At 51.5% G+C, this 70807-nt stretch overlaps 1 protein-coding gene across 2 annotated transcripts; it reads left to right on the top strand.

The window, feature by feature from the left end:
• The first annotated feature begins 39934 nt into the window (after window positions 1-39934).
• On the top strand, window positions 39935-66956 carry GABBR1 (gamma-aminobutyric acid type B receptor subunit 1). 2 transcript variants are annotated; one of them, XM_081140739.1, is made up of 23 exons: window positions 39935-40172; window positions 40521-40608; window positions 41795-41998; window positions 42837-43022; window positions 44328-44348; window positions 46003-46163; window positions 49223-49357; window positions 49659-49829; window positions 50915-51016; window positions 51413-51478; window positions 51910-52101; window positions 57504-57746; window positions 58333-58396; window positions 59543-59620; window positions 60886-61036; window positions 61425-61557; window positions 62678-62794; window positions 63353-63460; window positions 63639-63732; window positions 64586-64713; window positions 65284-65412; window positions 65602-65745; window positions 66279-66956. In XM_081140739.1, exons 2-23 carry the CDS (start codon window positions 40521-40523, stop codon window positions 66450-66452), a joined length of 2889 nt encoding a protein of 962 aa, XP_080996865.1. In that variant the 5' UTR covers window positions 39935-40172; the 3' UTR covers window positions 66453-66956. The 2 variants fall into 2 exon arrangements, with proteins under 2 accessions (XP_080996865.1, XP_080996866.1); XM_081140740.1 differs by lacking the exons at window positions 39935-40172; window positions 40521-40608; window positions 41795-41998; window positions 42837-43022 and adding an exon at window positions 44195-44244.
• The last annotated feature ends 3851 nt before the right edge of the window (window positions 66957-70807 follow it).

The following is a 70807-nucleotide window of genomic DNA, read 5'->3' as shown; positions in this document are numbered from 1 at the left end:
ACATCAAAATCACAACCAAAACACAGAACCACCGTCACTCAGAGCCTCCTGAAATCTGGCTGCACAGAAGCCCCACAACCGGGGACCTGAAGAAGCACCGAGACGGTAAGAGGGGCGCAGACGAGGGCGGGTCGGGGCTGGATCACAGAGACGCGGCCTCGGGCCCACCCCCGGTGCCGCGATTGAAACCCGGGAGGGAATCTCGGCGGCGGAGGTTTCCCGGAGGAGGGAGGGTCCCAGCCCCACATCAGGCCCCCAGCCCAGGGCTCCAGGGCGGGAAGAGACGTCCCCACAGCTCCGGGCTGTGAACCCAGCGGGGACTGTCGCTGAGGGTCACGGAGGCCGCGGGAGCCCCAGCAGCTCCTCTAAAGGGCCCGGCACGGACTCACTCGGACGCTCCCTCTGAGCCCAGCGCCGGGAGCAGCCTGAAAGGACCCGGGACACTCGGGGGGAACTGACCTGCCTGAGATCCGGGCGAGAGGCGGAGGGCGGCTTCCTCCCGGGCAGAGGGGCTGGCGGAGGCCATGGCTCCTGTGGCGAGTCCTCCCCCCGCACAGCCGGCAGGAGGCGCCATGTTTGAGTCGCCAGCACCTGACTCGCACCTCTGGCCCCGCCCCGTGATTCCCGGAGGCCCCGCCCCTCCCCACCTGCAGCTCATCCCGGCCATTTCCAGGGGCTTTTCATGCAAGTGGCCACTCGAGCCTCATGCTTAGGACTTTCCTAAAATCTCTCAAACAAGCAGCAGCGGGCCCCATACGGCTTGATAAGCGGCCCCAGGCCTGGCACTAGCGGCAGCTGCATTGGCTCATAGCTTGGGCACCTCGAAGCCCAGCACAAGCAGCAGCCAACTACGGTTTGTGGTGTAGCTCACGCTGGGTGGCCCTGGGCAGGGCACTGGCACAGGCTGACTTTGCACCTCCCGGGAGGCCCCAGAGACAGTGCACCTGGTGGTCAGACTCCACCACGATTGATTACAACCCTACCACATCCACGAGGGACACACTCAAGGGGCTCACTTGGTGAACACCAAGCTCCACTGAAGTAAATCCTGCTCCATGGGGGTGTCTCCAGCACAGCAGCTCTTTGGCTGGAGTTGCAGCTGGTCCTCACAGCTGATTGGCCTGGGGGTCAGTTCCTCGCAGGGACGCCAACAGCAACCAAGGCTCAACTGCAACAGGACAGTGCACACAGCCCACACAGGGGAGCACCTAGAAGGCCCAGCTCACGTGACTGGGGAGGCTGAGCCACTGGTCCCTACAGGACACCTACTACACAAAGCCACTCTACCAATTCCAGGAGACATAGCAGCTCTACCTACTACATAGAAACAAACACCTGGAAGCAGCCAAAATGCGGAGGTAAAGAAAGATGTCCCAAAGGAAAGAACAGAAGAAATCTCTACAAGAGGAACTAAATAACATAGATCCAAGCAAGCTAACAGATAGAGAGTTCGGAATTTTGGTTATAAGGATGTTTACGCAGACTGTTAGGGAAATAACTGAGAAAATCGATAACATAATAAAGTACCAATTTGAAATGAAGGCTACACAAACTGAAATGAAGAATAATTTACAAGGAATCAACAGCAGAGTAGAGGACGCTGAGAATCAAATCAGCAATTTGGAACATGAGGAAACAAAAAACACCCAACCAGAAGAGCAAAAAGAAAAAAGAATCCAGAAATATGAAAATAGTATAAGGAGCCTCTGGGACAACTTCAAGAGGCCCAACATTCGTATTATTGGGGTGCCAGAAGGGAAAGAAAGAGACCAAGGAATTGAAAACCTATTTGAAAAATAATTACAGAAAACTTCCCCTACCTGGGGAAAGAAATAGACTTATAAGTCCAGGAAGCACAGAGGGTCCCAAAGAAGAGGAACCCAAAGAAGCCCCCAGCAAGACACACCATAATTAAAATGCCAAAGGTTAAAGACAAAGAGAATCTTAAAAGCAGCAAGAGAAAAGCAGTTAGTTACCCACAAGGGAGCACCCATACGGCTGTCAGCTGATTTCTCAACAGAAACCTTGCAGGCCAGAAGGGAGTGGCAAGAAGTATTCAAAGTGATGAAAAACATGGAACTATAACCAAGATTGCTCTACCCAGCAAAGCTATCATTTAGAATTGAAGATCAGATAAAGAGCTTCTCAGACAAGGAAAAGCTAAAGGAGTTCATCACCACCAGACCAGCATTACAGGAAATGTTGAAGGGCCTTCTTTAAGAAGCAGCTAATGGCCCGGCCGGGCGTGGCTCAGTGGTTGAGCGTCGACCTGGGATCCAGGCGATCAGGGGTTCGATTCCCCGTCAGGGCACATGCCCGGTTGTGGGCTTGATCAATGACTTTCTCATCATTGATGTTTCCGTCTCTCTCTCCCTCTCCTTTCCTCTCTCTGAAATCATAAAGATAAGAAGAAAAAAAAAAGATGCAGCTAATGAACAAAAGAATCTGACAACTAAATAGATCCAGAGACATTGACACATGCAACAGATGATCATATTTCAGGGGAAAGAGGGAAGGGGGGTGGGGGGTGGAGGGTGGGAAGAGATTAACCAAAGAAGTTATATGTATAACCCATGGACACAGTTAATAACGGGGTGAAGGCCTGGGAAGGGGGTGGGAGGGAAGTGGAAGGGGTCAATGGGGGGGGGGGTGGAATGGTATACCTCTGTAATACTCTCAACAATAAAGACAAATTAAAAAACAAAACAAAACAAAACCAGACGCCATGACATCCGGTCAGGCAGCCTCCCGAATGCACCCCGTTGCTTTCATGCATCATCAAACTTTGCAGCGCCCTTAGCCTTGAACCCAGATCAGAGCCTTGCAGAGAAACTTGACCTTCTTCATTCCTGGTATTTCTTTTACAGTGGCCACAAAGTGCAGGTCAGCAAACAACTCAGACACCAAAATGTCTTTTTATAAATAGCTTCCTATTGCTTTATTCTTATTTATTATTTTTTTTCAATCCCCATTTATCCCCTCCATGCCCTCTTCCACTTCCACCCCCAAGCCCACAATTAGCACACTGTTGTCCCTGTGCATGAGGTTTTTTCTTTTACTCAACCCCTCCACCCTCCACCCAACACCTCATCCCCTTATCCCCACTTCCCTTACGCCCCACTTCCCTTACCCCCCCCCCCCCCCCCCCCAGGTCTCTGCCTGCTCTGGTTCAAGCAGGAAATCAGGACAGTTTTGACAGTGGAGGCTTTGGTGCCATCTCCTGGCCACATGTGGTATTGCGCACGGCGCCCCCGCCCCCTGCCCGAGACCTCCCTGAGGCCATGGGTCCCGTAGTTGCTGGGAAAGGTAGTAACTATCTTCCTGTTGTTATTACCGAGCACTTATATAACAAGTAAGACAGCGCAAGCGCCACCCGCAGCAGTTACTCACGGGGACGCCCCTCGTGTCTTTAGCAGCGGGACGGAGCACATCGCCTCGCCGCCGGCTGCGGGCGGAGGAGCTGCGCGACGGAAGCTTTAGACGGCCAGGGCCCGGCGCGCCCGGGGAGCCCCGCGCTCGGGGCGTCGGCCTGCGGGCTGAAGGGCCCGGCTCTGCCCCGGCCAAGGGCAGGCGCCCGGGCGCGGGCTCGAGCCCAGGCCCCGTGGGCTCGTGCAGCCCGCGCCCGATCCCGCCTCCTCTCTCCCTCTCCCGCGCTCTAAGAAGCAGTGGGGAAAGCCCCCAGGTGAGGATTCAAATGATAAAGAAAGGGCCGGAGATTCAGACCCAGAAGGACTGCCTCAGTCTCCATGCTGGTCGCCCTGCCTTTCGGTACCAGCCGGGGCTCCGCGGCCCGTGGGGGCCTCGCCTCTCGGGGAACGGAGGAGATCAGCCCGGCTGGAGGCGGTTGCTCTCCTGGCATACGAGCTTATTAAACGCCGAAAGCGTCCTGTGGGCTCCACAAACAACAGCCCACTTGGAAGAAGTTCTGTCACAGCTCATGCGGTGTTTCCGGGCTTAGTTTCCCCACTCGATTTCATAGATTCTCCCCTAAGGTAAGGCTCAGAATACTGCAGAAAACTGGCACCCAATTAATTCTGTAAATTAATGAGTGAGCGAGTGAATGAGTGAAGCCTTCCAAAGGATGTGTAAAGGGCTCTGGAAGTCCTAATTCAAGAGTTGCCCTTTTCCAGCTTTCCACCGCAAAGGCGACAGTAGCAAAATCTCCTTGGGTACATGCTGATAATAAAATAAAATAAAGGAAAGTCCTATCTTTACTCTAGTCTCAACACAAAAGGGCTTTGATTCAACATTTACCGCGGCATCTGCACAGAGCCTCAGCTTAACTGTTTTAACCCTGATCTTCATTTCAGCCAGCCACGCACTAATCTCGTCTCCTCAGCCTCCTCCTTTGCGTCCTGATCTTAGTGTAGACCTGCATTTTATACTTAATAATCCTAATCTCACCCTCTAAATAAGACTAACCTGAATTCTACTTTTCAAATAACTCATGTAATACCTTTTGCTCACGACCACTTCTATCCCCTCTCTCTCACTGACCTGAAAACCTCTACTCTCTTTGCCTGTTCATCAGCTCCCCCAGCCCAGAGGCCCTAATGTTTATGTAAAATCCTTTCTAGACAGACTCTGAGGGAAATACAACAGACAATTAAAGGAACAACCTGTTGTAATGACCCTGATTTGCTGAATAACTGACGTAACATCAGTTTTAGAACTAACATGATGTTCTGAATTAATTTTATGTGGACAGTGATGTATCGGGTGCTCCGGGAGAAAATCGAGCATAAAGCTACTCAATCTCAATCCTCAACGTGTCCAAAGAAGATAGAGATGTTCAGAGACTTATTTCCAGCATAAGTAACAGTTACACAGCTGAGTCGGGAGCAAGCAAGAGGCCAGAGGAATACAGATAAAAGAATAAAGCGTATGAGTGTTTGGGTGGGTGGGAGGCAGAGAATTCTCGCTAGACGTTTGAGCCACAGCAGAGGGAATAAGTTATATGAAATATTGTGCTGACTGACTGTGTGGAAAGAGTTAAAGCATGTTGTAAACAAGAAGGACCCCTTACCCTCTGAGACAGCCTGGTGGGACCTGGAGAGCATTGTGCTAAGTGAAATAAGCCAGTCAGAGAGAGACAAATGTCACAGGATCTCACTCGCATGTGAATCTAGTGAACAAAATAAACCGACAAACAAAATAGATCCAGAGACATAGACGCATGGAACAGACTGAGGAATCCCAGAGGGAAGGCAGGGGGTGGGGGGTGGAGAGAGATTAACCTAAGAACTTCCATGCATATATGCATAGCCCACGGACACAGGCAATAGCAGGGTGAAGGCCTGGAGCAGGGAAAGGGGATCAATGGGGGAAAAAGGGGGCATTTGTAATACTTTCAACAATAAAGATAAATTTTTTAAAAAGAGTTAACGCATTTGTGCGTAAGAATGGGAAGATGTGGGGGAAGGAGTTACACCAGTGAGGCCAGAGAAGTAATATCCCGAGAAAAATATTTTTAATACAAAATAGGTTTGTGAGCTAGTTTCGACTAACAGCCACAAAAAGCACGTCACGTAGCACCCTGTGAACTAACATAGACATTACTTAGCCTAGGGCCTGAGAGACTGCGGGAGAAACAAATAACCAAGACAGCAGAAATAACAACAGCATGCCATGGGTAAGAGTCACAGATGTAGAGCTTCCTCCCCTGCACACTAAGATAACCTGCTGGCACACATTAAGGTTTTTCAGCCCACAATTCGAACATCACCACCACCATCTCCCTGACACCAGACAAGGTGACACCAGGCGGGAAGCAGATGACCGCAAGATGAAAAGTAACTGCTACCTAATCAAAGGACAATCAGTGAGACCAGGATCCCAAGCCCCCTACTCATGGTCGCTGTGATTTTGCTCTATGAAACCTCTTGCCTGTAAGCCATCGGGCTTTGGAGCATCAGCGTCCCCCACCTCCTGGTGGCGCCGTTCATAACACAGCCCGTCTTTCTCCGCTGCAAAGCCTTGTGTCCTCTCTCACTGCAGATTATTTTAGAAAAATTAGAAGATACTAAATTGAATACAACTGGAGAAAGGGATCCTTTACAGATGCTTTAAGACTACAAGATTTAGGTCATGGGGATGTCAAGTGCAGCACAGGAGATGCAGTCAATAATATGTAATTGTTAGGGATAGAAATATTAATCACGCTCTGTTAGCCATGATTGTTAGCCATAGTTACAGGAACTAGTGACCATGCTCCATTAACCAGGATTGTTTTGTTCTCATTAAAGAAAGCACTTTCTCACCCGGCTGGGAGTTGTAGGCCCCGGGACATGGAAATTACCTTTGGAATGTGGTCCAGTCTCCTCTTCCAAGAACTGCCCATATGCTCCCTGTCTTCTTGATTGGCTGGCCTTCTCAGTAAATGACTTATATGATTCAACCCTGTCTCCATTGAATTGGACACAGAGATGGGAGGCCGAACCCAATCAGTGTTTCCTGGTAAAAGACATTCTAACCTGGCTGAGAGCTGCACACTCTGGGACATGGGTGCTAACTTTGGAATGTGGTCCATCCTTCTTTTATCATCACGGGAAGACTAACAGCCTTGTTCCTGAAAAATGGAGTTCCTGAGACTCCCGCCCTTTGGGACCCCCAGCCCACCTTGACTATTTCCCCATGCCTATAATTCCTACTTTCCCATGTAATCTTTGTCCTTCTACCCAATATAAGCAGCTGGCTTATGGGGGGCGGCAGAGCAGATTTTCATGAATGACCCCCTGCTCTCCCATATTGCCAGCAATATTGGAATAAACACCATATATGTTTCAACTCTCTCTCTGCTTAATCGGCTCAAGAAGTGGCAGGCAGCCTGGACTCATTCATTGCCAGTTTCATAATGACTATTTATGGTGGCAGGTAGGTACTAGAAATGTTGTCATTAGAAATGAGGCTCTGCCACGGGTCGAGAGAAAGCAACCCAAGGACCCATGCAAAGGAGGCTGTGGTAGAGCAGGTTTATTCAAGAAGGCGGCTCTGAGTGTTAGATTTACCATCTTCCTCTGTCTCACCAAGGGAAAAAAAAAATCCAGTGTTGTCTTCAATAAGGCCAAGCCAAAGATCAGTGTCCACAGTTTCTGCTTCACATTAAAGCTTTGTCATTTGGAGCCCACACATCTGGCACAGGCCCAGGTAGCTGCCAGACCACATGGTCACGTGTTCCAGGATGAGAGTGTGCGAGTACATTACCAGGTGGAAGAAAGAGAGCTTTTTCATTCCCTTGGGTTTTAACCAGGAGCTTTTTCAAAATAACCAATCAACTTTCCAAGCTTCCATGGGCTTCTGATGGATCCGCCTGCTGCACATGCCTCAGAAGCACCACCTCTGGCACCACTTTGACTTCTATTGGATGTGTGCTTACCTCCCCATTGCTCCCTGCAACAGACCAATAATCAGTACCTGAGGGAGGAGGAGAGGGTGTTGATCCTTGGTGGAGAAATGCTGGAACCCCCTGGAGTGTGTGAAGCTATAGCTTCCTGTTAAAGTTAAGAGGCTCGGTGTCCGATTCCCTTTCTTTTCTTTATTAATAACTAGCTAAGTATGGTAACAAAAATACTAAGAGAGAACACTTTATAAGTATATGATTGTCTAACCACTATGCCGTACACCTGAAACTAATACAAAATAATATTGAATGTAAACTGTACTTGAAAAAGATTAAAAAATAAATGAGCCCAGCCAGCAGGGCCCAGTGCTTGAGCACTGAACCATGCCTAGGAGGTCATGGTTCGATTCCTGGTCAGGACACATGCCCAGGTTGCTGGCTCAATCCCCGGTAGGGGTGTGCAGGAGGCAGCCGAACAATGACTCTCTCATCATTAATGTTTATCTCTCTCTCTCCCTCTCCCTTCCTCTCTCTGAAATCTATAAAGAAAAACCCATAAAAAATAAATAATAAAAATTTTAAAATAATAACTTCTAGGATTAAAATTTTTTTTAAAGACTACAAGATTTACCTCCCATGGGGGACAGTACTTACCTATACACCTAATACAACACTTGTGTTGGAAGCTTTAAGGGACATTCTAGAACTTCAGACTTTAGTAGCCTGTTCAAGTACAGTCACCAGTTCACTTCTAAAGGGCTCACTGACTCATGAGTAGGACTGAGGAGGGGCTTCAATAGAAAAACAGGGTTGTAAAAAGATAAGAGATGCCTCAAAGCCTGGATGGGTCCATTTCTCAAAAAAGAAAATACATTTTGACAACAGACAAAAGACAGGACATGCTTTGATTTGGTTGCTGTGCCTGTACCCTGCCCCCCTCCATGAGTTTGCCTCATGAATGCTTATCATGTTTTCTCATTGAAACACCTCCTCCAATTTCCCAGGGTCTGTAAGAAAACTTCTTCTCTATAGTTAGTAAGGTGAATAATCATTAAACAACTCTATTTTTATTCTTATTATATGCCCTTCCCCCATCTGATCCCAGGAATGGGCAGAGTTGTTTTTTAACATCATAGAAAATTAACTACTTTGTTATCAGACTTCAAGATCTTCGAAGGAGACACATGGGCCATGGACTCTGCAGGCCCTATCCTGCCCCCCTTCCTCCTTGAATGTAGCCCCCCCTTCCTTATCCATATATAATCAGCAGGCTAGTAGGAAAAGTTAGAGCAGAATTTACAAAATGATCTGATGCTCTCTCCATACTGCTGGCATTATTGGAATAAACATTCATATATGATTCAACCTTGTCTCTGCTTAATTTTGCTCAAGTAGTGACAGGTGGCCCAGACATGTTTTGTATCTGGGAGGCACAGAGAGTCCCAAGCAAGAAAAACTCAAAGAGGCCCAAACCCAGACACATCATAATTAAAATGCCAAAAATTCAAGACTAAGAGAGAATCTTAAAGGCAGCAAGAGAAAAGCAATTTGTTACCTACAAAGGAGCTCCCATAAGGCTGTCAGCTGATTTCTCACTATATAGGGAACTGTTACCCCGAATCCCAGGTTGGTTCGGTCTGCCCATCACTGTATCCAATTCAGTGGAGGCAGGGTTGAATCATATAAGTCATTTATTGAGAAGGCCAGCCAACCAATAAGACAGGGAGCATGTGAGCATCCAAAGCCTGTTTCACAGCACGGTGCAAGGGACAAGATTATAAAGGGAGATGGGGTAAATTGAAGCTGGGAATGGAATGCAGCTATGTGCTGCCCTGGAGGTCCACAGGTGTGAGCTATTGTTCTTGACCAGCCTGGCAATGCACGGACAAAATGGTATCTGAGTCTTGTGGTCAGCACATTTCTCTGACTGTTCTTTGCCTCCAGATTTATGACTTTGTTCTTATCGCCCTATGAGTTTGTGTCCAACCATAAACTGGTCTTCTGAATTCAAAGGGAACACCAAGGGTCTGGAAAGGACAATCTTGTAACAGTATAGCATACATCATACTATGAAATAAGCACAACCAGTTATACAATCAAACTATAAACCATAATATTCAGGCTATTGCACCCCATCATTCCCCCCTCTGATTATGTAAATGGTCTGATACCTATCAGTCTCACTAATCTCTGTATCTTGTTCTTAAAGCAATCATACTGTTGTAGTGCCAATATTTTCACTATTGCCATATGGCGATTACCTCGTCTAGGTCTTATGAATTTACATGCACTAGAAAAGAGAGGCATACACTGAATGCAACAACAAGATATTAGACAAACCACAATAAGAAACAAAAAAATGAGGAAGGCTTTCTTTATGCCAGCCCAGCTGGGTAGCCAAGAAGAGCAGTAAATTCCTTGGTAAAGAAGCCTTCCCTTTGGGTGACTTTGAGCGAAAGAGTGTCTCTTTCACTTTTTGTAGTTTGTGCTCAATGCGTTCTGAATTGTCTGTTAAGTTAAAGCAGCACATACCTTTGAAGTCCTCGTACCTGTGATTATGTCTTAATAATAAATAATCTATGGCAGCACAGTTCTCTAATACAGCCTCCCTTACTTGCCCTAATTCCTGGCCCATGGCTGCTGTAGCTTGAGAAGTGGAGTTTAAGGTCTTTGCCATAGCACAAGCAAGGTTGGTTACTTCAGCATTTAGCAATCCTACCATTACTGGGGTGACAAATATGGTTATAGTGATATTTTCAGCCTGGCTAAACAGATGAACTTCACCATCACAGTTTTCACCTAGTATGAGCTCACAGCCCACTCACTGAGGATGACGCTTCTGTGGCAATATTACAGTCAAGCATCCAATTGTGCAAGAGTCTCCAAGTACTATTCATAGGTACATAAGAATATGCTGTTAAACCACAGAGCAAGAACCAGCCAGGGGAAAGGCAAACATGCCTATTTTCATAAGATATAGAGGAATTTTCTTTTGAACTGTTTAATTGCTGATGATTTTTCAAAGAAAAACAGTTTCCTGGACATCCTGTAAAATATACACACTCTCCTATGGAAGCCACCCCAGCTACTTTAATAGAAAACATAGTACGATCCCTTTCAACAGCAACAGGGCCAAAGTTATATAAGTCATCATAGGTAATTCTTTTCAGTATAATCTGAAACAGAGTATAATTCCTTAAAGTCTCTAGAGGGGTTCTGACCCCTACTAAGCACAAGGCAAAAGTCTGTTCAACATATTTGCCTCCTGAAATGCAGAAATCTGACACATTCAATATTCTTAAGTCACGGAGCAGTTGTGCACTCCAGGTCTTTTCTTCTGGAGCTCTATTCATGTAAGTATGATATATCTAAGGTTAAATCCCAGTCAAATTGGCAGCCATTGGTGTGGTTAATAGTACATTCCAAGGTCCCCTCCACTCCTCCTCTAATTGGTCTCCTAGGGACCTCACTTTCCACTTCTTCAGAAGAACTTGATTCCCTGTGGAAAAGTGGTGGAGAGAACCTGGAAGGGGAGAGACTCTAGGGGAAGCAAAGTTATGAGCAGTTGCTAAATATTTATTTAAATGCTGTACATATGTCTGAATACGCACATCTTGGTCTATGTGCATGTTTCCTGTTTTAAGGAGGGTCTGAAATGGTTGGCCAAAAACAACTTCATAGGGACTACTTGGACTCATAACAGGGAAATTGGTAGCACCTGGTCCCAATGTAGATGAGTCTCCTGACGTGATTTTGGCTCCCAACCTTTCCTGAGACCTGGTGTTATCTCTAGGGAGGAAAGGTCAGAGGGTCCAAACCGCATGACCAGTGATATGCTAGGACAGGCTATCCTGGTGGGGAGGTCCCACCCTACCCTACAATTGTCCCTTGCTAGGCACCTGGGGCTTTCCACCCTGGTGACCTTCTCTACCTGGCCCCTTGTCCTTGCTCTGCTCATGTCTGTCTGACTGCCTACTGTACCCCCCTCAAGGACCTTGGCTCTGAGTTATTTCAGAGAAGAGGGCCGCAGAGTCTCTTCTTATAGCTACTTCCTGCTGAAAGGGAGCGACGTTTTCCTTCAGAGCCAAGAGGTCCTTGCTCTCTGTCAGAGGGACAGTGAGGCCTGGGCACAGAAGGAGGTGGCGCTAGTATCTAGAGGTGGTTTCCCCTGAGTACGAGTAGGGCTTGTAACCTGGTGGAGACAAACTGTTATAAATTTTAGTATTATTGGGGCAAAGCTAGAACAACAAGAATTATGACAAATGATCTGGTGAAGGAAAATCTACACAAAACAAAACAAAACAAAAATTCCAGTTCTAATATTTCCCTATTGAAACAATTTCCCCCCCTAAAATCACCCTCATTTTATTAGAGAGCCAAACTAAGACCAATCTCTTTACTGTGTTATTCAGTTTCCATTTGGCCTGGTTGTATGAACCCAATAAGAATAGCACTTGACCATACAGGCTTTTTAAAACCTGCTTTGCTGGAATCTCATGACTGAGCTTTAATTAGCCCCCAGGACAAAGCCGCCGAGCTACCCAGTTGCCATCAGGTTTTGCCTGCAAGACCTATAGACTTGGGTGAATTCAAGTTCTTGAGGCACCCAAAATGTCTTGAGGCTCCTTCCTTGCCGTCCCCCAGGAAGGCAACCTTCGTCCCTACCTGGAAAGACCGCCACGAACCACGCGACCGAGCAAAGTACCAGCCTTTCTCCACGGCGCTCCTACTGGCTTCAGAGTCAGCCTTCGTTTTCCTGAGGCTTCCTGGTGACACCCAGAGTCCAGGCCTGTCTCTCTCAGGCGGGACATTCCAGCCCAAGTCTCGGTGAACAAAGCCGCAACTGGAAACTCGTCTTATTGAATTCATGAGAAGAAACGTATTGTTGTGACTCACTCACTAAGAAACCACCAAATTCTGGAGGGATCAGGTAGGGAGAAAAATATAATTTTCCTAATTGTTTTAAGAAAAGAAACAAGTTTCCTTATGTCTGACAAACAAAAAGATTAGAAACAAGACATACTGCTCGGCCGGGTGTGGCTCAGTGGTTAAAGCGTCGACCTAGGATCCAGGCGATCAGGGTTCGATTCCCGGTCAGGACACATGCCTGGGTTGCTGGCTGCAGCCCATCAATGACTCTCTCATCAGTGATGTTTCTGTCTCTCTCTCTCCCTCTCCCTTCCTCTCTCTGAAATCAATAAAGATATATTTTAAAAAAAAGAAATAAGAAATACTTTTAACAAAGTTACAAAAACTATAATTATTTTCAGTTCATTCAGTCCCATAACCAATTTTTGTTTCTCCTGATTTTTCTTGCTAGCATGTCTATAAATCCAGATACTCTATAGAGTTCTAATAATTCTCAGCCAATTCTAAGGGGATGATCTAAAAATTTATCCTCAGGGAATGTAATTTAGAATAAGTCAGAGTCCTTTCCATGGATCCCTCAGAAGATGTGACATTTCTGCAAATGCATCACAACAAAACAGTGACTGTCTCAATATAACAAGAAGACATTTAAAATGACAGAGTTATGGATTTGATTATAATGCAATTGACATGGAATCCTGTCCTTTCTGCAAAGCACAATATTCCAAAATAACAATTAGAGCTATAAATGAAAGTATGTCAGAATTTATAGGCTCCTGGAGATTTTTACATCTACTTTAATAACATGTATATATAAATAGACTATAGTTATTATTTCTTTACTTGACAAAGCTTCCATGTACCTTAAGTATAAGCTTTTCCTTCCTTGAGACATTATAGAGCTTATACAAATGACCTAAAGCTAATTCTAGGTCAAGAAAAAGTTCTTAAAATTCAAACTTTGGAAAAAAAAAAAATTCAAACTTTGGGAAGGTTTTCAAACTTATTTGACAAAAGTTCATATATCATTATTATTATGAAACAATATTAGAGTATTTATTCAAAGTGACAACAAAAGATATTAAACAGAAACATAGATTAGCAAAACTTCATTTCCCACAATTAAGAAAATGACTTTTTAAAAGTAATCAGGTATCTGATTAATATAACATAATATATAACCATTTCAATAACTTATAAAACTTTTGCATCCTAGGCAAACATAGGAAAGACTTTTTCCCTTTTAACAAGCTGGAAAAGGACTTTCACTTTAGATTCGTTTATCTAATTAAATTTATTATTCAGATCACCTGTACTTTCCTTTTAAGATTTCTCTTCACAATCCTTCTACAACTTTCACAAACCTTCTTACCTGTTCAGAAATAGAGTAACTTAGTTTTTGTTCCTTTAACATGTATCTCTATGCCTCATGCCTTCTTTTACCAAAACCATGCAATTTCTTTCCAATTAATTAGGATTCTTAACTCTTAGAAACCTTAATTTTTAGGTGACAAGTAATTAATGAACATTCCTCAGGTTAGCAATACATTCACATTTTTAAAAGATATATTTCAAATAAAATGCAAGACATATTCATTAACAGATTCGAATCCATCCTCTAGATTCTCTGTAATAAGAAGCCAAAAGTAGGCAAACTCAGACCAATTAGTATTTTGGTATGCTGTTATTTCAAAATACCTAGATATTTAATAATTTTATTATTTAATTCAGTGAGACTCTAAAGTTTAAATTACCTAAGACTTTGGAACACTATATTTATATATATATAATTACATTGTAAAACTTTATCAAAACACTTTATTTTAGTTATATCTATTCATTATGTCTTAACAACTCTATGAGATTTTAAAGTCAAATATTACCCAAGGCATTTTCTTGGCAAATTTTGTAACAGGGATAACATAACCTTGACAAGTTTTAGGAGGCTGAAGAAAAGGTGGGAGAAGGGAGATAACAGGCCCCTCAGCCTGTTCCTAGGACTGCAGCAACTCCCAGGCCTCCAGTGGCTTTTAGTGTAAAAGTAACTTTTTTTTCTTCCCAAGGGAGCCCCCTCCCTCTGCCTGAGGGCATTTCTGCAGCTCTAGCCCTCCTGGGAGAAAAAACTTGGGGGGTTTAAAGGATTTATTTCCCATATTTTTCTTTCTGAGTAGAATTATGCAGAGACAAAGGCTTGAACATATGGCATCTCCCCCATTTACCCAACTGTTGACAGAACACTTCAAGCTGCAGAATAGTAAAAGAGTAAAATAGTTAAGAGATCCAAGCAGTGGCCACCATTCACCAGATTCTAAAATATACATGGGCCAAACAGTATTGCAATAAAAGATCGTTTTCTTTTTAGTCATAGAGTTATAAGCATAAGTTGACCCATCAGCCAGAATGTGACCCAGTGGGCTGCCAGGTGGGGTTGCCAGTGCATTTCCCCTGCTTTTCGAGTTTTCAACACCCACAAATACCTGAAACAGAAGGTGCCTTAAATATGCCGCTCCTGGCTTATAGTGCCTGGGACTTTCCGACCAGAAGGGGCGCGCAACCAGAAGGCCAACTCAACCAACAGTGAAGGGACCGGGAAAGTCCATGGGCGCTAGGGCAAGTCCCCGAGTTAAATGACTCGGCAGCTGCTAGGGAGTTTCCACAGCGGCTCCCCAGCGTTGCCCACGTCTGGACAGCCCCTCAGAACCCTTTGGCACTTCCTGAGGGAACTGGCCTTAGAGCTCAGAGGGGTGACCCAGCAGAGTCGCAAAATTTATGTTACCAGGAGTCCCTGGTTGTGTTCAGGCTGCCCATCGCTGTGTCCAGTTCAACAGAGGCAGGGTTGAATCATAGGAGGCATTTACCAACCATAGAAGGCCAGCCAACCAAGAAGACAGGGAGCATGCGAGCATCCAAAGCCTGTCTCACAGCATGGTGCAAGGGATGGATGCAGCCCAGCAAGCATGGCTCAGGGGTTGAGCATCCACCTAGGACCCAGGAAATCTCGGTTCGATTCCAGTCAGGAGACATGCCCGGGTCGTGGGCTCCATCCCCAGCAGGGGGTGTGCAGGAGGCGGCTGAAATGACTCTCTCTCATCACTGATGTTTCTCTCTCTCTCTCCCTCTCCATTCTTCTCTCTGAAATCAATAAAGATATATATTTTTTAAAAAAACACACAACAAAAAACATGACCCGAATATACGCTGTCTACAAGAGACCCACCTCAGAACAAAAGACTCACACAGGATGAGAGTGGAGGAATGGAAAATATTTTCCATGCAAATGGAAACCAAAAAATGCAGGGGTAGCAATACTCATATTTGACAAAATAGACTTCAAAATGAAGACCATAAGAAGAGACAAGAAGGTCACTACATAATACTAAAGGGATTAACCCAACAAGATATAATGACAGTAAACATATATGCACCCAATATAGGAGCCCTTAAATGTATAAAAAACCTTCTGGAGGACTTTCAGTGAGAGATCAACAGCTATACAATCATAGTAGGGACTTTAACACCCCACTGCCTTCACTGGATAGATCTTCCAGACAAAAAAATCAACAAGGAAACAGTGACTCTAAATGACACACTAGATCAGATGGATTTATGAAACTGCCATTTGACCCAGTGATCCCACTTCTAGGAATGTATCCTAAGAAACCCGAAACACCCATCAGAAAGAACTTACGCACCCTTGTGTTCATAGCAGCGCAGTTTACAATAGCTAAGATCTGGAAACAGCCCAAGTGCCCATCAGTAGCTGATGGATAAAAAGCTGTGGGACATTCACACCGTGGATACTACGCGGCTGTAAAGAAGAAAAATCTCGTACCCTTTGGGACAGTGTGGATGGACCTGGAGAAAATTATGCTGAGTGAAATAAGCCAGGCAGAGGAAGACAAACATCACATGATCTTATTCATATGTGGAATCTAATGAACAAAATAAACTGATAAACAAAATAGATCCAGAGCCATAGGAGCATGGAACAGACTGAGGAATCTCAGAGGGAAGGCGGGGGAGTGGGTGGGTGCAGGAGAAGGAATTAACCAAAGAGCTTACATGCATATATACATGACCCATGGACACACAATAGTGTGATGAAGGCCTGGGGTGGGGGGTAGAAGGGGTCAATGGGGTAAAAGGGGGACATCTGTCATACTTTCAACAATAAAGATAAATTTTTAAAACTGACAAATAATAAAAATAATACAGGAATTTGTTGAAAAAGATACTTAAGTGGACCCACACAGTTTAAACTCATGTTGCTCAAGAGTCACCTGTGTATATATGTATGTATATATAGTGGAATAGTATTCAGCCTTAAAAAGGAAGGAAACCCTGTCATTTGCAACAACATAGATCAACCTGGAGGACATTGTGTTGTTAAGTGAAATAAGCCAGACACAGAAAGACAAATACTGCATGACTCCTCTTACATGTGGACCCTAAAAAAGAAAGTTGAAGACACTGTAACAGAGTAGAATATTGGTTATCAAAGACTCAGGGCTGGGTGACTGATCAAAAGGCATAACCTTCAATCATAAGATAAATACGTTCGAGAGACATAATGTACAAAATAGTAACTTTGGTTGATAATAACATTCTATTTTTGAAACTTGCCGAGTAGATCTCAAGTTTTGTCATCACACAAAAAATGGTAACTCATTTGATGGACGTGTTCGTTAGCTCTGTCTGGGTCATCGTCTCACACAGTTTACATCGTTCCAGCTGGAAAGATAACTCTAGAGGGAAGCCGGAGGGGCTGGAAACGGCTGGGCCCTGTCGCGGCGGCCGCTGTCCTGAGGGGCAGCTACCACCCCGAGAGGCAGCTACCTGCCCGGCACCACCGCCGTAGGCACCACTATCAGGACAGGCACCCACAGCACTGCACTCACCCCGCTATCTACGACAGGTGCCCCACTATGGCAACAGGCACTCCATATCGGGACAGGCACCCCAATATCATGGAGGGCCCCGCTACCATGACAGACACCCCATATTGGGACACACACTCCCACTCTCGTGACAGGCACCCCACTATCACGACAGACACCCACATATGCAACAGATGCCCCACTATCGTGACAGGCACCCATATTGCAACATGTGCCCCACTATCGCAGCAGGTGCCCCGCTATCATGACAGGTGCCTCACCATAGCGTCAGGCACCCATATTGCAACAGGCACCTCACTACCATGACAGGTGCCCCGCTATTGCAAGAGATGCCCTAATATCACGACAGGTCACCCATATTACAACAGGGACCCCTCTCGTGTGACATACATCCTGCTCGCACGACAGGCACACATATTGCAACACGTGCCCCACTATCATGACAGGCACCCCACCATCGTGACAGGTGCCCCATTGTAACAGGCACCCCCCTATCATGGCAGGTGCCCCACTATCACGATGACAGGTGCCCCATTATCGCGACAGGCACCCCATATTGGGAAGGCACCACACTCTTGCGACGGGCACCCCATATGGAGACATGCACCCCACTATCATGACGGGTCACCCACCATTGCAGGGGTGGGGGACCTTTTTTCTGCCAAGGGCCATTTGGATATTCATAGCATCATTTGAGGGCCGTGAAAATTATCAGCTTAAAAATTCGCGTGCTGGTTGACGCAGACGCGGGGGGGAGGGGGTCAGTGGGGGGGCATCTGTAATACTTTCAACAGTAAATATTTTTAAATTAGCCCGCTGTGCTGGAGCAGGCCCTTCATTAACTCGCCCTGCCTGCCGGGGAGCTGCTTCCGCCCGAGGCCCGCGGGCAGCCGGCGCCGCGCCCCGGTTCCGTCGGTCCGTCCCGAGCGGCCCGCGACGCCGCCCCGGTTCCGTCGGTCCGTCCCGAGCGGCCGGCGACGCCGCCCCGGTTCCGTCGGTCCGTCCCGAGCGGCCCGCGACGCCGCCCCGGTTCCGTCGGTCCGTCCGGAGCGGCGGGCGCCGCGCCCGCAAAGCTCTCCGGCCGCAGGAGCGGCTGGAAGCAGATGCGCCCCCGGCGCCTCCTCCGCGGACCCCCCTCTGCCGACGGCCTGTGCCCGCGCCCAGCCGGCCCGCGCTGCCGCAGTGACTCCGAGTCCGGGTCGTCAGGCCGTGGGCTGGGCGCGCCGCCGGTGGCAGAGGCGCCAGTCCCGCCCGTTTCCCTTGCCCGGCCCTGAGCCTCTGCTACCCGCCTCGCTGGCTCCGCGCACCCAGGGGCGCGTCCAGGTGGGGGCTTGGTCCCTCCAGGGCGGGGAAGGCCCGCGGCTGGCTTTGGGGTGCGCTGTCCGCAGCCTCAATTTAGCTCCAGTGGTTTCGGGGTTGGAGGCGGGGAGCTGAGACGCGGGTTGGGGCGCTGCGGCTGGACGGCCAGCTCCGGAGGCCCGGGTGACGTCCACCACGACGCCGGCCCCACGGCCACCTGCTGCCGCTCCCGGCAGGTTTCCCTCCACCTCCAGGGGCTGCCCGGCTCACCCGCAGCTCACGGAGCCTCCTGGGCAGGTTCCCGCAGCTCAGCCACCGCCCCTCACAGTGACCAACAAGGTCACCTGCGGCGCCAGGGCCGGTCAGTGGCTCCTTAAACGCGCGGCTGTTAAACCCTCTGCTTTGACAACGTTTACGCGCGACCCTCCTGTTGGCATCACGTTCTTGAGCCACAATAACTGCAGGGACTTTCTTGGTGTTTGATGCAGTGACTTGTAATTCAATCACTTGGATCAAGACTGAGACGGTTCGGGTCTTTCCTGACAAATGCAATTAACCCTTTTTGTGAGCCAGCCAGGGCTGGAGCTCCATCGGCAGTAAGGCCACTTAACTTCCCAAATGTTAGCTCCAGTCTTTTCATTGAAAACACAAGTCTCTCCAACACGTTCTCACCCTCTGCAGGGCCAGGCATGGCTTCCAGTGACCGCGGTTCCTCTCGCGCGTCAAACTGCGGTTATCCCACGAACAAAACAGTCAGCCGGGCGGTATGTAGGTCTGTTTGTTACATCATAAGCCAGAGAAAAATGGGAAATCTCCTGCCGAACCCTTCAGGGTAAGTCAGTAGTCCGATCTGAGAGGTTCTCCGGGACAAACTAACGCTCGGGGCTTTTGCTCCGCCTGGTGCTGGCACCTCCGCAGCAGCCCCGCGCATCTCACGCTCCCTCTGCGTGAGGCCTCAGCTCCTTTGCGATCAGCTCGCTCACTACATACCTCCTCTGAATAACTTCGTCTCTGTCACAGCGAGGCCCAGGGAAAGCAGCTTGTTGTGATTCCAAACTCCACCGAAGAGCGTTGATTTTATCCAGACGCACTTGGCCTCCCAATTCATTGAGCTGAGCATGTTGTGAGCTGAAAGGATGCTCCCAGTTGGCTTTTTTCCTTACTGCTAATGCATCACCACAAACTAGGCACACAGGGTTGCCTTCGACTTCAACAACAACAAAATCATTTGCCCATTTCTCTTGAAAAGATCGACACTCTGCGTCAACTTTCCTTCTCTTGGTAGTCGCCATGTGTAGGACGTCACACCACTTCAGCTCAATAACCATCCAGTGTGTGGGGCCGAGACGTGGTTATTCTGCTCTGATCGCTGTTCTAATCCTGCACCTTGGACTTGGAGCGTCTCCAACGTCCGCATCATCGGGTCCCGAGGTCTCTTCTGTGCACGTGACTTCCTTAATCTTCCTCTGGGATTCAGGTTTGCGAGCGTTGTTGGTCGCGGATGTGTGGGGACAGGCTGGATTGCGGTCATCTTCTGTGCTGACAAAGGAGTGGACAACATGGCCATCAATCACTGGAGGCAAGGTCACCAGCGGCACGGAGAATAACCATCTCATCACACCTCGTCCATCGCCACATGGCCCTGTAGTTTCTGCACAGTGTTAACTCTTTCACAGCCTGTACACTCCCAGCCTGCCTGGCCCTGACTGTCCTCTGAGTCGCCGCAATACTGGGCAGCCAAGGAGAAGCAGGCCTGTCTGTCCCGTCCCATGCTTGCACGTGTCCTGTCTATCCCGTAATGGACGTGCCTTGCTTGCCCCTCAAAATTTACGTTTTTATCCGATTCACTTAATATAAATTTATGTTGCTATGAAAAAAGCTCCTAGATTTATTGAATTTTGAGCCTTGCCTGAGGATGCCTTGGCAGGGCCGGACCAAGTGATTTTGGCCCGTAGGCCAGACATTCCCCACCCCTGATGTACACTATGGATTTAGTTAATAATAATGAATTATTACTGGCTCCTCAATTGTAACAAATATACCACACTGACACAAGATGTGAATAGTAGGAGGCATATGCAGGGTCAGGGAGCTAAAGGAGTGTATAGAAATCTCCGTACTTCTGCTCACTTACTCTGTAAACTTAGGTTTGTCCCTGAAAAATAAGGTGGTTTTGTTGTTTTTTACAGCAAAGATATGAGGCAATAGCTATAGGGAAACTCAGAGTCAGTGAAGTTTTGTTTAGCTTTGCTTTGCATTTCTTTGATTTTGGTTTGTTTTTAGGAAAGAGTATGAGAGCATGTGTTTATGCAGGGAGAAGTTGGTAAGGTAGAAAAGAAAACAAATAATTTAAAGAGAATATCCTTTAGAGGAAGATAAAAACTCGAGTAGAACTTTCAAAAAGGATGACACACTCTGTCCACAGGGCAGCAGTAAAGCAGGCTGCGTCTTCCCGGCTGTGCGTAATCAGAAGAGAAGGGGCTTTTCAACGGTATGTAAGCCCAGGTCACCGGCGGTGTGGAAAAGATGAGGAAAACTGTGGAGATGTTAAGAGTGCAAGTAAAACGAGTCTGACGTGTGTGTTTTCCACACCACCAAGCAGTTCTCCAGTTCTCAGTGGACACTAACTAGGCGTCCTACAAATAGAATTCAACTCTAACACTATCTAGTTGGAGTTAATGTCAGATCCCACAAGACTGCCCCAATTCAGATGCCAGACAGAAGTCCTGTTTGTTAGCTGTGCTTCTGACGGACAAACTATAAATTGGAGGCTCCCATGGTCTCTTTCAATTCAATTAATTTGCTAATGCAACTCACAGAGCTCAGAGAAGCATCTACTTACATTTAACACTTTATTATAAAGAATATTATAAAGGATACAGATAAACATCCAGATAAAGAGGTACACAGGACATGGTCTGAAAAGCTCAGGAACTTCTGTCTCCATGGAGCTGGGGTTTCATGCACATGAATGAATTAAACTCTCACACAAAAAATGTATCAAATCTCATTGTTTAAGGGTTTTAATAGAGCTTACTCTCTAACCTTCACCTTCCCAGAAGCTGGTGGGTAGAGCTGAAAGTTGTAAGAGCTCCAACCTAAGGCTCAGTCTGAGTCCCTATATTAGCATAAACTCAGGTGTGTCCAAAAAGGAGCTCCTGCCCCCCCAGCATGGCTCAGGGCTTGAGCACCCCCCTAAGAACCAGGAGGTCGGGTTCGATTCCCGATCAGGGCACGTGCCCGGGTTCCAGGCTCGGTCCCCAGTAGGGGGCGTGCAGGAGGCAGCCGATCAGTGACTCTCTCATCATTGATGTTTCTACCTCTTACTTCCTCTCTCTCTCTGAAATCAATAGAAACATATTCTTTAAAAAAAAAAAAAAAATCTCCTTATGAGTAACAAAATACCCTCCTATCATTTAGGAAATTACAAGGATTTTAAGAGCTCTATGCTAAGGACCTGGGACAAAGACTGTAAATGTTTCTCATTATGCGACAATGAGAAATAACCAGCTTTGGGAAATACTGTGAGTGGGGAGCGTGGAGATGGGGCGGGAGATGATGCAGAGTGGCAGAGCCAAGTCCTGCGCTGCCCAGCTTGACTGAGAAGCAGAGGGAAGGTGAGCATGCAGCTCCTGCCCCTGGGAGCGCGGGCTCTCAGCCCCAAGCAGGGATCCCCAAACCAGAGCAGCAGGGAAGGGAAGGGGAGCCATGTAGCACCCCATCGTGGTGGGAATCCGTGGTGATTCGGTCCACCAGGGCACTCAGACCACCTTATCCCAAAGAGGAAGCCCAGTTCCTTGGGGGAAGGTAAAGTAGCTCAGAACAAGTGATGTTTCTTCTATTTTGCCAGACAGAAGTGAAAAAAAGGCTGGATACACACTTAAGCAATTTTTAAGTTGGTGAAGGAATTAAGATGGTAATTACACCACCAGCCTGGGAAGCTGGCCCAGATCAGTGTCTGAGGGGACCACGCAGCAGTGAATCTGAGGGGCTGATTATTCTCTGAAACAATATTTAGCACAGAGCAGGATGAGGGCCATTCCTGAGAAAGAGGAGCCATCCTCCCCACCTCTAGGGGAAAGGAGGTGCAGCTTTCCCTACGTGTGAACTGCTCTGGGCTGAAAATCTGAGCCCCAGCAGCTGGGCCTCATGGTGAAGGGCACTGGGGCACCTGTCCTGGCGGGAGCAAGAGCAGAAGCCCCACCCAGTGAGAACCAGCTGTGCTCAAAGTTTAGAGAGCCAAGCGGGGCTGTTCTTACTTTCTTCTCTTTTTTGTAATCCCTGACTGCTAGAGGTGGCAATAAGGGGGTGCCAGTGACCCAGGCAGAGCTGAGGCAGTGGAAGGAGAGGAAGCACCTGCCCACCCCTCTTAGCAGCTAAGGGCACCACCCCCAAGCAAGTCTGTTTAAACAATCCTGACCAGGACCAGATACCCCGCAGAGCCCAGTTCCTTGGGGGAAGGTAAAGCAGCTCAGAACAAGTGATACTTCTTGTATTTTACCAGACAGAAGTGAAAAAAAGGCTGGATACACATTTAGGCACATTTTTAGGTTGGTGAAGGAATTAAGATGGCCTTCATTTGATGGCATCTTTATATTTAAAATAAGAAGCAAAGTCAGCTGAAAGGACAGAAAATAGAATTAAACATTTCAAAAAAGTGAAGAATTTTTGAAGTAGTTACTTAAATACTATTAGGTAAATAGAGAAGGAAAGTAAATAGCATTAACAGTAACAAGCCACCACCCCGTCCATGCTTCAGTTCCTTTGTCTCTACATGAAGGGTTGAGTTGAATTTCCTGAAGTCCTGTCTGGACCCAAAGTAACAAAGACCATCATGATTCCACTACTCTTGCACCTTCCCTCTTCTCTGAAGATGACGTGCTGAGTTCAGTCCCTACCCAGGAGGAGGTGATGAGCACATGCTGCCTCTGGGACCCATCCCAGGAGAGGGTGCAGCAGTCCCCTGGATTCTACTTTGATTTTGAATACGTGAGGGAAGAAGCAAAAAAATCCCGAGCTGTCCAGACCTCGAGCTTGTGTGAAGACAGGAGGTGCCAAGCATAGCCTCCTAAACTAGGCATGAAGGCTTCGTCAATGTTCAGACAGAGTGACAAGAACCCTCACAGTGGCCAACACTCCGGGGGGACTCAGCTGTCTCTGTGTAATGAAAAAGACACACTTGGAATGCTCTACAGTTAGGCTTCTGAGGAAGAATGTTCAGTGTGAAACAAAAGAGTCTGACTGAGGACATTGTCAGAATGTGATTAACAGGAAAAAATCAAGAAATCTAAACCTGGCCTGGCTAGTGTGGCTCAGTGGTTGAGTGTCAGCCCCTGCACCAGAAGGTCACCAGTTTGACTCCCAGTTAGGACACATCAATGATGGGAGAGAGATCCCCTCCCATTCTCACCCATCATTGATATTTCTATTTCTCTCCCTCTTCTTTCCTCTCTCTAAAATCAATAAAAACATATTTTTTTAAATAAGAAATCTAAGCTGGATATGTGCCTTAATCTGTTCAGAATGCCATCACGGAATGCTGCAGACTGGGTGGTCTACAGCCACAGAAATTTACTTCTCATTCATATATTCCATAAGTAGTAATATGGAAAAAATAAAAGGTAAGAACAGAAGGTTATAAGGAGAAATAAACATTTAAAAAATGAAAGTTTCAATTCAGTAGAAAATAAAAGTTGTGGGAGTAACCAGATGGGGTTGCCAGACAAAACCGAATATCAGCATTGGACAGCAGGGTGCTGCGGTGGACACAGAAAGCCCCCAGATGGTCATGCCCTCATTTCCAAACCTGTTACTATGTCACCTTACATGGCAAAGGGGACTTCAAAGATTAATTACTTTAAGGATCTTGAGATGGAAAGATTATTCTGGGGAAAGGGAAGCTGGCGGCCCTGTAAGAAGCAGCAGAGCACTCCTGCTCCCAGCCACAGACTCGATTTATTCCTAAAATACTAGGTACCCAGCTTGGAAAAACCAGAGAAGCATATCTAAGTGGACAGAGTGTGAGTGGGGAGCACTGAAGAAACATCAGAGTCTGGTTGGGGGGTGCATAGAAAGGCAGAGTCCCCCCTTAAGCCTGTGCTGGGCTCTGAGCCCTGAGGCTTGGAGGCTGCAAAGCTCCCTCCCCTTGCGAGTGCAGACTGGCATCCAAAAGCGGGGACCTCACACCCAGAGCAGAAGAGAGGGGAAAGAGCACCCCGTGCACAGGGCAGAGGGACCCAGGGGAGCGGGGTGCCCACAAGGAGGGGACGATGCCTTCCTAGGAAACAAAGCTTCTAATTGTGGCTGCTGCGATTGGCATCTAATGCTCAGGGTGCTGACCATAGGAAAGGCTGTCCCAAAGTGTGTGGCACCCTAGTAGTAAGAGACCAGAAGTCTGCACTGAGCAGCCACATACAGGGACCCCTGCCTTCCTATAAGGCAGTGTGTTGAGCTCCAGAAAGCATTTGACCTCTGTGGTGGGGGGAAGGGGAAGAGAGCCCTCCAGCACTGAGCTCAAGGTGGGGAGAGTCTGGGATGTGTGACCAGCTCTGAGGGGCGCCATGGTGGCATGTGGAGCCGCCCCAGCTTCACTGAGATCAGCCATGTGGGGAGGTGTGTGGAGCTGACTTTGTGTCCCCTCCTGCTGGGTGCCTTGGCTCGTGGGCGGTGGGACCTTGCAGGGCGGATTATCTACTTGTGTGTTGCTTGGTGTGTTTTTTGAGTTTTTGATACCTGAACTGGCTCCCACCTTCCCGGCCTGCACTGGGCAGACAGACCAGCAGAACCTGGGGTTGGTGTTTGCATAGTAGAGTGTTTGAAATATGCACCTGGTGTGACCAGCCAACCAGATCTGGGGAGGGAGGAGTGGAGCCCACCTGCCTCTCCTGAAACCAAGGAGCACCACCCCCAACAGGAAAGGGGTGGTTCAGCTCACTGAGGCCCCAGACACCCCCACAGGGTACAGTCCTGAGTGGGGAGGGGGAACAGCTCAAAGGAGGACTTTACAAGAATAAGACTCTCAGGGACTGTTGTTTGGGAACTGGAGGAAATGCTGAAAACCCCTGCTGGGGGCTGGGCAGGCAAAGGGCTCACTGGAATGTTTTTTAATTGAACCCACTGAGCCCAGGTCTCTGAAACTGCCTATCCAGGAAAGGCAACAGACTGAATTTAATCTGAACCTGCAGCAGGTCAGTGCATGAGACTCTAGAATTGGAGGATAGGGTGGAGACTGAGGAGCTGGCTTTGAAGCAAAGACTAACTTCCCCAAAGTGAGTGCCTGACAGCAAAACCTCTAAGTAAAGGGAGCAATATCCCAAGGTCCTCTAGCCACCCTGCACCATAAAGACTCTTGAGAAGACTCTGGAGTAAGACCAGCCAATCAAAAGTTTGCAAAATAGCTGACAAGAGGAGGTGGCCCACGGAGAGCCTCAGATCAACCGTCTACCTAAGGACGCCACAGCCAAACCCAGATGCTCCTCACATTGGCTGATACACAAGCACCTCCCAGGAGAACGGAAATCAGCCCACAAAACAGCGAGCCACAGACAACACAAGCTGCCCAGAAGAAACCCACCAGATTGACTGGTTTTTTCTTTTTTCTCCTTTAGGAAAAAGAAAGGAAAAAAAAAATTTTTTTCTTTTTAAATTTTATAATTTTTAAAAAATTTTTTTAAATTAAAAAAAATTTTGTTTTGCTTAGCTTGTTTTCTGTTTTGTTTCTTTGTTTTGTTAATTTGCTTTGTTTTGTTTTATCCTTGCTTCTACTGTCAAGACTTTCTTGATACTCCCTGCTTAATTGCTGGGACTTCATCATTATAACCAACAAGTTTACTGGTTTTTCTCTAGAGTTTTCCCCAAATCTCTTATTGGACTCCCCTCCTGACCGGGCTTTATCTCTCCCTCCCTCCCTCTCTCTCTCTCTCTCCTCTCGATCCATTGGAATAACTCTTTCTTTCTTTCTTTCTTTCTTTCTTTCTTTCTTTCTTTCTTTCTTTCTTTCTTTTTCTTTCTTTCTTTCTTTTGTTTTTCTCCCTTCTGTCTTTCTGTCTTTTTGTTTGATTGTTAGTTCCTGTTACTCTCTTTATTGTATTTTTATTTTTTCATTTTCAACTATTATCCTATTCCTATGCTCTGCCCTTAATTTTTGCTGGTCATTTCTTTAAGAATCTTTTCTCTGCCCTTTTTATCTCCCAGAAGCTTCTCTATTTTTCACACTTTAGTGTAGTTTATTATTTTTTTAAATTTTTATCACTATTAACAATAATATACTTTTCTCTCTCTAACTTTTCTGTCTTCTTTTTACTTATTTTTTTTAATTTTTGCTCTAGAATTTGTGTTCTCCCTTCATTCTCCCAGTTGTCTTTTCACTTTGGTTGTTTTCATTGTGATTGTCAAGATATTTTGTAAGATACCCCTGTTTCCTGGAAGTTTAGTTGTGTATTGTCCTGCCTTGCCAGCACCCATACAATAGCTTATACAATGTGGTTGCAGCTTAGAGACAGTTAGCCAACCTGAGAGGAGAGTCTTCCCAAAAACTGGTCAACCACAATCTAGACCCAATCACAACAGGAGAGCCCAAATAACCCACAAAAGGGCCACCCACAAAAGGGACACGCCTAGAGCAAAGAGCTCAGAAGTATAAGGAAAACACACTTCTGGGCTTCACTGAACTCACACTACAAAATCCCACGCCGCAAGAATGGGAGACAGCAAATATATCTAATATACAGATACAATTACTAAAAGCCACAAAACTGGGGAGACAAAAAAACAAACCCCAAATTAAAGAAAAGGAAAAATCACCAAAAAAAAGACTTTCATGAGATGAAGTTAAACAAGTTATCAGAAACAGAGTAAAGAGTAATGGTTATAAAGATGTTCAAGGAAATTAATGATAACAACAAGGCACTTGATGATAAGGTCGAGGAACTTAGTGAAAACATGGAAAAAGAGATACATATCATAAACAAGAATCAGGCAAAAATAAAGAATACTATATCTGATATCAAGAATAAGATGGAAGGAATTAAAAGTAGGCTCAGTGGAGCAGAGGATAGAATGAGTGACTTAGAAGATAAGGTAGAAAAAAACCACTCAATCAGAGCAGCAAAAAGAAAAAACACTTAAGCATGAGGAGAGTCTAAGCGAGCTTTGGGACAACATGAAGCAAATAAACATTCACATTGTAGGGGTACCAGAGGGGGAGGAAAGAGAGCAAGGGATAGAGAACTTGGCAGAGAAAATAATGACAGAAAACTTCCCTAGGCTGGTAAGTGAGAAGGCCACACAAGTTCAGAAAGCACAGAGGGTTCCAAACAAGTGAGACCCAATGAGATCCACTGCAAGACACATCATAATTAAAATGGCAAACGTTAAGGACAAAGAGAGAATATTAAGGGCTGCAAGAGAGAGAAAAGCAGTGACCTACAAAGAAACCCACATAAGGCTGACATCAGATCTCTCAACAGAAACTCTTCAGGCCAGAAGGGAGTGGAATGAAGTTCTCAAAGTAATGAAAAGCAAGAACATGCAACCAAGATTGCCTTATCCAACAAGGCTATCATTTAAAACTGAAGATGAAATAAAGAGCTTCACATACTACCAAAAAAAAAAAAAAAAAAAAAAAAAAGCTAAAGAGTTTAAGTACCACGAAACCAGCATTGCAAGAAATGATAAAAGGACTGCTTTAAGAAAAAGAAGGAATATTGAAAGAAAGGTACATCACCATAAAGTGAAAAATGGCATTAAATAAGTTTATATCAATAGTAACCTTAAATGTAAATGGAACAAATGGTCCAATCAAAAGGCACAGGGTAGCTGAATAGATAAGAAAACAGGACCCAAATATATGCTGTCTATAAGAGACCACCTGAGAGCAAAAGATTCATACAGGCTAAAAGTGAAAGGATGAAATAAAATATTCCTTGGAAATATAAACAACAACAACAAAGAAGCTACAGTAGCAATATTTATTTATGACAAAAAGACTTCAAAATAAAGACCATAACAAGAGAAAAAGATAGTCACTAGATAATACTAAAGGGATCAAGCCAACAAGAGAATATAATACTAATAAACATATATGCACCCAATATAGGAGCACCTAAATTTATTTTTTTTAAAAAACTTCTACAGAACTTTAAGGGAGAGATCGACAGCAATACAGTCATACTAGAGGACTTCAACACCCCACTGACTTCACTGAATAGGTCTTCAAGACAAAAATCAACAGAGAAACACAAACCTTAAATGACACACTAGATTTAATGGATTTAATTGATATTTACAGAACATTTCATCCCAAAGCAGCAGAATACACATTCTTCTCAAGTGCACATGAAACATGCTCAAAAAAAGACCACATGTAAGGGCACAAGGCAAGTCTCTAAAAATTCAAGAAGATTGAACTCATATCAAGCATCAGCTCTAATCAAAATGCCATGAAACTAGACATCAACCACTATAAAAAACTCAGAAATATTCAAGTACATGGAGGCTAAATAGCATGTTATTAAACAATGAATGGGATACCAAGGAGATCAAGGAAGAAATCAAACACTTCATGGAAAAAAATGAAAATGAACAGACAATGACCCAAAAATCTATGAGACACAGCTAAAGCAGTCCTCAAAGGAAAGTTCATAGCAGAACAGGCATACTTCAAAATACAGGAAAATCTCTGCTAAACCATGTAACAAAAGAACTAAAAGCACTAGAACGAGAACAGCAAGAAAAGCCCCAAGAAAGTAGAAGAAAAGAAATAATAAAGATCAGAGCAGAAATTAATGACATAGAGACTAAAAAAATAATACAAAACATAAATTAAACAGAGTTGATTCTTTGAAAAGATAAACAAGAAGATGCACCTTTAGCCAGACTCACCAAGAAACAAAGAGAGAGGACCCAAATAAATAAAATCAGAAATGAAATAGGCGATATAACAACCGACCCAACAGAAATACAAGGGATTGTTAGAAAATACTACGAGCAACTATAGACCAACAAACTGGACAACATGGCTGAAATGGACAAACTCCTAGAAGTATACAACCTTCCAAAGCTGAACCAGGAAGAGGCAGAAAACCTGAATAGGCCGATAACAACTAATGAAATTGAAGCAGTAATCAAAAAGCTCCCAGCAAACAAAAGTCCTGGACTAGATGGATTTACAGGCAAGTTTTACCAAACATTCAAAGAAGAATTAACACCTATTCTCCTCAAACTAGTACAGAAAATTCAAGAAGGAAAATTCCCAAACTCTATTTATGAGGCCAGCAGCATCCTAATCCCAAAACCAGATAAAGACACTACTAAGAAAAAAAAATTAAGAGGGATTTATTCTGGTAATGAAGGCTAGTATAACATCTGGAAATCAATAAATGTGATACATCACATAACAAAATAAAGAACAAAAATCATATGATCATATCAATAGATGCAGAGAAAGCATTTGACAAAATCCAGCACCCATTTCTGATAAAATCTCTCAGCAAAGTGGGAATAGAGGGAACATACCTCAACATAATAAAGGCCATATATGACAGACCTACAGCCAATATCATACTCAATGGTCAAAAAACAAAATCATTTCCCTTAAAAACATGAACAAGACAAGGGTGTCCACTTTCAACACTATTATTCAACATAGTACTGGAAGTCCTTGCCACAGCCACCAGACAGGAAGAAAACATAAAAGGCATCCAAATTGGAAAGGAGGAAGTAAAAGTGTCATTATTTGCACAGCCATACTTCGGGGGCGAATGCACTCTTCCCTGGGCAAGACAAGTGTGTGTGCCTGACTGCTCCCCTCCCCAGGTCCCTGCTGAGAGGGGGCAGCAGAGAGGCTGGCAATGATTCCTGTGGAAAGGGCAGGGGGTGGGTAGGTGGGAAGCCAAAAACCAGTCCTGGGAAGGCTCAGAGGTGTTAGCAGCAAGGCCAAGCTTGAGCCTAGGCTCGGAGGCCCCAGCACATGTCCTATTGTCCCACTGGACTTCACTTAAAAAACAAATTTAAAAATGAAATTATTAAGAATTTCAATGTAGGGGAACAATAGCATGCATCTCATTAGGCTCGTGATGAGAATGACATGAATAAGTCCACGTGACGTGTCGGTGGCACACAGTAGCCACTCAGAAAATGCTGTCCTTGCCCTCAAAGGCAGTGCTGTCTCCCGGAACTCCCTCTAGTGACACAAATGTCAGGAGGAATTGGACATTTTCTTTTCCACTTCTGTGGCCCGATTTTCATAGCATTTATGTGTTTAAATCTGTCTAGATATTCCCTAAAGGCTCCGTGGCTGACAGGCTGAAAAGCGGTCTAGTTTATACCCACCTAGCCCGAGGCTGCCCGGCCTGGCGGGGCGGCCTGGCGGGGGCCGCCCAGCGTGGAGGCCTGGGAGGCACCGACAGCAGGAAACCAGGGTGCCCTGCCACAGGTTTACATTTTTTCTACCTTTTTTTCCACGTTGGTGTCTTCCTCGTAACTATCCTGAAATGTACTGATATTTTCATCTTTCATAAAGAAAAGCACTCAGCTTGTTATGAATCAGGTGAATCGGGCACTTAGGGTTTTTTCTTTTTTCTTCTTCTAGAAACGGGAACGAATTCGCTCTTTGGCCAGGATGCTGGCCATTGCGTGGGTCTTCCTGGAGGGTGCGGGCAGTGACTGGATTAAGTAGGATGGGCGAGGGGAGGGGAAAAAGAGAGCCAGGCCTGATGGACAGATGTTAGGAAAGGAGAAAGATGAAAGAAGACATCTTGTCTTGCCTGCTGCCTGTTGGACAGTAACCAGGGACCACGGAGTCCCCAGTCCTTTCCTAACATCTGTCCATCGGGCCTGGCTCTCTTTTTCCCCTCCCCTCGCCCATCCTACTTGTAATTATCCAGGGAGAATGAAAGTTTGTTCCAGACACAGTTGGAAATTCTCCACTGTTGTGTCAGTTTCATAACAGGATCTTGGGGTAAGACCAAGGAGGCTGATGCTCAGAAGAGCACTTCCTTAAGAGAAGCAGGAAGAGCAGCGACCACCTTCCCGGTGACATCTTGCTGTCTGGCTGGGCACCATTAGTGCTGTCCTGTGGTGAGAACTTGCTTGCGCACTGGAAATTGCTGTCAGAAGACCAGTAGGAGGCAGGGAGTGAGCAGAGGTCCTGCTAGGCCTAGTGCTGGAGAGGAAGCTTCAGCCTGCTAACACTAACGTTTACTTTTTTAAAAAAGCCAGAATTCATATTTTTATTTTAAAATGTCCAAGGGACTTTAAAAAGCCCCAAAGGCCCAAAGATGTCCAGGTTTACTAAAAGATCATCCTGAGGTGGTATCTGTTGGTTCCCCCATTGCTAAAGGCTCGGTTTCATCCTGTTATTTATACACTCCAATGATTCTTGTAGTTGAGTCATGATGATTTCCTCACCCCCAGGATCTTTCATAAATGGTTCATGAATGACAGAAAATGCAATACCGGAAACAATCATGAAGTGTTTGCCATGGGGGAAGCGCTCTGGGCATACCAGCATCGCAGACAGCGGAACAACAGTGCCTGCCAATAAAGCCGGGGAGCACAGGTGTTGCTCAAAGGGAGCCCCTGCTCCATGTCAGGTGGTCCACTCCCAACCGGAACCTTCCCCATGTAGTGGGCACCCCTGTGGTTTCATCCACAACAGCAGTGCTGGATATGCAGCAGACTCCAGGGGCCGAGACCCACAGGTGCCTGGGGGATGCTTTCCACAGCCAGTCATCGGGCTGAGCAGGGACTTTGGCATCAAATGAACAAACGTTCTCATCTTGGTTGCTTATGTGTGAGACATGGGGCAAATTATTAAATTCATTTGAATTTCAGTTTCCCCATTTACAAAGTAGAAATAAAAATATCTATGTCAGAGAATCTTAAGAGTGGATGAGATAATGTAAGCAAAGTACACTGCCCCAAACTGGTTATAGTAAAACACATGCTATTATCATGATCCTGCACTTCACAGGATGGAGGGACACCCATGTGTGGAGAGTTGGAAGAAGGCATCCCATTTTGCCAATATCCAGAATGTCTTCAGCGAGCAACAGAGACCAGCAAGAAGTGAGTAGGTTTGGAAAGTGAAGTGATGAACCTGTACAGTGCAGTGACAACCAGCCTTCCTGTCAGACGTGTTTCTGTGGATCTTTATTAAGCTTCTAACCAGGTTGTAGGCTCTGTGCTCTTGTAGTGGGGCTGCAATGAGCACCATGCTCAGGGGTCCTGCCTTTGTGGAGCTTCAGTGCTGGTCAGGAAAGCAGATGTTAAATCAATGAATCCATGATGTTTCTACCCACCACTGAGATAAGCACTTTGAGTGATGAATGACATGTGCTGTGAGAGTGACCAGCAGGGTGAGGTGCCGGGTCCAGGTCATCTGAGGAATTCAGGGAAGGCTCCCCTGAGGAGGTGACACTTAGGCTGTTAATGAGGTAAAGATGGCATGGGGTAGGAAGGCTGAGAGGGACACCTCCAGGCAAAGAGAGCTGGGCGGGCTTGGGCCAGGAGTTGCAAGTATTTGAACAAGTTAGAGGAATGTAATCCGGCCAGTGGCCAGAGTGGCTGGAGCACTGTGGGTGAGAGGGAGGAGGACCTGAGGCCCGGGTTTGTGCCCAGTTCTCTTTATTGGTTGTGTGACCTTGGGCAGCTCATTTAAACTTCCTGAGCTGCCATTTCCTCATTATGGAGATGTTACCACACAGAAATAATTGAAAGCATTGAGAGAGACAGTGTTAGCTTGCTGTAAGTTATGCACCAGTAAGGTCTTATTTCTGTGCTGATCTAAGTGGAATAAATACTGAGCGCTCTGAAGGTCTGGGTTGTTCACGTTGGCTTTTAGTTTCAGAGGGACTGGGAAGATGGGGAGGGAAGATTAAAACAGGATGCTTGCTGACTCTAAATGCTAAAGCCGAGCTGGCGTCCCACCTGCTCCAGGCTCCCCTTCTGCTGCACGGGAAATGGGACGTCGCATCCCTGGACCAGGCCCACCGCTGGAATAGGGCATGGTTTCCAAATAGGGCCTCTATGGGGGTCCTCGCTGGGGTTTCTACAGTATTTTCATGAATAGAACTTCTGCTCTGTTGCCTCAGATTTGTTCGCTTGACTTCTAGAACATCTATTTGTAAATATTTTCTCATGTTTGTACTTTCAGTTCCACACACCCTTTTCTGTAATTCCAAAATCCACAATGCCCTGGAAACCAAACCTTTTGTTTCCAACTCATTTGGTAGCAAACCTGCCCTGATTTGCATTCATTCTGTGGCAAAACCAGATGTGAAGCTATATATAGTCTTTTGTACTCCAGTTAATGTTAATAATCATGCATTTTTCTGCAGAAACACAACTGTACTAGTTATGGGCATTAGAGCTGCATGCACTTACCAAGTAATGGAGTTTTCAGCTTTCTGTAGTTTCTAATACAAAACTCTGGGTGTGGTGCCATCTTTATTATATTATTAGGACAGTGTGCTATGTGCTTTGAATAAATGTACAATCATTACAGGTGTCTGAATTAGACATAGTGGCAGAGACAATTCTGTTGCAGCCAAATAAACACACAAAAACCCTACCAACCAATAGCACACACACATTATGATATGCTTTTCATATGATATGAATAATTGTACATAGATATCAAATTCTAGTTAAATATAATTATATATTTACTTAAACATAACACTTCATCTTTTGAAATCCTTTAAAATAAAATTCTTTTGTAGTTCCAGGAGTAGAAAAACTCACTAAATTTGTTTGTGAGAACTGAATCTTTTCTAAGTCTGTTAACCTGACCTCACATACCCTCTAGAAGAAGGGACAAACAAGCTTACTATTTTTCTTTTTGGTGCTTAGGTTAACCTAGCATTTTATTACATTGTGTTCATTCACTTGTTATAGCAGAGCAAAAATATGGAGAAATTATTTACAGAGGCAACTCACAGTGTCAATTTTGTAATCGGGCTATTGGCCCTGAGCACCTGTGAGGAGGGAAGGTAAACATCGGCCTAGGCATTCATTATGTGACTTTTCATTTCATTGAAGTTTTGTGAATTCCAGGTTGGGTTTCCCTGTATATGCATGTAAGGGCATAACCGAAATGGCTTTGTAATTTTCCTGTTTCCTTTTCCTGGCACAAAGAGTCAAGGTCAGAAGAGCTGAGAATGCACAGCTGAACTAGAACTGTGTGTGGGAGCCACTGGGAGGGCTTCTTAAGGAAAGGTGTTCCCCTGCCTGCCTTCTTTGGCCCCATGATTCCGAGTGCCCGCTCCTGTCAAGAGAGGAAGAGAGAGCAAATGAGACATGAGGGGCAGGTCGAGCAGGGAGGCCTTCGTGATACTAGGGTGTGACGAATGGGCTCAAGCCCTCGTTAAAAAGCCAAGGCGAAGCCCAGCATGTAAATGATTTCATGTTTTAATTTTAAGCCTTTGTTCCATACATTTTTCTAAACTGCAAGAGCTGGCCCGGCCGGGCGTGGCTCAGCGATTGAGCGTCAACCTAGGATCCAGGCGATCAGGGTTCGATTCCCGGTCAGCGCACGTGTCCGGGTTGCGGGCTGCAGCTGATCAATGACTCTCTTGTCGTTGATGTTTCTGTCTCTCTCTCTCCCTCTCCTTTCCTCTCTCTGAAATCAATAAAGATGTATTAAATTAATAAATAAATAAAAAATAAATAAATAAACTGCAAGAGCTGTGCAGGACAGAAAACCATCCCTGAAGACAAGTCTTTTATCCCAACATAAAGGACATGCATATCCCCCCTTACACAGTGAGGACCACTTGCAATGGGAACGGGGGCTTTGATAAAGGATGCGTGCGGTTGGGGGGGGGGTGTTGAGAGGAGTCTCTGATGCTGTAGAAAGAACTTGGAGATGGACCGACGCCTTGAGTTCAGATGTTGGCTTGTCAGTTTCACGGCTGGGTGACCTTTGACTTGCTTCTTTCTTTTTCTACATCGCAGTTTACTCAGCTCCAAAATAAGGACATTAATATGCCCTTTTCGTGCTGTGTGAGAATTAAAATAGAGAGGCCCTGAAAACACCCAGCGTCTAGTAGGTCATCAGTATGTTGATTACTTTGGTTAATGTTTTCAGGGCTTGTGGGATGTTCAGTTCTGGGCTCTCGGCTCTCGGGTTGGGTAAGAGATGAAGGAGGGGGAAGCAAGCACGAGTGTGGGGGTAAAAGGAACCAGAGGACTGCTGACACAGGTAACCGGGTAGGAATTCCACGTCTATGAGAAACAGTCCAAAGCTGCAAAGGAGGTGGTGTCACCAAAGGCTCAAAGATCACAGGAGCAGAGCAAGAGGCATGTGAGTCCTTCCCGGAGGAGTAGGTGTTTGTGTGCAAGGTGGAGAAGGAAACGGGTTGACTGTGGGGAGGGAAGGGTTAGGATACTCAAGCAGTGATTGTCTAAGGAATTTATGGGCCAGGAATCTGGAAATTGACATTGGAGGGCGAGAAGCTGAAAGGAGGACATTGTAGCTGCTGGTGGAAAAAGCTAAGCATTTGTATAGTAAATATGATTAGAGCTTCTGTCCACACCCTCAAATGCCTCTGCCCAGAGGAGTAACAGATGGTGGTGTACTGTTTCAACCTGCTTCAGAAGGTTTAACAAAACCCAAAACTTAAGAAATGGTTGTGAAGGTAACACTTGAAAAACATTTGAACAAAAATGGAACCAAGCCCGCCTGGGCGTGGCTCAGCGGTTGAGCATCCACCTAGGATCCAGGAGGCCACAGTTTGATTCCCTGTAGGGCACAGGCCCGGGTTGCAGGCTCCATCCCCAGCAGGGGGCGTGCAGGGGGCAGCTGGTCAATGACTCTCATTGATGTTTCTCTCTCCCTCTCCCTCTCTCTCTCTGAAATCAATAAAGATACATTTTAAAAAATAAAAATAAATGGAACCAATATGGCAAAAGAAGTCGCCCAATAATTCAGGGCCACTACTGAGGCAATGCTACTAACATTTCAATGTATTTTCTTCCAGCTTTTTAACATATATGTGCCACAGCTGTACAAATTTTGTACCCTTTTTTCTCAAATTCCCATTTTTTTCAATGTTAGTATCATTGGAAGATACTCTTTTAGACATGTTTTCATAACTATTCCTTTGAATAGATACATTTCAACTTACTGAATCAGTATGTGTGGTTTGGACATGAAGGTTGTCTCCTTTTCTGGTTTAGCATCAGCAATGTGGTAATGAATATCACCGAGATAATTTTTAATTTCCTAGAATCATAGATTCCTCTTTTCCAGGAGGCTTCTTTCCTTCCATCCCCTCATTTCAGGCAGAACTCCAGGGAAGCCGTGGCAAGCTGCCGGAATAAAGCTTGTCTGTAGCTTGTTTGTAGGTTCCCTGGAGAGCCCAGCCCCCCTCTCAGGTACTGCCCTACAGAAAGGCCCTCTGGGTCTGGGGAGGGTGTCCTCTGGGCGCTCAGCCACACCAGGTCCCTAGAGGAGCACAGAGGGGGGTGTCCACTGACCAGGCAGTAACCTAGCCCGTAGATGGGGCACAGAGGCAGGAAGCTCCTTTCCAAAGTAGTCTGGGAAACTTCTCGTCCACGTGACATTTTCCTGGTGTCAATAACTTTGTTCTAGTTGACACCTGCATGCTTTGGTTCTGCCCTGCGAGGACAGCCCCCCAGAGGAGAGGTGACTGTCGTCCTGAGTGGTTAGAAGTCCTGCCCCACCCTCTACTCTTCCACCCATTTTCTGGCTGAGTGGTTCTCAACCAGTCCCCAGGGAACATTTTGGAAATGTGCGGGCTTTCTTTTTGTAATTACAATGATAGAGGGGGTGAAACTGGCATTCATGGGTAGGGCAGGGGTACAAGGTATTCTTCAAAGCACAGCCTCCCCCATGAAGAATTGTCCCTCACCCAGATTCTCAAATGTCCCCTAGGACACTCATGTAGGCGAAACCTGTGTTTAATTATCTGAGTCTAAAATTTAATATGGTTAAAGAAAATGGTTTTAATATACAGTGAACTTTCTAGGAATGCAATTACAGTTCTGTGTAAATTTAGGGAAGACTGGCTTTGCTAGGCGAGCTGTTCAGCACCTGGGTAGGTCACTGCGCTGGTGGCGGCAGGCTGGAGGTGGTCTCCCCTGCGGGCCCTTGTGCAGCAGCTCCAGCCTGGTGGCTCTGTGGACAAGGGCCAGCGGCTGCTTCTAGGCCTCAGCACTCAGACATCATAATATTGTGTATGTTACTTTATTACAAATTACCTTTTTTCCATTTCCCTTTACATTACAGACAGGGAAGCATGTTGGTTCTTTTAAAGTTGTATATAGGTAGGTAGGTTACATTCTCTATGGATTTCAAGTCAGCACAGTAAAGGACTCATTACAAAATATTTGTTATAAAAAAGGTTGAAGACTGAGAGCCTCATTTCTAATCAGTCTCACGGTATTTAGTTTTTTCCCACCTCTTTTCCAGCCAAAAAGAAGTGGTTTCCCCGCTCCCCCAGAAAAGCTCCCAGCCCCCTCTCCCAAAGCCACTGCCACGGACAACACACACACGCAGACACACACAGGCACACACAGGCACACACACACAGACACACACAGGCACACACAGGCACACACACACAGACACACACAGACACACACAGGCACGTGCACACACAGACACACACACAGGCACACACAGGCACACACACAGACACACACAGGCGCACACACACACAGACACACACACAGGCACGTGCACACACAGACACACACACAGACACACACAGAGACACACACAGGCGCACACACAGACACACACACACAGACACACACAGACACACACACACAGACACACACAGACACACACAGGCGCACACACACAGACACACACAGACACACACAGGCGCACACAGGCGCACACACACACAGACACACACACACACAGACACACACACACAGACACACACACAGGCACGTGCACACACAGACACACACAGACACACACAGAGACACACACAGGCGCACACACAGACACACACACACAGACACACACAGACACAGACACACACACAGACACACACAGACACACACACACAGACACACACAGACACACACAGGCGCACACACACAGACACACACAGACACACACAGGCGCACACAGGCGCACACACACACAGACACACACACACACAGACACACACACACAGACACACACACAGACACACACAGGCGCACACACACAGACACACACAGACACACACAGGCGCACACAGGCGCACACACACACAGACACACACACACAGACACACACACACAGACACACACACAGACACACACAGGCGCACACACACAGACACACACAGACACACACAGGCGCACACAGGCGCACACACACACAGACACACACACACACAGACACACACACACACAGACACACACACAGACACACACACAGACACACACAGACACACACACAGACACACACACAGACACACACACAGACACACACACACACAGACACACACAGACACAGACACACACACAGACACACACAGACACACACACAGACACACACACAGACACACACACACAGACACACACAGACACACACACAGACACACACACACAGACACACACAGACACACACAGACACACACAGGCGCACACACACACAGACACACACACAGACACACACAGACACACACACACAGACACACACAGACACACACACAGACACACACAGACACACACACACAGACACACACAGACACACACAGACACACACACACAGACACACACAGACACACACAGGCGCACACACACACAGACACACACAGACACACACACACAGACACACACAGACACACACACAGACACACACACACACACACACACACACGCGCGCGCGCGCCCCTTCCCCCGCCGAGCAGCCAGGAGCCTCGAGCCGTCGGAGGCCTGCACGCCCCGGTTTCCAGAGCGCGGGCTCCTCCTCCGGCAGGGAGCACTGAGGCCAGGCCCAGCCCGACTGCAGCAGATACCACGGGCTCCTGCCCACTTCTTGGAGGCTCTTTTGTCTTCGCCTTTTACTTACTTATATTTAGCCTCCTACTACGGGACGTCGTCCCCCCGCAGCGGGCGGGCGGCGGTGCCCGCAGCCGGGCCCCCGCGGCCGCTCTGGTCCGCGGCTCGCGCGTCCCCACCCGGCCCCCGCGGCGCTCGCGCGGCTCGGCCCCGGGCTCCCGGGCCTCCCCTCCGCCGGCCGACCCCGGGCCCGCCGAGCTCTCTCGCGCGTCCCCCCGCCCCCACCCGGACCCAGAGCCTCCTTCCCGGGTGCAGCCGCCGCCCGTCACCTGCACCCCAGGCCCCCCCGCGCCGGCTCCGGCGCCCCCACCCCGGCGCCCGCGGCCCGGGCGCAGCGCGCGCACCCGCGTCCCCTCCGCGCGCCCGCGCCCCCCGCGCAGTGGGCGGTCCGAGGCGGGGCCGGGTCCCGCCGATTCCCCGCTTGGGCGGTGGGAGGGGCCCTCCCCCGTCTCCCCGCTCTTCCCCGCCCCGTCTTCTCCCGCACCCTCCTTCCTCCCTCCGCCCCGGAGCTTCCCCGGGTCCCCGGCGCCGCCTCCTTCGCTCCCGGCTCCCCGCTCCCGCGGCCGCCGCCGCCCCGGGGAAGGAAAGACGGGGGTGCGGTCGGGGGAGGGAGAGCGGAGGCCGAGACCCCGGCTGGGAAGGAGCCCGGCCTCGAGGCCGGAGGGTCGGGAGGAGGGGAGGGCAGAGGAGCGAGGCGGGCGCGGCGAGGAGCGGCGGGGCCGGGGCCGGAGGCGGAGGTAGGAGCGGGCCCCGAGCAGCGCTGCGCCGGCGCGGGGAGGCCGGGCGCGGGGCCGGGGGCGCGGGGCCGGGGCGGCCGGCGGGAGCGGGGAGCGGGGCCTGCGTGCCGCGGGGCCGGGGAGAGCGGGAGAGGCGGAGTCCCGGGAGGGCGCGGGCCGGGGCGGCCGGCGGAGGGTGGGGACGGGCTTTCCCTCCTCCTCTCCCGCACCCGCCCGAGCTCCGCCCCCGCCTCCCTCGCCGCGCTCCCGTGGTCCGGGAGCGGAGCCGGGTGGGAGCCTAGGCGGCCGCGGCGGCGAGGCCCGGCCTCCTCCGGGCGCGGGCGGGTCCTCACGGCCGCCTCCCCCCAGATGCTGCTGCTGCTGCTGCTGCGGGTGCCGCTCCTCCTCGGCGCTCCCGGCGCGGGCGGGGCGCGGGCCCCCAACGCCACCTCGGAAGGTGCCCCTTCTCTGGCGACCTCGGCGCCCTTCCGCCCACTCCAGCTGCCCCGGCCCGCCCTGCCCCGCGGCCCGTCCGCTGCCCACCGAGCACGCCGCCCGCCCGCCTCTCCACCACCCAGGCCCCCTTCCCGCGACCCAGGCCCCCTTCCCGCGACCCTAGGTCCCCTTCCCGCCACCCAGGCCCCCTTCCCGCCACCCAGGCCCCCTTCCCGCGACCCAGGCCCCCTTCCCGCCACCCAGGCCCCCTTCCCGCCACCCAGGCCCCCTTCCCGCCACCCAGGCCCCCTTCCCGCGACCCAGGCCCCCTTCCCGCCACCCAGGCCCCCTTCCCGCCACCCAGGCCCCTTTCCCGCCACCTAGGCCCCCTTCCCGCGACCCTAGGCCCCCTTCCCGCCACCCAGGCCCCTTTCCCGCCACCTAGGCCCCCTTCCCGCGACCCTAGGCCCCCTTCCCGCGACCCTAGGCCCCCTTCCCGCCACCTAGGCCCCCTTCCCGCGACCCTAGGCCCCCTTCCCGCCACCTAGGCCCCCTTCCCGCGACCCTAGGCCCCCTTCCCGCCACCTAGGCCCCCTTCCCGCCACCTAGGCCCCCTTCCCGCGACCCTAGGCCCCCTTCCCGCCACCTAGGCCCCCTTCCCGCCACCTAGGCTCCCTTCGCGCGACCCTAGGCCCCCTTCCCGCCACCTAGGCCCCCTTCCCGCCACCTAGGCCCCCTTCCCGCGACCCTGCGCTATGTCCCCGACGCCACCCGTCCCTCCGCAGCGCCGCGCCAGCCCCGCCCCGCCCTTGGTTCTGCGTTTCTCCCAGGTGGCCCCGTAGGACCCCGGCTCGTCTCGTCCTAGTTCAACTCTCGTGCCCTCCCTTGGCCCTTCTCACCCAGCCCACGGGCCCGTCGCAGCGCTACCATCTCTCAATTCTTTGTCTCCTTCCCCCAGCCAGCACCCCGCCCCGCCGACTTGTGGGCTCGTTTCCCTGGGCGAGTTTGTGCGGCGAGTTCTCGGAGCACAGCGGGACTCTGAGCGCAGTTCCGTCCCGTGCCCCACCTCAGGGCCCTGCCCAACACCCCCTCCCTCCCCTCGGTCCCCGAGGGCCCGCGGGCCACGCCCCAGCCCCCGGGCCGGGGCTGCAGGCTTTGTCTTTTCCGTCCCCCACCTTCCTTTCTACTCCTTGGGGCTCTCCCCTCAGGTTGCCAGATCATACACCCGCCCTGGGAAGGGGGCATCCGGTACCGGGGCCTGACTCGGGACCAGGTGAAGGCCATCAGCTTCCTGCCCGTGGACTACGAGATTGAGTATGTGTGCCGCGGGGAGCGCGAGGTGGTGGGGCCCAAGGTCCGCAAGTGCCTGGCCAACGGCTCCTGGACAGACATGGACACACCCAGCCGCTGCGGTGAGTAGCCCCCCGGCGCCCCCTCTCCGGGACCGTTCCTCTTCCCGCCTCGACCCCGCGTCCCCGTCCGCAGGTCGGCACTCCCGACGCGGCGCCGCTGACCCAGCCTTCGGGGCCGCCCCACCCGGCCGCTGCCCACTGACGGCGTCGCCTGGCCATTCACTTGCCGGCCATTCTCTTCGAGGGTGGTCAGCCGCACATGTGCAAACACGTTCTAAAATGATTTCGTCAGCTTTCCGAATACCTCTGTCTCATGCAGAGACCGCATGCCCAAGAACCAGTGCAGTTTAACGTGAATACAAACCGCCCAGAACGAGAAAGGAAGGCTAATGGGGTGTGCGTCTCCTCACGGCACCCCCCCCAGACCGGAGCCGCCCACTGGGGACCCCGTTTTACGTGCTTATAGCTCCATCTTGGGTTCCTACATGGCATTGCCTTTCCCTTCTTTTTCCTGTGGGATTGTGTGGATGCTTGAGGGCTGAGGGAGGGCCAATCCTTTTTTTATTTTTTTTTATATTTTTTAATCCTCACCAGAGGATATTTTTTCCACTGCTTTTCAGAGAGAGTGGAAGGGAGAGAGAAACACTGGTGTGAGAGAGACACATCAACTGGTTGCCTCCTGCTTGGGATCGAGCCTGCAATCGAGGTGCATGCCTGTGACTAGAATCAAACCTGGGACCCTTCAGCTCCCGGAGCAATGTTCTAACCACAGAGCCAAACTGGCCAGGGCAGGCCAATCCCCCTTCACGGGGTTTCCTGCACTGTAGGATGTTCCTGGGCCCAAACCCAAAGCCGAGCCTCCTCCAGTCTGCCTTTCTATTTTCCGGTCTCTTCACAGTCCGAATCTGCTCCAAGTCCTATTTGATGCTGGAAAATGGGAAGGTGTTCCTGACGGGTGGGGACCTCCCAGCCCTGGATGGAGCCCGAGTGGATTTTCGGTGTGACCCTGACTTCCATCTGGTGGGGGGCTCCCGGAGCATCTGTAGTCAGGGCCAGTGGAGCAGCCCTAAGCCCCACTGCCAGGGTGAGGGAACAGCTGCCTGCACGCAGCTAATGAGTGTGGGGATGGGCTGGGGGTGGATGGTGGGAAGGATGGGTGCTATACAAGACAGTGGCTTTGGGGAAGCAGAGGTGAAAGCCCAACTCCTTCCTCCATCCATCTGCCTCGAGCTTGCTCCTGCAGTCTGCATTCCCGTTTCCACTTTACCTGTGTTGGGTTAGGGCTTCCTTTCTTTACCTTTCTCTTTCTATATCTCTCCCTGCTCCCAGGTCTTGGGTCTCACATTTTCTCTTTTTCCATTATGAATTTCACCCTCCATCACCCTTCTTAAGGTTTAAATACTCCAATTTCCCCTAGCCTCAGTCCCTTTTTCTAAACTTAGAACTTTCTATGCATAAACCTCTTCTAGAATAGATCCCTCTCCATTCATTGTATAACTGAATTATTGTACACTCAGAAATAAATCATGTCATACTTAGAAAAGTTGATAAGCTTGAAAACATCTGGGATGGAAAATTATCAGGATAAAAGGCTTAAAGCTGGGGACAGAGCTGTCAGAGTATTAAGGACTACCCAGGGACAGGGGAGGCAGGCCTCTTCTATCCCTCCCAGACACCGCTATCATTCCCCAAGGGAATCGGTCCTGTGCCCAGCACCTTTTCTGCCTTCTTGTGCTTGGGCATCCATGTTTTCCTTCTGCAGCCTTGTCTCCTGGGATGCAGGCATACCTTTCGCTTCTTCTACCCTTGTTGACTCTTTCAGGATCTTCAGATTCTCACTTAATTATTCTGTTTGTAGTTTATCATTCCATTCTTGGAATTAGAAATCCCATCCAGGGCTGGATGGACATGAAGTGAATGAAATTTAAGCGTCAGGATTCCTCACTTACACAGGCCTCTTGTGCTCTGATAAGGTCGGGGGCTCTAGTAATGTGTTCACATGGTCAGAGGTTTTTTTGTAAAAGTTGCCTAAGAGATATTTTGACAGCAGTAGCTTAAAACCAATTGTATTTGTAATTGTTTTCTCTAAAAGAGAGACCCGCGCATTTTATGCTATTTGGGCTCCACAAACCAGGATCTGCCCACGTCTTAGCTGTAGGCATTTCTGTCTCAAATTCTGTCGTCCTATGAAAAATAAAAGAAGAAACCCACCCAGTCCTGACCCGCAGTCCGCCTCGCTCTTGTCCCCAGGCACCCTCCCCGCCGAGAGGCAGGCCTCTGCTCCCCGCGGTCTTCGGCGAGGACAGGTGTGGGGGGGGGCTGGGGCTGCGGCCGGGGAAGCGGGGCGCCCGCGGTAACTCTTCTCTGATCCCGTCTCTCCTGCTGCCAGTGACCCGAGCGCCGCACTCAGGTGAGGAGAAGCGGGGTGGCGGCCGCAGTGCCCGCCCTGCCCCGGGCGCGGGCGCCCTCCCGCCCTGCCCCGCGCCCCGTCTGCCTTTCCCCCTGCCTGGTCCCCGCCTGGGGCCCCCGCCTCCCTGCTTGGCTGCTCTGCGCTCGGCGCCGCCGCCTCCCCACTGCGCTCCGGCCGCCGGGTCTGGGGGACCCAGAGCTGCCCCTCTCCCCGGGCGCGCCCCCGGCCCCCAGAGAACCTTCCCCTGCCCGCCCGGTCCTAGGGTGTCACCCGGGACTACGGAGGCCCCTCCTGCCCTTCTCACAGCCCAGCTTCGGCGCCTCCAGGACCCGACATCGACCCTCCCAGCCTCGGCCCCGCCTCCCCCCGCCTCCCGGCCCGCCGCCCCCCCTCCCGCTCTAGTCCCGCACTCCCTTGCCGCCCAACCCCTTTCCAAAACCTCCCCCTTCCCCAGCCCTCCCCCTCCCCAGCCCTCCCCCAGCCCTCCCCCAGCCCTTCCCCAGCCCTTCCCCTCCCCCAGCCCTCCCCCTCCCCAGCCCTCCCCCAGCCCTCCCCCAGCCCTCCCCCAGCCCTCCCCCTCCCCCAGCCCTTCCCCTCCCCAGCCCTCCCCCAGCCCTCCCCCTCCCCAGCTCTCCCCCAGCCCTCCCCCAGCCCTCCCCCAGCCCTCCCCCAGCTCTCCCCCTCCCCAGCTCTCCCCCAGCCCTCCCCCAGCTCTCCCCAGCCCTCCCCCTCCCCAGCCCTCCCCCAGCCCTCCCCCAGCCCTCCCCCAGCCCTCCCCCAGCCCTCCCCCTCCCCAGCTCTCCCCCAGCTCTCCCCCAGCCCTCCCCCAGCTCTCCCCCAGCCCTCCCCCTCCCCAGCTCTCCCCCAGCTCTCCCCCAGCCCTCCCCCAGCCCTCCCCCAGCTCTCCCCAGCCCTCCCCCCACCTTCTGTTCACTCCCCCTTGGAGCCGACCTGGCCCAGCCCCTTTCCTTCCCCTTCTCCATCCCTCTCCCCGCATGGCTGCCGGCCGAGCTCCCTCCCGCGTCCCGCCCCCCGCCCCTCCGCTCCTCCCGCTCCTCCCGCTCCTCCCGCTCCTCCCGCTCCTCCCGCTCCTCCCGCTCCTCCCCCTTCTGCCCCTCCCCCAACGCCCCTTCCTCCGCCCCTTCCCTGGTCTCGGTCTCCCCTCCCCTCCGGCCTGGATCCCACAGTCGCGCTCGCCTCCCTCCTCGCCCCCTCCCCCTCGCGCCTCCGTGACGTCAGAGCCCCCTCCCCGCCGCGCTCCCTCCGCCCCTCGGTCGGCGGTCAGTCGGCGGGGAGAGTCGGCGGGGAGAGTCGGCGCGGGCGGAGGCGCGGGCGGAGGCGGGAGCTGGGCCGCGGGGCCGCGGGGCGCCCGTCTCTCCTGCTTCCCCAGGCCCTAGGCCCTCAGCCCGGCAGAACCGGGGATGGGGGCGCCTGCGCGACACCCCCTCCGCGGCCCTCCCCAGGACAAGTGTCCCCCCTGAGCCCCCCTCCCCAAGCGGCTGCCCCCCCGCCATGGCTCCGGGGGCCCCCTCTCCCCGGGTGGGGTGGCCCCTGCCGCTCCTGGTGGCGATGGCGGCGGCGCGGGTGGTGTGGGCCTCCCACTCCCCCCATCTCCCGCGGCCTCACCCGCGGGTCCCCCCGCACCCCTCCTCAGAACGGCGCGCAGTGTACATCGGGGCGCTGTTTCCCATGAGCGGGGGCTGGCCGGGGGGCCAGGCCTGCCAGCCGGCGGTGGAGATGGCGCTGGAGGACGTGAACCGCCGCAGGGACATCCTGCCGGACTACGAGCTGAAGCTCATCCACCACGACAGCAAGGTAGCGGGGCGCGGGCGCGGGCGCGGGGCGGCCCGTGGGAGTCACTCCTGGGATCGCGGGACGGCCCCTCCGGGGCGACGCGGGAGGAGGGCGGCGGTGCCGGAGCGCGGGGAGAGCCGCGCGCGGGCTGGGGTCAGGAGGGCGTGCGTCGCGTCCCAGAGCAGACCCCGCTGCGCTGCGCTGCGCTGCGCTGCGCTGCGGCCGGCCCGCGGGCGTGCTGGGGTGGGGCGCCAGCCGACCCCATCCTCGGGGCGTCGCCTGCCCTGGGATGGGTCGAGGGACGGGGGACGCCAGAGGTGGGGGCAGGGTGGGGTTTACATCGACGGGGTGAGGAGGGGAGTCTGGGCATCAGCTTGGCGCTGGAAGGAGTAAGCACCGAAAGAGGAGCATTTGGAGGGACAAGAGTTTGTTTATCACAAACACTGAAGGGTACCTTGAGCCCACCTGACTCCCACCCCGCGGCCCCGCCCGGGGGGACTCCTGGCGGTGCGCCCCGTGGCACCCGTGGTTGGAGAAGGCTCGTTACTGGTGAGGACGGGCGGAGACGCTGGGGAAATGAATCGGATTCGAGGCCCGCGTGGGAGCCCCCGTGGCGTGGGGATGGGGAGGGAGGGCACAGGCGGCAGAAAGGGCCTGGGAGGGGTGACTGGGGAGGGGCAAGGAGGAGGGCTGGGCACGGAGATCCTGGCCGTCCTGTGGAACTTGGGTCTCGGGTTTATCTTCCTTACAGCATCCTGGCCTCCAAGATGTGAGAAGGGAAATGGAATGTAGGGTTAGAGAGGTGGGGGGGGAGAAAATTTGGGTCCAGGTGTAGGGAATGTCCTATAAGATTCCTTTTCCTCTCCTATCCCCTACTTGAATAATTGGGAGTATGGGGAAGGGCATGGCTCAGGGAGGAAAGAAATATGGGACCTCACATTTATCTTCTCTGACCTGTGGGCAGTGACTTAAGGGATTCGGGAGTGAAGTCCAGAGGGGAGGACTTGGTGACCTCACCCCTTCTTTAGAACAGTAATCTACACCTGGAAATAGGTGTGTGAGGGAGGAGGGGCAGACGTGGGAAGAAGAAAGCCCAAGGACTGTTGGAAACTTGGAGAGGGAACTTCAGGCCCCTACGGACACTTTCACAGTGATTCTCCAACTTTGGTGTACATGAGAATCACCGCAGGACTTTGTTAAATACACAGATCCCAGCTCCTTGGTTAGGGATGAGTCCCAAGGATCTGCATTTTACCAACATAAAAATCCTGCCCTTCTGGGTGCCTGTGCTGCCCAGCCCGTCGTGAGAGGGAAGAGCAACAGGCCGCAGAAGAGGCAGGGTGGGAAGGAGGGTCAGCTGGTGGAAAGGTCCAGCTTAGGAGAGCAGGAGAAGGGATAGGCTATGGGAGGCGGGAGTATTGGGAGCCAAAGGGAGGGATGGGTGCAGGCTTTATGATAGCGGATCACAGGAAGCTCAGACTCATCCACCTGGCAGGTGAGTCCTGGAGGTGTTGGGGAGCAGATGGGGGACCTGAGAAAAGGGAGATGGAGGAGACAACAGCAGAGGCTGCAAGGGGGCGATGGAAAGGCAGGCGGACTGGAATGTGTCGCTTCCTGCCCGCAAGTCCGGTTCGGAGGGAGAGCAGAGGAGGGGGAGAGGAACAGAGGTGTGCTGGGGAGGGGGGGAGTGCAGTGCTGGAAGTCTGCAGAGTGCTTTGGGTGTGGAAGGGGACCGGGTGCTGGAAGAGGCAGGGAGGGACGCGGACACAAAGGAAGACGTTGGGCAGCGTACATTGCCCTCTGTGTGTATCTTACATGTCGTGTGCCCTCCTTGTTCCTAACCACCTTTTCCTCAGACAAGAAAGCGAGGGGCACTGAGGGACCCTGGGGGAAGCTCAGGATCTGGAGTAACAGATGCTGGGAGAGGGCAGGCAAGTGGGACCTGAGAACCAAAAGATGCCCAAGTGGGAGGAATGGAGAACCTTCAAAACAGCTGTTATGCAGACAGTGAAGACTGCCCTTGGCAGTGGGGGCGGGTGGGCTCTCAGACTCTGCCCCCCCTCCCGACTCCCGCCCTCAGGTTCCCAACCGAGTCCCAAATGTCAGGCCTCAGTGGGAAGTAAGCAGGCTTTAGGGGGCCTTCTTTATTTCCTTGCAACTTGCCCCCCCATCTCACCTCCCCTGCCCCCTGTGCCTCCTGCCTGTGTCCCCTCTGGCCTGCCTCCCCACTGGCCTCCATTTCTTCTCCACTTCCTCTGAGGCTTCAGCAGCTTTTGAAATGCCATCTTTCAGCAGGAGGGCAGCAGGCGGTGGGAGACCCGTGGCTTGCCCTCCCACCTCCCCTTCTCCCAGCATTCCTTTCCTTCCCAGCTTCCTGCATTGTTTACTTTCCCACTTCCATGCCTCTCAGGCACCCCAAAAAGTATCTGGTCTCCTGAGAGTCATTCTATTTATTCTCCTCAGTTCTCTCACCCTTGTCTCTTCCCCCACGTCTACCCCTGAGTGTGTGTCTTTTTCTAATGGGCTCATCAAATGTCAGGGCCCAGCAGGAGGGATGGATGCTGAGCCGGATGCCCTGGTGGACTTGTTCTGTTCTCTTGTTTACCACTAGCCCTGTAAAGAGAAGAGGGAGGGCAAAATGAAAGGTGGGGAGAGGGAGTTTGCAGAGGTGAGGGAGGAGTGTTCGTGAGCTGGCGCTGAGGCTGTCTGGGGACTTCGTGAGAGTTTATTCATATTCTTGCAGACTCTTCTACACACAGATGTTTGGAACATAGAAACAGTAAGAAGAAGCAGGAGTGATAGAGGGCAGGGGCCGGGACAGGAGTGTCGGGATGAGCTGCGCGGAGGGGAGGGCTACACGCATCGGTACTGACGGTGGAGGTGGAGGAGAGGGCACGGGTGAGGAGGAGGAGGCCGAGAAGACAGGAGAGATTCCAGGAGGGGGAAGAACGTGGCAGTCGTCACAAAAGAGTTTCAGCAGAGGGGTGGGTAGTTGGGGGAAGTAACTAGGTTTTTGGGGAAAGCTAGAGTAGGAGTTGCAAGGATGGGAGGAGCCCCTCTAGGAGAGCCTGTCCCCCCAGTGTGACCCGGGCCAGGCCACCAAGTACCTGTACGAGCTGCTCTACAACGACCCCATCAAGATAATCGTCATGCCCGGCTGCAGCTCCGTCTCCACGCTGGTCGCTGAGGCTGCCAGGATGTGGAACCTCATTGTGGTAAGTGGGGTTTGGGGGTCAGGAGGCAGGCCGTTCTCTTTTGGTGTATTTAAGAGGATAGCTTCCAAGATTCAGAGCCTTTTGCCTACCCGAACCCATGGGCCTAGCCCTGCCGCAGTCCCCAGGAGGAACTGGGGTTGGATCAGGGAAGGAGCGTCCTGACTGTGAGACTCTGTGGCCTTTGAGAATTGCTCTCCTAGGGCAGGAGTAGAGATGCTTGGAGAGAGCAGGCAGGCTTGGGGCACCCTTGGCAGCGGCCCCTGTGGAGTCACGCCTGTGCTGCTTCATCGGTCTCTCCTAGCTCTCCTACGGCTCCAGCTCACCAGCCCTGTCAAACCGACAGCGCTTCCCCACCTTCTTCCGAACTCACCCGTCAGCCACGCTGCACAATCCAACCCGGGTGAAACTTTTTCAAAAGTGGGGTTGGAAGAAGATCGCCACCATCCAGCAGACCACTGAAGTCTTCACATCGGTGAGAAAGGGCTGGGTAAACGGGTGTCCCCTCCAGCTCCAGGCAGAGAGGTGACATGGGATTTATTCTGGGGAGAGACGTGGATTCTTTATCACAAGAGAACACGTTCCCAGCGGGTTATGTGCATGCTTTTTCTATGCCAGAGGAATGCATAAGTTGACTTTCCGAGATCTCCACTTTTTGGTTTTAGGGCTCCCCCCTCTTTGATGCTTTGTTCCCCGGACAGATAGCCCCAAATGACCCAGTTCTATTAAAGTAGGTTCACTCCAATGTTGGGACAGAGTAAGGGAGAGAATTTGGATAGGAACCCAGGGAGGTAGCAGGTTCTAGAGCCACTCAAGGGGGTGGTGTGTGTATGAATGGGAACTGGGTGGCGCTATGGAGATGGGCACAGGCACAGAGGGAGGAGAGAGGGAGAGGAAGATGGACACAGAGAGGTACAGAGGGAAGGAAAGGGGGAGGGAGTTGACGGGCAGAAAGGTAAGTGTGTGGACATGGGTCAGGCAGCCAGCTCGGAGAGGAGAGCCATGGAGAGAAGAGCCCTGTGGACAAGCAAGGCCAGGTGGAAGGGGGAGGGGGAGAGCTGGAGGAAGGGAGCCCGACCGCTTCCTCCCTGTGCCCTACCCTTTGAATCCTCTGTGTACTCTTGCACTCAGTGCTCCTGAGTCCTCCCCCCACTTTTTCTTAGTGATACAGGACATTCTACCCTGGTCCTTCTGTCTTCTGCTCACTTGCCTCTTGAGGTTGACATCATCTGTATATACCAGGCCCTGCCTCGTCTTTCCCTGGTGCCTCTGTTTCCTCCCCCACCCCCCACCATGTTTGCTGTCAGTGATCAGAGGGCTTGAGTGGAGTGACTTGTCTGGACACATGCTCAGGAGGTCTCCCCATGCACCTCCTCACTTGGAAGCCACACCCTGAGACTCCAGGTGCCTGCCTTTGACCACTCCCCACCCTGTGACAGAGGGTGTTGAAGGAAGGAGTTTCACGCCACTGTTCCTTTGTTGAGTGTGCAACCCCAGGTCAGATCTCTGGTCCTTACCCGTTGTGTGCCCCATGTTTCTCCATTCTCATTCCCACTACAGACTCTGGATGATCTGGAGGAACGCGTGAAGGAGGCTGGCATTGAGATTACTTTCCGCCAGAGTTTCTTCTCAGACCCAGCTGTGCCCGTGAAGAACCTGAAGGTGGGATGTCAGAAGTGGCAGGGGGGACAGTGGTGGGCTGGAGAGAAGAGCCAGGTGGGGGAAGGTTGGTTTTGTTGTTTTTAAGTTGAGATGTAATTGACATACAGCACTGTGTAAGCGTAGGGTGCACAACATGTTGATTTGATACACATAGATTGCCCCATGAGTGCCACCCTAGCTTTAGCCAACACCTCCATCACGGTCACATAATTCCCATTCTGTAGCATCTCCTGGGGAAGCTTATCTCCACCTTCCAGTTGACGTTTATCCACTACCTATTGAACAGAACTGTGCACCAGGCCCTTCAGGACAGGCAATCAGAGCTGTAAGAGCATTTGCCTTAGCCCCTCCCGTGTCAGATGTAGCTCAGGAGCTGTTTCTCTCTCCACTCTGCAGCGCCAGGATGCCCGAATCATCGTGGGACTTTTCTATGAGACTGAAGCCCGAAAAGTGTTTTGTGAGGTGGATTTGGAATCTGAAGAGGGAGGGCACTAGGCGGGCTCTTTGCCTTGGGTGTCTCCTGGGATCTCCTCTCCTCATCTCCCCTGAAGTCTATGGGAGATGATCTGAGGTGGTGATCAATATGATGTCCCTTTCTGTTGGCTCTGACTCCATCTCTTGGCTTCTCACACACATGGCACTTTCTCCAGATCTTATTTTTCTGCCACTTTGTGTTTCTGGAGGAGCCTGTGGATCCCATCTTTTCTTACTGGCTGCAAGAGGCCACTTGAAAATAGAAGCTGGGGAGGGATTTAGGAGGAGGAGTGGAGCCTTCCCTACTACCCACCCCAAGACCTGTAGATGTCTCTTTTCATTTCTCTGATTCCCCAGAGACCATGTGAGATAAGACCAAAAAAATGAAACACAGACCCAGCCCCCTCCTCTGCACCCAGGTGTACAAGGAGCGACTCTTCGGTAAGAAGTATGTCTGGTTCCTCATCGGGTGGTATGCTGATAACTGGTTCAAGACCTATGACCCGTCCATCAACTGCACAGTGGATGAGATGACCGAAGCAGTGGAGGGTCACATCACCACTGAGATTGTCATGCTGAACCCCGCCAACACCCGCAGCATTTCCAACATGGTGAGAGTGTGGGGACTTAGAAGCTGGCACCTGGGCAGGTGGGGAGGGCTGAGGGAGCCTCGGCGGGGAGGGGAGCAGGTATGGACTTTGGAGGTACAGGGGGGCAAGGGGGCCTGTGCCCACGATGTTTACATCGTGTTTCCTATGGATTCCACTTCTGCTCTGACTTCCTTGGTCAGGAAAGAGAGGCAATGGGAGTGGCCTGGTGAGTGGAAGAGCTGTTACCATGGAAATGAGTAGTTAGCAAGAAGTGAAATGAGGGAGAGGTGTTAATGATGTGATAGATGCTGTATGCCACCACACCTTTGCAGGAGCGCTGTCCTGGGCAGGGATGCATTTTATTTTGTTGGTGACTTCAGAGATTTTTTCTGGTTGGTGCTCAGTCAGCAGTTCTGGCACGGGTGAGGCGTGTGAGGGAAAGAGGCACTACATCTTAAGGAATACAGAATCTGCGATGAGCTGGGTAGGGCTACCTGTGTGTCTGCTAATTGTGCCCAGGGCACCCCAGGTCTGGAATACTTACTCTGGACAGAGGCTACGGGTGAGTTAATGGTTATAAAGCCCCCAAAATATCTAATTAAAACAAAGTTGTGGTAATAATTGCTTTTGTATAGCAAACCAGCAACTTGGATACGTAAGTTCAGTGATCCTCACAGCAATACTCTGGTGTAGAGTTTTCATTTCCATTTTATAGGCCAGGAAATGGAGACTCAGAGAGGTTAGGTGACTTAGTTGTTCCAGGTCACATAACCCCTGAGTGGTCAGGCTGGCATTGAGTCCTAGTTGACTCTAACTCCAAACCACTGTGCCCCCATCACCTTCCAGGGAAACTGTGAAGTCTGACGAAAAAGTTTCTACTTTTATTGGCTAATACTGTTTTTGAGCAAGAGAGAAAGAAGATTTTGGAAACTTCCTTGGGCAGTGGATTGTGATGGAAGGGCCAGTTGCCATGTGGACTCTGATTATGGACACTGTCCTGGGACATTCTGAGGGACTCTGTGTGTAAGGTTCTGGTTGAAAAATACCCTGGAAAAATTCTGGAAGGTCACTTGATGGGTGAGTGATCCCGTAGAACCTGGGGAAGTGAAGGAGCTGGTGACTGACATCAAAAAGGCTTGTTGGTGCCCTGAGCCCAGGACCTTCCAGTTGTGGCTTCTGCCTCCTAACAGGAGCTGGAGGAGCACCCAACAGGAAGCAGGGATGTGGTTATGGGTAGGGAGGGACTTCTGGGCTTTGGAGCAGAATGAATTGGATGGAGGTCGTCTTCTGTCTCTTGGTCTCTAGAGAAAGATGGTCTCATGCCTGCCTTCAGGCTCATAGGGCTTCTGGTGACACCAGGCCTGCTTGTAGCCTAAATGCCAGGGGGAGAGCCAAGATTTTCCAGAGAGTAGAAGCAGCCTTAACTACTAACTAGGGAAGAAATTATAGGTGAATTAGACAGGACCGTGAGAGGTGGGTCAGAAGCAAGGGTTGGTCCCAGGGGCCTAGAGCCATGGTGATTTAGAAAAGCAGCAGAGTCTGTGGCCTTGCATTTAGATGAATAGTCCTGAAGTGTGAGCTCCCAACAGACCACCTGGCAAGGTAGTTCATGTGCGGTTGCTGGCCTCTTCCCTGGAAGTCCTGATTTGGGAGATCTGGGGTAGGCCGGGGATTTACTTTCTGACAGGTTCCCTGGGATGCTGATGCTTCTGTTTGGGGCCTATATTCTGAGGGCAGTTGGTTAGAGCAGTGCTTTTCAACCAGAGGTTGTAATACCTAGGGACGGTTTTGGTTGTCACAGCTGCTGTCTGGTAGGTAAGCCACGGATGCTTCCAAGTCATCCTACAGTGTACCAGACAGCCCCCTCCAACGAAGAATCATCCTGCTCCAAAGGTCAGTGGTGCAGACACTGAGCCCTGGCCTGTGTTTCTCAGTGGTTAGAGTGTCAGCCCACCCATCAAAGGGTCACTGGTTCGATTCCCAGTCAAGGGCATGTACCTGGGTTGCAGGCTCTATCTCCCAGAAGGCAACCAATTGATGTGCTTCTCTCACATCGATGTTTCTCTCTCTCTCCTGTCTCTCTCTCCCCTTCCACTATCTGAAAATCAGTGGGAAACGTATCCTCACTTCTCAGGTGAGGATTAAAAAAAAAAATAGTGCAGACATTGGGAAACCCTGATTTAGGGAAACAGTCTTCAGGAGCCAATGGATTAGAGTGGTTCTGGAGAAAGATTATAGCTCTGGGCTAGAGGGGCAGGTTGGCGGTGGGGGTAAGGTTGTGAGTGAAAGGAGTAAACTCTGATTGGGATAGAGGTCCCATAGATGTGGGGACAATACAAAATAAAAACCTACCTCAGTATACACATTTTAGATCACATCCATTCCCACATATAGAAACAGCCAGACAGGGCTGTTAAAAAATTAGTATCATAAATTTGCACTTGGTTACTTGACCAATTTCTATGGATTATGGAATTTTGTTCTGTTTTCCTTAAGCTACCTAGTAACATTTCCATTTGAAAATTGGCAGCCATATCTTTGCTGACCCAAAAAGGAGAGATGTTTCTGGCAACTGTGGGTATGTGGGGGTCAGTGGTGCCAGCAGTGGCCGAGCATGTTGGTGGTGTGACCTGGAGCCAGCACAGTGGGAGGGTTCGGGCTGGAGTGCATCGTGCAGGGCGGCTGCGTCCCTGCCTATTTGGGTGATTTTCTGATGCAGTGTTTACTTTGAACTGCAGATTGCATGGACCTGGAGGCTGAAGGACTACTTAGAGAGCCCCAGCCTGCCCTGGCCGAGCAGCTCAGTTCATTAGAGCCTTGTCCGGATACAGCAAGGTTGCAGCTTCGATATCTGGTCAGAGCACATACAAGAAGCAACAAATGACTGCATAAATGAGTGAAACAACAGAACAGTCTCTCTCTCTCTCTCTAAAAAATCAATTAAGAAATTATTAAAAAAAAAAAAAAAGCCTCAGCCTAACTGCTGTCTGCTGACAGGTGCTCTTGGAGAGAGACGGCAGCTCACGGAGGCAGCGTAGGGCCTTCGGGTGTCTGGGATGTGATGCCAGCCGCCTGGTTATGAGTCCTGCCGTGCACTAGCAGTACAGCTTCGGGCAAGTTGAGCTCTCCTGTGCCTCAGTTTCCTTATTTCTAAAATGGGCCATAAACCTCATTGGATTATTTAAGGATTAAGTAAGTTGATACACGTACCTTAGAAAAGTGCCTAGTACAATGTATGGACATTGTAAATGTTAGCTACTGTTATTACTGTTAACTTTGTTCTTTGTAGGGAGATCTGATAGTAGTGACACATTTCAACAAAAGAATTAAGGACCTTGGTGATTTGAAGGCATCTGAGGTGACTAAGGATTCAGTCTCCAGTCTCCATTGGTACTGTGAAGTGCTGTGGAGAGAGGGGATTGAGCTTTCAGTCTTAGATAGTTTTAATTTGAGCTCATTGGTCGTGTAGTTACAGATGCTTTAGAGACAGTTGGGGACACAGGGCTTGAAACACTGAGCTGGATTCCAGATCGGAGGGATGGTGGCAAAGATGAAGTGGAGAGCCTGGGAAATCACAAAGCTGTGAATTGACCAAGATGTAATTTGTTTTATGCCCAGCATTATATATATGTGTTATTTTGCTCCTACAATAACTCTTCAAGGTAGTGTTATTCCCATTTTAAAGGTGAATAACCAACCAGTGAGACTTGCTAACTTGTTTGAGATTACATAGCAGGTGTGTGGATTAGTTAGAATTGGAATCCATCTATAGTTATTCATCCAATGGACATTTATTTATTTTTTGTTAATTCTCACCCAAGGATATTTTTTCCATTGATTTTTAGAGAGGGGGGAAGGGAGAGAGGGAGTGGTGTTGGGAGAAACATCAATGTGAGAGAGATACATCGATCGGTTTCCTCCTGCAACCCAGGTACATGCCCTTGACTGGGAATCAAACCCTAGGCTCTTTGGTGCACAGGCCAACACTCTAACCACGGAGCCACAGTGGCTACGGCTCATCCAATGGACATTTAAAAAATATTTTTTAAAGCAGCTTAAGTTCACAGCAAAATTGAGCGGCAGGTGCAGAGATTTTCCATATGCCCCTGTCCCCACACATGTATAGATTCCCTCACTATCAACATTCCCCAGAGTGGTTGCAGTTGATGAACCTCCATTGACACATCGTGTTCACCCAAAGTCCATAGTTTACATGAGGGCTCACTCTTGGAGTTATACACTCTGTGTGTGTGTGTCCATTATAGTATCACACAGTATTTTTATTGCCCTAATCCAATGGACATTCATTGTGGCCTGGCACAGTGCTGGGTTCTAAGGATGAAGGGCGAAACAGAACCTGATCCTGTCCTCAAGGGCAAGAGAGACAGGCCTGTCTGTCTTCAAAGCCCAGGCTATCTCCACTGAACGCACTGCCTGTCCTTTGCATTTTCTACTCCTTTGTGTCTCCAGAAACCTGAATAGAAAGAAAAGTGAGCAGGACATGGGGAATTAAGACTTGTATTCATTCATTTATTCATTAGAGTGTATATATGTTAATATATTTCAAATCTAAATGGAGTGTGTAGTGCCCTTGTCTTACTTGTGCTTTGCCGCGAGGGGGCCACTGAGCCTTGCCAGGGGTGGTTTCTGGGAGGTAAGGAAGGGCATGTGTGATTTTCTCTATTATGTAGAAGACATTTCCAAACACTTAAAGCAATTGGCCTATGATCATGTAGCTAAGCTGGGAGACTGCAGGTTTAGAAAGTCAGGTCTCTGGACTCTTTTCCTGACAGTTAAGGGAGCTGTCATTCTGTGATTTAGCTTTCTTGGAAAAAGGAGATTGAGGGCTGGGAGGGTGTGGATGGGGAATCGAATGATAGACTAATACTGGTAGGGTTATGTGTGCAGAACTCAGTCTTCTGGAAATCATCTGGGAGTCGGTGAACTGAAAGCACTAAGGATGGTGAGAAGCCAGCACACTAAGGAAAAGTCTTCCTGTCTGAGAATAGAGTGAGGAAGGTGTGGTGCCTCCCCAGGCCCCAGGTCTTTCCAAGTAGGAGGAGCTGTTTGTCCTGCGTCAGCCCTGTTGGGTCTGAAGATGAGAGCACAACCATTCTCTTGCTCTTCTCTATCTCTCCTTTCTAACTTTCACCGCCCATCGTGCGAAGCATGTGTTCATTCAGCTTCTCTGTCTGCAGATCTGAGCTAGCAGCTGTGCACATGAAGACCGCTGGTCCCAGCGACTCCCTGCCCTAGTCTAGTAGCTTCTGATGTAAGACAGACACTTGGGTATTCTGAACGGTTTTGAGTGCACGTGCTCAACCTGACAACATGAACTTATACCATCTATTCAAGCCAGGGTGTTGGAACCAGAATCAGATGCCACCCCATCCTGTCCCACACTGCAATCCTTTCCTCCCCAGACATCCCAGGAGTTTGTGGAAAAACTGACCAAGCGACTGAAACGACACCCCGAGGAGACAGGTGGTTTCCAGGAGGCGCCGCTGGCTTACGATGCCATCTGGGCCTTGGCCCTGGCCCTAAACAAGACGTCCGGAGCGGGTGGCCGTTCAGGGGTGCGCCTGGAGGACTTCAACTACAACAACCAGACCATCACTGACCAGATCTACCGGGCAATGAACTCCTCATCCTTTGAGGGCGTCTCTGTGAGTTCCAGTGACCTGCACAGGCCGCTGTCATCCCGCTGAGGGACCCGCCTCCTGGAGACACACGTTCCTTCTCAGCTGCCTCCCTGCAGTGATCAGCCTCAGACCAAGCAGTAGGGACCCCAGACCAGTAAAACCTACCAGGAATTGGAAGGGGAAACAGCCTATTCCATTGCTTTCAGCCCCCCCCACCCCATTTCTTCTCAGTCCAGATATTATGAGTCAGATAAGAATCACAGGGCTTTGAAAAAAACAGATCATCTCCTTTGTCCTTTTGAAGTGGGAAACTCAGCATCCCAGGGATTCAGTGACTGGTTCAGGCCACACAGCAGAAGCCAGGCCTCCTGGCTCTGTCGGGAATTCTTGCATTCAAATCTCGTGGGTGAAGCTTCTTAAAAGAGTGTTTCTGAAATCTAGGGTGTGGGTATCTGGGGCATGTTATGTCCTATATGCAGGCAAAAGCCACAAATAGAATTCATTCCAAAGCTCAATTAACATCAAAAACCTAAGGATTCAGAGTCCCGATGCTCTCTTTCACTCTTGCTTTTATCTCACCTGCCTTCCCGTGGCTGTTCCTCTCCCTCAGGGCCATGTGGTGTTTGATGCCAGCGGCTCTCGGATGGCGTGGACACTGATTGAGCAGCTCCAGGGTGAGCACAGGGCATGAGGGGCGGGGTGGTAGAGGCCCAGCTGGCCTGGCCTGGGGTACCAGGAGACATCACAAAACACAAGACGGCCTTGGTTCCCCTCCACCTCCCCCCTTCTCTTTTAACTGTTCATCGAGCTTTTAACTCATAATGATAAGAGTAATAATAATGAAAACAGCTTGTGGGGGGGGCTTTCTTTGAGTTGCAGTGGTTGCGTTGTTTCTGTCTTGGCTGCTGTGCTGGTTTCAGAAATTTCCCATTGGTGGCTTGGGTTGAGGGGTTAATGACCTGTCACTGGCATACCCAGGGACTCAAGGAAAGCTGAATCTAGGAAACCTGCTATTTTTAAAGGGAACTTACAGAATTTTCTTGCTATATAAGTAAGCATTCTTAATTTTTTTGGAGTATGTAAAGTTTGGCTTTTCTGGGTTGCATTTTCTTATAACTCAGCACACTTACATATTTGCAAAACTTCTATGAGTTAATGTCTCAGCCCTAACCCCTCTCAGCCTCCTACAGCGTGGCCAAGACAGCCGTCTCCTGGATCCCTGTGAACAGTGTCTTTCTCTCCTCCTCCCTTCTCCCCCGTCCTCTCAGATTTTCTTTGTATCTAGGACAAGAGGAAATGGACTTTGGCCATGGCGAAGGGGAATGAATTGGCTTTTGATGGAAAAGCTAGGGTACCCGGGACAGTTCTAGAACATGACTCTTTGGAGCTACTGAATTTCACTTTGTGGCTCTTTAAGAGGCAGGGTGCAGCTTAGCTAAGGAATTAGAACCCAAGCCAACTAGCATAGGAGGAATTTATAAAGTTAGAATGAAAGCCACTGGGAAGTGATTCGGTGATTCTGTCTATCATGAGGGACAGTAAACCAGTGTGTGAAGCTTTGACGCTGGAATCCTTGAGCAGCATCTTGCTGAGAGGCCGGGCTGTGGAGCGAGTGCTGGCTTCACACACATAAGACTGGTTTGTGGCACCCACGTTATACTGCTTCAGATTGCTCATCCTGCCAAGTCTCTTGCAGGGGCTTAGGGTGCCAGGGAATCGGGCACAAGCAGAGGAGGCTGCTTCAGGGAAGTAGAGTTGAGGATGCCCAGAACCAGCTCCTCGCCCCCCCCATGGTCACACCTTCTATTTCATCTGCCCAGGTGGCAGCTACAAGAAGATCGGCTACTATGACAGCACCAAGGATGATCTTTCCTGGTGGAAAACAGATAAGTGGATTGGTAAGTGGGTCCTTTGTGTATTTTCTTTCAACCCCCCTGAACAGTCACAGAAAAGGGTCATGCATTTGAAGGAAGGTGGGTGGTAGGTGCCATTAGGTTGAAATGCTCCAGGGAGATGGACCAGGGGCCGTGGGTAAGAGAAAGGGAATAGTCTCCAAGGTATGGGCAGAGGAGACTGGTATATCGGGAGAGGGAGTAGGCAGTTGGTGGCGTGCATTGTTAAAAATAGTCACTGGGGACTGGAGGCAGGGTAGGCAGGGGCAGAAAACAGAAACTCTGTTTGGGTCTCCCAGATGCTTGTGCCTTGATATGTCAGGCCTAGACTTGCCTCTTTGCCAAGAAAACAGTTGCTTAAACTATAGGAGAGGATGGAAGCTATCTTCTGCTAAAGCGTGTGTTTAAAGAGGGAAAGTAAGCAGTGTTCATTGTGTGCTTGGTGGCCTAAAATAATGGGAAAGATGCTAAAGGTGGGCAAAAAGGAAGGTCCTCCTGGTGAAATAAAGTCTGGGCATCTTAAGGTTGGAGGGAGGCTCAGCCCGGAGACCCCTGCCTTCCCTGCCCAGCTGGAGTCCAGGAGCTCCCACCACTGCTGGGTTCTGAAATGCTCTATGACTTGAATTTAGGGCAGTGTTCTGGGCCGCTATAAATGCTGCATGGCCTAAATTACACCTTTCCCCAAGCTAAGCAAATTGAAATTAGCCCCCCCACCCTCCCATGAACTCTGACAAATTTAAGCTTCCTCAGTGATACTTGGAAAACACCTTTGGGAATATCACCCTGCCAGGGTTAAAAATCACAGATTAGTTTGTTTCTTCTTTTCCTAAAGTTAGGAGGCCAGACTAGATGCTTGGAGGCTCTTCAGCTTTATGATTCTGAGATTATAAAGCTTCTTTTTTTGGTTTTGATTTGAGTTATAAGAAACCTCATAATTTCCTCAGCTATCCCCAACTTTCCCTCCCATTTTCCTTTCCTGTAAGAAAGGCAAACAAAAAACAACCAACCAAAAAAGACTACAGCTTTGGTGATGCACCTCAGCCTTTGTTGGCCTCTAGACAGGACATCTACCCATTTTCTGAGCACATGCGTCATTGCTCTTAGGAGCCCTGCACCTGCTGCTGACCTGGGTGCTTAGAGCCTCCTGTTCTCACAGCCAAAGGCATGAGTGTCCACCAGCAGCTCTGTCCATTGCCTCCCCTGTCCCACCTTCATTCCCTCATACCCCTTAGTTTTTCTTTCCCTTTCTCCCCACTCTCCCTGTGCCATAGGTGGGTCTCCCCCTGCTGACCAGACCCTGGTTATCAAGACGTTCCGCTTCCTGTCACAGAAACTCTTTATCTCCGTCTCAGTTCTCTCCAGCCTGGGCATTGTCCTAGCTGTTGTCTGTCTGTCCTTTAACATCTACAACGCCCACGTCCGGTAAGTGTATCTCCCGACGCTTTTCTTGTCCTGTCTGCCTCTCCAAGATAGCGATCCTTGAAGGGAGTGAGAGCCAACCTGTGTGACTCTGAGGCCCTGTATCATCGAGGTTTCACTCTGATCTCCTGCTCTCTTGATCACTGGGGACGAGAAGGGGAGCCAGGAGAACGCCCACCCCTGCTTGGAAGCAGCTAACTGCAGCCCAGGCAGCCTTTGGGATCTGGGCAGCGCGTGGGGCCCGTGCTGGGAGGCCCTGGGCGGCCCCAGCGCGGCCAGTCGGCCCGCTCTCTCTCTCAGCTCCAGCCAGGCTGTGTCCTGTGCCTTTGGAGAGCCGAGCCTCCCTTCAGAGGGTGATCGCTCTCCTCTCCCCGCTCTGCCCCTGCCCTAGTTATATCCAGAACTCACAGCCCAACCTGAACAACCTGACGGCGGTGGGCTGCTCGCTGGCGCTGGCGGCCGTCTTCCCCCTTGGGCTGGACGGCTACCACATCGGGAGAAACCAGTTCCCCTTCGTCTGCCAGGTGAGGGGTGTGGGCGGCACCCCTGGGAATGTGTCTGGCCCACCCGTCAGGGGCACCGTCCGTGCCCATTGGTCCCTGCCTGCCTTCCCAGCGGCGGGGCTCTGGCCCCCGTCGGCGCCGTCCCTCTTTCCGCACCTGCCGGCTTCCATCCCCGGGCTGGCGGCGAGCTCACTGCAGACGCCAAGGCTGCGGGGCTGCGGGGCTGCGGGGCTGCGGGCGCTGGGACAGGAGCGCGGGGGCTGCGGGGCTGCGGGGCTGCGGGCGCTGAGATAGGAGCGCGGGGGCTGCGGGGCTGCCAGGCGCTGGGACAGGAGCGCGGGGGCTGCGGGGGCTGCGGGGCTGCCAGGCGCTGGGACAGGAGCGCGGGGGCTGCGGGGCTGCGGGGCTGCCGGGCGCTGGGACAGGAGCGCGGGGCTGGCGGTGGCCTGGGGCCTGGGCGCAGGAGCTGGGCGTCCCGTGGAGCCTCAGTTGGGGTTGGGACCTGACCGCGGGACGGCAGTTGCTCCGGGAGGGGCCGGGACTTCGGTGCGTGGAAGCCCGGCGTGCGGGAGGCAGGTTTCAGCGGCAGTGTTTGCGGGGTTGAGTCCCGCTGGGAGGAAGCCCCTGCCGCTCCCGCCCACCCCGCTCCCTCCCGCGCCTCTGCCCAGTGCCCGGCTCGCCCGGTGTCTGCGTGGGGCGTTCGCGCCTCGGGGGCGTGGGGTGGCCTGTTTGCGGGGAGACCAGGGGGGCAGCTGTGGTGCGGTGAGAGGAGCCAGAACCGGGCGGACGGGCCAGGAGCACGGGCAGAGTGGGGCGGGCCGCAGAGAGGGGCGGCGTTTGAATGTGGAAGGGTGCGGGGCCCTGTCAGCTGGAGAAACGGGGTGGGGCGCGAGCCGGGCCGGGCTGGACCTCGGGCTGGGGCTGAGCCTGGGCGGGGGCCCTGCACGCCCTCAGGTGTCCAGGCTGCAACCTGCGGACACTGGGGGCGTCAGAAACGACGGTCATTAAACCCGGGGGCTTTGGCCAGATCGCCCGCGGCGCCCTTCCCTGAGGCTCTCCGGCTCCGCCCGCTGCAGGCTGCCCCTGCCCTGTGGGCGTCTGCCCCCCCGCCCCCCGTCCGCTCACGCCCCCCCCTTTCTAGGCCCGGCTCTGGCTCCTGGGTCTGGGCTTTAGTCTGGGCTATGGCTCCATGTTCACCAAGATCTGGTGGGTGCACACGGTCTTCACCAAGAAGGAGGAGAAGAAGGAGTGGAGGAAGGTGAGCCGCCGCCGGCCCCGGCCCCGGCCCCGGCCCCCGCCCCCGCCCCCGGCCCCGGCCCCCGGCCCCGGCCCCCGCCCCCGCCCCCGGCCCCGGCCCCCGGCCCCGGCCCCCGGCCCCGGCCCCGGCCCCGGCCCCCGGCCCCCGGCCCCCGCCCCGGCCCCCGGCCCCCGGCCCCCGGCCCCCCCCCGGCCCACGGCCCCCGCCCCCGGCCCCCGCCCCCGGCCCCCGGCCCCCCCGGCCCCCCCGGCCCCCGCCCCCGGCCCCCCCGGCCCCCGGCCCCCGGCCCCCGCCCCCGGCCCCCGGCCCCCGGCCCCCGCCCCCGGCCCCCGCCCCCGGCCCCCGGCCCCCCCCGCCCCCGCCCCCGGCCCCCCCCCGCCCCCGGCCCCCGCCCCCGGCCCCCCCCCCGGCCCCCGGCCCCCCCCCGGCCCCGGCCCCCGGCCCCCCCCCGGCCCCGGCCCCCGGCCCCCGGCCCCCCCCCGGCCCCCGCCCCCGGCCCCCCCCCCCCCGCCTCTCGCCCTCCCGCCCGCCCCCGCCGACCCTGCGGCCTGTGCGCAGACCCTGGAGCCCTGGAAGCTGTACGCCACGGTGGGCCTGCTGGTGGCCATGGACGTGCTCACCCTCGCCGTCTGGCAGACCGTGGACCCCTTGCACAGGACCGTCGAGGTACCGCGGGGTGGCCTCCTCCCCCACGGAGCCCTCGGGCCTGCGGGCCCTGAAGGGGGCGAGGCTCCTGGGGCGCTGGGGCGGGGGCAGAGTGGGGTTTGGCCTCAGCACTGAGGGTCTCGTGGGACAGAGAGTGGGGAGTCTCCACCCAGCACGAGCGGGGCCTTGTCTCCCTCAGACTTTCGCGAAGGAGGAGCCGAAGGAGGACATCGACGTGTCCATCCTGCCGCAGCTGGAGCACTGCAGCTCCCTGAAGATGAACACGTGGCTGGGTGCGCGGCGGCCCGTCGAGGGAGAGGCCTGGAGGGGGGCGGAGGCCTGGGTCCACCAGCTGCCTGAGCTCCCTGTCACGGGACTAATTTTCTGAGAGTGCTGCCCCTGGTCTTCTTTTATAGCTTCGTTGAGGATTTGAGTGGGGAGCTCCAGGTCTGTTTTTTTTCCTTTAATCCTCCCCTGAGGATATTTTTTCCATCACTTTTCAGAGAGAGTGGAGAGAGAGGGAGAGAGACATCCATGTGAGACAGACACATGGGCTGGTGGCCCCCCAGCCGAGGCCGGGGATCGAGCCTGTAACCGAGGTGCATGCCCTTGTCTGGGCTCAGACCCAGGACCCTTCTGTTTGCAGGCCAGCACTCTAACCACTGAGCCACACCAGCCAGGGCGACAGTTGGTCTTTTGCTGTGAGGAGCATAGGGCCTGAAGAAGGGATAAGGCAGAACTTGTAATCAGCTGAGGGAGGCACCAGTGGGGCTGGGCTCATTCTCATCTCAGACCTGACACCATCTGTGTCTAGACAACCCCCTAGAGTCAGGCTGGGGCTGCAAGGACGTGGGTTTAGGTCCCTTCTCGCCTCTTAAAATCACTCTGATCCATAACCACAAATGGCAAACCCACCCAGTCTGGGGTGAGACACTGCATGGCCAGGCCCAGGCGGAGTGGTGAGGTGGGGCTAGTCGAGTTGGGGGGACACTGGGGGCAGTGGGCAGGAAGGGTGCTGGGGAGGAAGCTCCCTTTCCACTGGGGAGCTATAAGAAAGATCAGCTGTGAGTGACAGTCCTAGAGAGGAGGGGAGTGCATGGGCACGTGGAGGCCTGGTTGCCCAGGTGACCCTTGCTGCTCTTGCAGGCATTTTCTATGGTTACAAGGGGCTGCTGCTGTTGCTGGGTATCTTTCTTGCTTATGAGACCAAGAGCGTGTCCACTGAGAAGATCAATGACCACCGGGCTGTGGGCATGGCCATCTACAATGTGGCGGTGAGCTCCCTGGGCTCCTGGCATTGACCCAGGGGCTGACCGCAGCCCCTAGACGGCGGCCTGGGAAGGACTGGGCCCTGGAGCTCAGATCAATTGGGTAGACGTCTCACAGTGTTTTAGTGCCTTGGATTTGTAAAGTACCTCACAGTTTCTAAAGGACACACAGACACTACCTTAGACACCTTCACACGACCACACAGTGCGGCAGGTGTTGGCGTCCCTGCCATGTAAACGAGGCAGGAGGAAAAGGCGCCGCTGCGTGTCTGGCCCCCCGGGTGGAATCGACGAGTCGAGGCTTCCTGCCAGGTGTGCCCAGGGGTGACTCTCAGGACTCCGGGTGTGTGTCTAGAGCTCATGGCACCCGGCCTTGCGGGACGGTCAGCTAAGCTGGGGACTGCTTTGGGACAGCTTATTGGCGATTCTTCTCCAGCTAGAGTTGAGGAGGATCCAAGTTTGGATCCTTCTAAACTGGAAAGTTCACCAGGAACCTGACCTCACAGACTCTTGGGGAAGAAAAGCCGGGACCCTGTCTGAGCCTGCGGGTCTGAGGTGCCCAAACACTCTGCCCAGGTGCTGTGCCTCATCACTGCGCCCGTCACCATGATCCTGTCCAGCCAGCAGGACGCGGCCTTCGCCTTCGCCTCGCTCGCCATCGTCTTCTCCTCCTACATCACGCTGGTTGTGCTGTTTGTGCCCAAGGTGAGCTTTGGTGTTCTCCCCCTCCCCACCCTCCTCCCCGGCACTGCGCCCTGCCCTGCCTCTGCCACCCTTGTTTGGGGCCAGTCTTGTGCTTCTTCTTTGAATTCCTTCCAGTTCCATCCCACCATCAGCCAGTCTCTAACACAGTCTTTGCTTGGCCCTCTGATGCCTCAAACATCTGTCCCCCAGATGCGCCGGCTGATCACCCGCGGGGAATGGCAGTCAGAGGCTCAGGACACCATGAAGACAGGGTCCTCGACCAACAACCATGAGGAGGAGAAGTCCCGGCTGCTGGAGAAGGAGAACCGGGAGCTGGAGAGAATCGTTGCCGAGGTGGGCAGATGGGCAGATGCTGAGGTGGGCAGGCGCTGTGCCGGGGAACCTGCCAGGGAGTGAGCGCAGGAGGCTGGGAAGGGGAAGGCGAAAGGGTTGATGAAGGAGGGTTCCTAGCCAGGCCACATCCCGTGTTGGCCTCACCAGGAGGGAAGGGGTCCGTGGGGCAGCTGTGAGCCCCAAGCAGCGAAGTTGAACACAGCCTCCAGTAAAGGGGACGGCAGGTGCCCACGTGTCCCCTGGGCCCCAGGCTGTGCAGTGACAGGGCAGAGCATGCTCACCTGGGTTGACACGAATCTGTATGAGTTATTGGAAGCTGTGTGCCCTGACCTTTCGCCCTTCCTCATTTTCTCTTCCCTGATTTTTCCCTTCCACGGTGCCCCCATGATGGTCTTTTGGCTTACCTTGTTCTTTCCGTATTCCTCATTTTAACTTCTTTTGTCCACCTATCCCTGTTTCCCTGTCCCCCCTTCCCTCTTACACCCTTCATGACTCCCCCTTTCCCACTCTCCCAACTGTTTTTCTTCCTCTAGAAAGAGGAGCGAGTCTCTGAACTGCGCCTTCAGCTCCAGTCTCGGCAGCAGCTCCGCTCACGGCGCCCCCCTCCCACCCCCCCAGACCCCTCTGGGGGCCTACCTAGGGGCCCCCCTGAGCTCCCTGACCGACTTAGTTGTGATGGGAGTCGAGTCCATTTGCTTTACAAGTGAGGGGTGTGTTGGGAGGACATGCCGGCAGGGGGAGGGAGTGGGCAAGACGGGAGAACGTGCTGCAGCCCCAGGCCCTGTAGGGCAGCCCCTCTGCGCTCCTGGGTCTCTGGTCTCGCTGCTCCGGGGACCAGACCCTGCTCTCTCTCTCTCTTCATATGATTCTGTGTTATTCCTTCATAATCTGGTCGGCACCTCCCTGCAGCTGCTCACTCACCGGCTCCTCAGCAGCCTTACTACACACACCTCTCCCTTCTCCCTTCTCCCAAAATTGCTCCCTTGGGTGTTGTATTTTTCTGGGGCAATTGAAGGAGAGGAAATGTGGGCAGGTTTGGGAACTGCTCCCAATGCATAGCTGGTGAGAATCCTGACCAAACGCAGGCACCCCTGACTGTGGACATGGATAGGTGGGCCTTTGGGGCAGGAGGTGGTGTCCCTCTCATGGGGAGGTGTCTTTTGGGGAAGGATCTCCCTGAATCTCAATAAACCAGTGAACAGTGTGACTTAGCACCTGTCCTCTCTGTGAAAAGAGTGGGCTTCGGTCCAAGCACAGCCTGGGAGGGCTTCCTGCCCTGGAAGGGATGAAAGGGGTGTTTTATTAATCCTGTGAGGGCTCAGCCAGGCAGAGCAGACAGGGTTAGGGCTGAGATTAGTGAATGAGAACATTAGTAGTTAAAAGTGTGGCGTCGGACTACCAGAGTTAGATTCCACCCCACGTAAAACTTCTGTATTCTGTGTCCTCCAAGCCCTCATTTGTGAGGATAACTAACCTCTTACATCACACCGCCACCATCAGGATGCCTCTTCCTAGGGTAGGCGCAAGCACAAGTGCTTGGGATGCACTTGGCCACTGAGATGTTGTACATGCTGTTGAATGAGTTCTCTCACAGTAAGGGACGTATCCGGAGCCTGGAGCATGTGACTGAACACGTGAGGACTCTCCTTCCTAGGAACTAAGAACAGCAACAACAAAAAAAATGGCTGCTAGGATACAGAGGTGACAGGGCCCCTAGGGGACAGAGGTGGGAGGGCAGCTAGGAGACAGAGGTGGGAGGGCCTCTAGGGGACAGAGGTGACAGGGCCCCTAGGGGACAGAGGTGGGAGGGCCTCTAGGGGACAGAGGTGGGGGGGCTTGGGTGCTCTTAGCCTTAGAAGTCTGTGTCTGAGAACTCCGGGCATCCGAGGGACTTGCTATCCAGATGAAAGAAAGTACTGAATGTCTGATGGAAAAAATAAACAGCCTTGCCTAGGACTTTTATAATAATTCTTTGTGTTCTTTTTTTTTCCCCTCTGAGAATTTTTATAACAGTTTATTTGAGCCAAACTGACAACAGTTTCCAGGGAGCAAGATCTCCGGTGCCCGCGAGAGGTGCTCTTTTGAAACACAGGTCTTCTCTTCCTCTTGGCACTGAGTCTTTCAGTGATTTTTGCAAAAGAGCTGTCGTTTTCATTACCCTGTTTCAGAACAAGGGTCTGTGGTTCTATGAAAGCAGTGGTAGGTTACATCTCAGACCAGCACTTGGAAAGCATCCCGCTGGGATTGTTGCCTTGCACCGTTTGGACTTAATTTGAGTTTCCCCCCTTCCCACTGTGTGTGGCAGGGGCAGGAGCCTCTGGGGGAGAGCAGCCTGCAGCCTGGGAGATGGGCAGCTGTCTCCAGGAGCTGCATACCGGCCCTGGATAGGACCAGAATTACCACTTCACACTTGCTTTGCGCTTGGGCGCGCAGCATATGTTACCAAGGATCAGGAGTTCTACTGTGGCCACTGGTGAGCCAGACATTCTTTGCTGGCAGGAGTGCAGGACCCAAGCCAGTGATAGGGCTAGCAGAGGCTCCTGGGGGGTGCAGTCCTGCGACCTCTCCAGCCCTGCCCGTCGCCCGCAGGCTCCAGCTCTCTCTCTGACTTTAGAGGGCCCTGGACCCTGGTCTGCGTGTGGGCCCTCAAGGCCTGGCTCTGCCCTGACAACCTCTTGCTTCCCTGCCCTGTTCACTCACCGACGGCATTTTGTGAGCACTAGCTGCTCTGTTAGTTTTGTTCTCTTTCAGTGAACATGTTTTTATTGGGAAAGCTGCTGAGATAGGCACTCTTGTAGGCACTAGGGGAAGCGCAGCAAGCAAGAGGGTCTGTCATGAGGGTACCTTTTCAAGTGGGAAGACGAAGTCAGCCAGTAAGCAGGTGCAAGAGGTAAACAAGCTAGCTGGAGCAACCAGGACTGTTGGGCATCTCTTAGTCATGAGCTCTGAGGCTCAGGACAGCCCCATAGGGAAGCGTGTGCTCATACCTGCTACCTGGCAAGGACACTGGCTCAGGTAGAGGAAGACTCCTGTCTCGATCACACAGCTAATGAGAAGAGCCAGCATTCAGCTGCATGTAGTGTTATCTACCGCTGCATAACTTGTTACCCCAGAAAAGTGGCTTGAAGAAATTAATCATCTCATAGTTTCTGTGGGTCAGAAACTCAAGATGGGGCGGTGGGAGATATCTGGAAGATTTGAAGGCTGGGGGCTGGAGTCCCCTGCAGGGTGCCAAGGTGGGCTTTGGCGTGAGTGGAGACCTCAGCTAGGGCTCTCAGCAGGAATTCCTCTAGCGGCCTCAATGGGTGTCTGCATGACATGGTGGCTGGGTCCAAAGGCAAGTGTCCTGAGAGCCACACAGCCCCCCTTTTGCTACTGCCATGGTCTGGGTTATCACAAGGCTGTCCAGGTTCAGGGGAGGAAACACCTCACCTCTTGATGGGGTGAGAGCATCGGCTACATAGTAAAAAGTACTTGGGTTGGGATATGTGATTGCAGCTTTCTTCAGAAAAAGTGAGTGAATTCTGCGCTAGCCTCCTTCCCAGTGGCCTACCTACTCCAAAGCAAGTGTTCTCTGCCCTTGACCACACTGCTGGTCACTAGCCTTGTCTCTTCACAGGCCTTTAGCCTCTCACTAGGCTCTGGTTCCTCCAGACACTTCAGGGCCAGCTGCCATCCACACCTACCCCTCTCTGCAGCTGTGGCTCTTCCCACAGGCCTTTGTGATTTTAAACCGCTTGGGTTGGCCACCTTTTTGTCTATTCCGCTGACTTTTGAAGCTGGGGGTTCTGTTCCCTGTACTTCATGGACCGTTAGCCGAAGGGGAGTCAGGATGAGCTTCATGTCAGGTGATGCCCCAAATGGGGGTGACATTTGACACACGTCACCAACATGCCATCCACTTACCTGGCCCACTGGAGCAAAACAGGAAAGGCTAGGCTGTTGACGTAAGGAATGTGCAAACCTCTAGAGGATTTTTACGGATTTATTTGAGCCAAACTGATGATGATCACCAGGACGCAGAATCTCAATGTGTTCAGAAAATGCTCCAACGAGTGGCAGTTTTGCAGCCTATTTTATACATTAGAACCGAAGGAGGAGACAGGCTTCCATGAAATCCATTTGTGGTGGTTGAGGGGGGTGACAGATTGGGTAGAAAGCAAAATGGAGGGACACTTTCACATTGTGCGTACAGGGTAGTCAGTTATATTTACAGCTTAACAACCCAGCACCTCCGGACCAGCCAGCTAATTGTACCTACAGCGCGTGGAGATGCTATGCAGGGAGCAACACCATTGGAAGCCAAGAAGGGGTTCCGTATCCGCCTGCTCTGGTGGGAGGTTGTGCCTGAGGGGTCTGGAAAAGGGTGGTCACTCTGACGTGTGTGTGACGCCAAGGGCATATTATCATAGATGCAAAGGGACGAGACAGGCTCGGTAAAGGTAAAGATGGACCTTTGCCAAGCAAGTTACTTGCCGTGACTCACTTTTAGTTAAGGAGTTTTAGTTTCAGGCCGTCCTGTGTGGTTGCTTTAGGCCCCTGAGTTTGTACTCCCTGGCATGCAGGTCTCCCCTGAGTGTCAGGTTAACGCCGGGCCCCTTTTCATCAACCAAACCTCCCGGAAGATGGGCCCCAGCAGCACTGGCCCATGTGGTGAAACACTGCAGTCTACGTAGGCCATGCACTGTGACGTGGACTGACAGGCGAGTGAGGGAGACGCACTCCTGCGGCACGCAGGGTGCCTTCTCCAGCTATGTGCAGAGGGGGGAGGGAAGGAAAAGGAACATTGCCCCTCCACCCATCTTGGGTTCTCCAGCGGGACCCCTGTACACTAGACTGGCAAAGGACATATTAGCAAGAGAGAAGTCAAGTTTATTAACATCTCTCCCCCCCCCCCAAAGGGATGTTACAATTGGGGCTGCCTTAGGTTAACGAAAGGGAAAGGGTTTGTAATGTGAAGGTGATCAGGAAGATTGGTAAACGGGTTCTTTAGAAAGGATTGTTAGGCAGATTAGGTTAATGCCTCCTTCCTGCTGTAGGGGCGGGAGTTACCTTTACAAAT

Source organism: Miniopterus schreibersii (genome assembly GCF_964146895.1).
Source record: "Miniopterus schreibersii genome assembly, chromosome: 6".
In the NCBI taxonomy this organism is placed as follows: Eukaryota; Metazoa; Chordata; class Mammalia; order Chiroptera; family Miniopteridae; genus Miniopterus; species Miniopterus schreibersii.
Note: the sequence above shows the minus strand (reverse complement) of the source record. Positions and strands in the feature narration are given on the sequence as shown.

What these genes read in the sequence shown, in the direction of transcription:
- GABBR1 (XM_081140739.1), top strand. Translation starts at nt 40,521, where the DNA reads ATGCTGCTGCTGCTGCTGCTGCGGGTGCCGCTCCTCCTCGGCGCTCCC. An exon ending in CCACTGAAGTCTTCACATCG is followed by an intron (nt 49,830 to 50,914) that starts GTGAGAAAGGGC and finishes TTCCCACTACAG; the next exon opens with ACTCTGGATGATCTGGAGGA. An exon ending in ATCTACAACGCCCACGTCCG is followed by an intron (nt 61,037 to 61,424) that starts GTAAGTGTATCT and finishes CCCCTGCCCTAG; the next exon opens with TTATATCCAGAACTCACAGC.